Consider the following 72,089-nt stretch of genomic DNA (forward strand, 5'->3'; position numbering starts at 1 on the left):
CTGTGGAAGCTGAGAAAGGTACCAGGCAATTAGTAAATTTGTTAATAAGATCAAATATTTGTGACCGATAAGGTACTAATTTTGAGCAGTTCCACCATATATATGGATATGTGATTCTTCTTGGCCACAATGAAGGTAAATCTTATGCAATCTTGTTGGAACCAAATATCAGTGATACATCAATTTGATGCTTGTTTCCATCAGTCTGGTTTATTTAGATGTTATAAGGAGAAAGCAAGATTCCAGTCTTAAGTCCATAATAGAGTTTGTATCTGTTTGCCACCAATGACATGAGAATCTGGGGGTTTGTTGGAAGCATAATTTAAAACAGCATATTAATATGAAATCCTTGCTCCTGATAGGACTGAGGATGTAAGTCTTTGTTGTATATCTGATTTTTAAGTTTACAATAAGGATTAGATCTGATGTAAACATGGTGTAAGGTAGGTTCCATTTTTTTCCGAAGATCTACTGGGTCATTGGCTAACAAAGTAATTCCAGCTTGAATTCAAGGACGATTATAAAAATTAGGTATCACTTCTTTAAAAATTGTAAAGGGGCTTTTGGCTGGTGCAAAAGAGCAATATGTAATATCTATCTTTAACCCTTTCCCTGCCTGTTGTCAGGTGCCTGACTGCCAGATGACATAGCACAATAGATTTTACATTTCTGCATTCTTTGTTATTATATGTTAATTATGCTTCACATAATGCCTGATTTAAATAGTGGTCCATACGGTTGGTGGGCAGCAGGTCTTCTGGACCAAGCAGTAAGAAACATGGAGAAAGCTGGCAATGGGAAACAGGCCAAAATTATACCAGGCAGTTTTCAGAATAGTATGGAAAAGGTCAGTGGGGTTATGTAATAAAAGGCACAACGTTTGCCCAGGAGCATACCCATAGCAACCAATCAGCAGGTAGCATTTATTGGTCACCTGTTTAAAAACAAACACCTTATTGGTTGCTATTGGTTACTGCTCCTGGACAAACTTAGTGCCTTATATTACATATGGGGACAAAAGTTAAAACCTACCAGTTATTATAGCATACCCAGGAGCTCAGGCATTAAACCCATGTATGTTTTTTTATTTTGTTTTTTCAGTTATGGCACTGTGTCTGGTATGGGGTTGTGCTGAATGGATTAGTAAGAACTTACAGTAATAATACTTTACTATATTTCAGGACTTTCCAAACAAAATACACTGTTAGTTTGTTAACTAAACATGAAATCAATAAACTTTTAGAGCACTGGCTTTATATTTTAGCAACAATTATGAAATTAAGGTCTTATTGCAAGATTAATAACAGCAAATTATTTATTCCAGACATCCACTGTGATTACTCTTAGGAACTTCAAGAAAATTGTGCGTTCAAGTAATTCTAAAACACAGCTGGACATTGTCAGACTTGATTGGAGATTTTTTAAATGAGGATGGTTCAAACTGTTTTACATTGATTAAACAGACTATGACATATGTCCCTGTAAGAAATATGATCTTAATAAATGCCAATCTAGCAATTCTAAAATATAGATTTTTACCCATTTCTAACATATCAAATTATTAGCATTCTTAAATGTACCTATAAGTAACACAGAAAGATACATTACCAGTGCTGTCCAACTGGCGGCCCGCGACCCCCCTCTGTGTGGCCCCCCCACCTGTCTGGCTGCTTTGATGGCTTACCTTTGAGTAAGCATTAAATGGTATCAGTACTGAGATTAACTGGCCCCCTGCATGGTTCTCACCTCAGATTCAGGCTGTAATCCCTCTGTATTGTTTAAAAATGTAATCCCCTGTGTTTTTCACACCTTGTAATACCTGCATTGTTCACCCCCTGCAGTGTTCACACCTCAGGCTCATACTGTAATCACTCCCATTGTTCACTTCTTCACACCTCAAACATAGGTACTGTAGGCAGAGTATGGCACATACAGCCAGCATAGGGCAGGTAGAGTATGGCACACACAGGCAGCATAGGTCAGGGAGGGGATGGCACACACAGGAAGGGTAGGGCAGGCAGAGTATGGCACACACAGTCAGGGTAGGGCAGGCAGAGTATGGCACACACAGGCAGAGTATGGCACACAGAGGCAGCATAGGGAAGGCAGAGTATGGCACACACAGGCAGGGTAGGACAGGCAGAGTATGGCACACACAGACAGCATAGGACAGGCAGAGTGCTGCCTGTGTGTGCCATACTCTGCTTGCCCTATGCTGCTTGTGGGAGGTGAACCTGGCAGGGGTTTGTTGTGGGAGTTTGTTAGCAGTTGGAAATAGCCATTAAATGGTCCCAAAGGTGTGTAATTATGTACTGGGGGTTGCTCTGCTATCCACAGGAGAGGAAGAGGCATATGGAATTTAAGGGTATATCTTAATATGACATAATTCTTTCATATATGAATGATGGTTGATATCCCCACAGTAAGGACCAAGCATTTGGGATTTTGCTGTGCTACCACCATTGTGATAAAATAGGTGTGGTTTCAAGTGGGTGTGGTTTCAAAAAGGGGAGTGGTCAAAACTGGCTTCCATTAGCGGCCCTCCACCAAGTATGCTAAAGAAATTCCGTCCCTCGGCACCGTAGAAGTTGGATAGCACTGCATTAGACCAATGCTGTGAAATGAAAAACATTTTTTTTATTAAGGATAATGTAAAAATAAAAGTTTGTTGAAAATTTATTGGATGCAGCAAAAATAATTAGGTGCACCAAATCCTGGAATCAGTTCGGGATTCAGCCAAGACTCTGCCTTTTTCTTTCTTCTCTTATAATTTTTTCTTTTATTCGGCCCATGCCTTTGGCCGAACAGAATCCAAATCGTTAAAATCATGTGACTTTTTATCACATAAACACAGGAGTTTTTTTTCTCTTTAATCCTTTCTTGACCTAATTTTCATATACAAATTAGGATAAGGATTCAGTTTGGGAATTCTTTCACAAAGGATTTGGGGTTCGACTGGATCCTAAAAGAGTGGATTCGGTGCATCCCTAATCAAAAGATACAAACTCAAATCACAAATGAAAAAAGATACAGAAAAAACAGGAAAACCACAATTTTTTTGCATTGTCGCACATAATCTGTGACTTTTTCGCACTGTCCTTCAAATGACAGCATCAACCCCCCCACGAGAAAACCGAAAGATCTTTCAGTTTTGAAAGGGACATCTGCCACTGACTTCTACGTAATTTTGACAAGTTTTTAGATGCCGTATTTTTGCTTTTGGATTTGTCACAGTTTTGACTGGTAATACATTGGGACAACTCATGTTTTTTTAGTGATAAAATCATATTTTGGTGCCAAAAACCGAAATAAGAAATAATTGAGCGTTAGTAAAATGTAAGGAGCAGGTATGCCTATGTGCTAACCCCCTCCTGCTCCTCACCAATGAAGTACTGTCAACACTGTATTTTAGGGCCAAGTGGCAGGTCAGAACACAGTGTCCAAAGTGCAAAAATAAAACACCAATTGGGCCTTTTTTGCACTTTGCACACTGCGTTCCACATGTTGAATAACCCATTTACTCTGAAATTGCACTTTGCACATCAAACTTGTGTTCATAATAGACCCATTTAAAGTTATCAGTAGTGATACCCCAAAGGGATCTATTGTCTTCTTCAAACCTTTCTTGCTGTCTTCCAGCTAAGTCTAGTAGAATTTTGTAAAAACTTTCCAAATTAGGATTAAATGGCAATGGAATATTCACTTTGCAAAGTAAGGCATATGTGTGTATCGCTATAATACATTGTTATTGTGCCATTTAAATTATAATATTGCAGAAGAAATTTCAGTATGGATAAAAGCAAGGTCATGGTGCAAGGCTTAAGTAGAAAACAAACTAGCAGCAGATTGAAATGTGTCACTTCAGGTAAATCAGTAATGGAAATTGATTTTAAAAATAATAATAGCTAACACACGATGTCAGCTCTCCAAGGATATTTTATTTAAGTAGAGCAAAGAAAAAATCAGCCTATGTGTAAATCATTAGATGACATGAGAAGGGTAGTTTGCATTCATATTTAAACTAAGTATGATGTAGATAGCAATGATCTGGTGATCATTGATCAATGATTTGATAGAAGTTGCAGTTGGTCTTCAGCACTCTAGTTTGGCTTTTTAGCTGCTATATTGGTTCTAGTTTCCAACTGCAATTGTTTTTTGTCTGCTGGGGTCAGTGATCTCCTCCCATTGGAAAGCTAGAAAAAGGCATATGAGGAGGGCAAATAATTTAAAAACTATATTTAAAAATTGATAAACTGTTAAGAATACTTAAAGGTGACTGAAAGGTAAACTACCCCTTTAAAAGAAATCAATGATTCTATCTAAAATAAGACCAAATGTCCAGAGCACATCATGTTCAGGACAGGTTTTCAATGCAGCAGGGAAAGAAAGACTCCAGCAAAACAACTGCAGGAATATGTTTTGCATATCTGCTGTAGTAATATACAAGGGCCTTTTCTCTTGGATTACTAAATTACAGTTAGTGACTGAACGTATGTGCACTCTTTGCAATTTGGTTGGCTATTAAACTATCGCATCTATGCATAAACATATGTTTTGAATCCCTTATGGTTCTAAGGAAGGCAATGTAAACTTATATACAATTCCAGTGGAAGCTGGACGGCAGGATTGAAGTTTTGGTAGCATAAATTTTAAAGAGTAATGGCGTAGGGTGCCCTCAGTGGAGCATTATACTCTATATCATTATGTCTGGTCCAGAGACTCAGTGCCAGTATGGACACAGCATATTATGATAGAACTGCTTGGGGTGGCATAGAAAGTTAAAGTTTAAAAGTTAATTTTCTCATTCTTAGATGGTAGGTTCTATTACACTTACTAAATGCTGTCCTTGATGCTCCTGACCTGTTTATGACACTTATTATAAATTGCCTGCCCTGACCACTTGTCTGACCTTCGACACTTTTAAACACTTGCTGTGGCCTTTAGCCTACAGTTGCCTGTCCCTTTACCCTGCCTGTAAAAGAACCTTAGCCTTGTCTAGCCTGCCCGTGCCTTTATTAAGGTATATGTCCTGGTTTAAGCACTGTGTCTGTCTGTATTGCAGTTCCTGCATCGTCTTTGGGCCTCACTTTTACACTAAATGACTAGGGCTGTCCAAATGCAAACAAACTGCATCTTTAAAGGGAACAATTGTTCAAAGCTCACTAACAGGGATTCAAAGACACTTTACTAGACAGCTGCTAGACATTGCAAACATATGGCCTAAAAAATAATAAACTGAATCAGATCAGTATACCACTGTGACATGGTCTCAACAAAAAACAGCATTCACAGGCCTTTAACTCTTTTACTGCCAAGCACTTATGGCATACGTGCTGGCAGTAAAAGGGCTTAAACGCCAACGACGTGTCTCATACGTCGTTGGCGTTTAAGCGCTGCCCTCTGCAGCGGCGGCATGTGCCGCCGCTGCAGAGGGCTTCTAACAATGACAGCCCCCCTGGGCAATGTGCCAGGGGGGCTGTCATCAGGGTCCTGCGAGCCGCTCGCTCGCAGGACCCTCCAGGAAGCAGCAGACGCGATCGCATCGCATCTGCTGCTTCCTGCTTCCTCCCTCTCCCCCAGCGCCGGCCCAAATGAGGAAGGAGGCGATCGGGTCTTCAGGAACAGGTAAGGACTTTTTTTTTTATTGCATTTACACACTTTTACACACTTATACACACATTTACATACATTTATACACACTTACATACATTTACACACACTTACAGCACACATTTTAGCATTTTTTTATTTTATTTTTTTTTTTTTTTTTCATTTTTCACACTTTTATACACTTATTTACACTCATATACACACTTACACACTATCACACAACTTTTACACATGTACACACATGTATACACAAACACTTTGGTTTTTTTTGTTTTGCTTTTTTTTTTTTTTTTTTTTCATTTTACCACTTTGTTTTTATTTTCTTTTACCTAAAAACTGTTTATTTTGACAGCGTAACTATTGGATCATGTAACTTATTTTGTTGTTTCACTGATTTGCACAATTTTTGTGGTTTTATCACATTTTATCCCTATATAAGTGTTCCTGATCTGTTTTTAGCGTAGCTTTGCCAGGTGTAACTTTGGTGTACAAAAATAACTTTACCTATTTTGAATTCATCAGAATGTGTACTTTCCAAAAATATATGGTTTTGTGGGGGTCACTGTATAGTTAGGGGAAGTTTTGGCACATAATACACTGACAGGGGGCTCTGTGTGCAAAAGCTGAGCTGGCAGGCGAGAAATCCTTATGCGCTATTTTCATTTTGGGGTCAGTACATACCGCAGACTTTGGTATATCTATGCATATTGGGCATCAATCTGTTCAGTAGACCTCTGGTGTTCCTATTTGGGGTGACTTGCCTTTGTACGCAAGAAATTGTGTGAGATAAATGCGGCAAATTGCAACATTTTTAGGCGATTTTCTGAAATCTCATAAAAACCGATAACTTTAGGAAAGCTCTGCAGATTGGTACTTTGGTGTAGAAAGGACTCTTTACCCTTGTTGGATTTGTCAGAATGTGTACTTTCCAAAAATATATGGTTTTGTGGGGGATCTGTATAGTTAGGGGAAGTTTTGGCACATAATACACTGACAGGGGGCTCTGTGTGCAAAAGCTGAGCTGGCAGGCGAGAAATCCTTATGCGCTATTTTCATTTAGGGTTCAGTACATACCGCAGACTTTGGTATATCTATGCATATTGGGCATCAAACTGTTCAGTAGGCCTCTGGTGTTCCTATTGGGGGTGATTTGCCTTTGTACGCAAGAAATTGTGTGAGATAAATGTGACAAATTGCAACATTTTTAGGCAATTTTCTGAAATGTCATAAAAACCAATAACTTTAGGAAAGCTCTGCAGATTGGTACTTTGGTGTAGAAAGGACTCTTTACCCTTGTTGGATTTGTCAGAATGTGTACTTTCCAAAAATATATGGTTTTGTGGGGGATCTGTATAGTTAGGGGAAGTTTTGGCACATAATACACTGACAGGGGGCTCTGTGTGCAAAAGCTGAGCTGGCAGGCGAGAAATCCTTATGCGCTATTTTCATTTAGGGTTCAGTACATACCGCAGACTTTGGTATATCTATGCTGTTGGGCATCAAACTGTTCAGTAGGCCTCTGGTGTTCCTATTTGGGGTGACTTGCCTTTGTACACAAGAAATTGTGTGAGATAAATGCGGCAAATTGCAACATTTTTAGGCGATTTTCTGAAATGTCATAAAAACCAATAACTTTAGGAAAGCTTTGCGGCTTGGTACTTTGGTGTAGAAAGGGCTCTTTACCTTTGTTGGATTTGTCAGAATGTGTACTTTCCAAAAATATATGGTTTTGTGGGGGTCTCTGTATAGTTAGGGGAAGTTTTGGCACATAATACACTGACAGGGGGCTCTGTGTGCAAAAGCTGAGCTGGCAGGCGAGAAATCCTTATGCGCTATTTTCATTTAGGGTTCAGTACATACTGCAGACTTTGGTATATCTATGCATATTGGGCATCAAACTGTTCAGTAGGCCTCTGGTGTTCCTATTTGGGGTGACTTGCCTTTGTACGCAAGAAATTGTGTGAGATAAATGCAACAAATTGCAACATTTTTAGGCGATTTTCTGAAATGTCATAAAAACCAATAACTTTAGGAAAGCTCTGCAGATTGGTACTTTGGTGTAGAAAGGACTCTTTACCCTTGTTGGATTTGTCAGAATGTGTACTTTCCAAAAATATATGGTTTTGTGGGGGATCTGTATAGTTAGGGGAAGTTTTGGCACATAATACACTGACAGGGGGCTCTGTGTGCAAAAGCTGAGCTGGCAGGCGAGAAATCCTTATGCGCTATTTTCATTTAGGGTTCAGTACATACCGCAGACTTTGGTATATCTATGCATATTGGGCATCAAACTGTTCAGTAGGCCTCTGGTGTTCCTATTTGGGGTGACTTGCCTTTGTACGCAAGAAATTGTGTGAGATAAATGCGACAAATTGCAACATTTTTAGGCGATTTTCTGAAATGTCATAAAAACCAATAACTTTAGGAAAGCTCTGCAGATTGGTACTTTGGTGTAGAAAGGACTCTTTACCCTTGTTGGATTTGTCAGAATGTGTACTTTCCAAAAATATATGGTTTTGTGGGGGTCACTGTATGGTTAGGGGAAGTTTTGGCACATAATACACTGACAGGGGGCTCTGTGTGCAAAAGCTGAGCTGGCAGGCGAGAAATCCTTATGCGCTATTTTCATTTAGGGTTCAGTACATACCGCAGACTTTGGTATATCTATGCATATTGGGCATCAAACTGTTCAGTAGACCTCTGGTGTTCCTTTTTGGGGTGATTTGTCTTTATCTGATCTTTATCAAGAAATTGTGAGAGATAAATGCGGCAAATTGCAACATTTTTATGCGATTTTCGAAAATGTCATATAAATCTGCAAACTTAGGAAAGCTTTACAGCTTGGTACTTTGTAGCAATAAGAAATATTTACCCATTATAGATTCGGGGGGATGTGTATTTTCCAAAAATATATGGCTTTCTGGGGTGAATGTACTTTTTTTGTAGCATTATCCCACATAAAGGATGTAAATGTGTTGATTTTGCAGGAGCTGAAATGATAGATCATATGGGGGTATGTTCCCATTGGGGCCCCTACATGCCACATACTTAGGTAAACCTATACATATTGGGCATCAAACTGTTCAGTGGACCCCTGGCGTTCAAATTTAGGGTGTTTTATCTTGGTACCTAACACTATGTGGGAGATAAGATGCTGCAAAGTGGAAGCTTTGAGGGGATTTTTGGAAATGTCATCAAAATTGCTAACTTTAGAAAAGCTGTGCGGCTTGGTACTTTGGAGTAGAAAGACATGGGTACCCATTTTAGATTCGGGGGAATGTGTACTTTCCAAAAATATATGACTTTCTGGGGTGAGCGTACTTTTTTGTAGCTTTATCCCACATATAATAATGTAAATGTGTTGATTTTGCAGGAGCTGAAATGACAGAAATGACAGTTCATATGGGGGTATGTTCACATTGGGGCCCCTACATGCCACATACTTAGGTAAACCTATACATATTGGGCATCAAACTGTTCAGTGGACCCCTGGCGTTCAAATTCAGGGTGTTTTATCTTGGTACCTAATGCTATGTGGGAGATAAGATGCTTCAAAATGGAAGCTTTGAGGGGATTTTTGGAAATGTCATCAAAATTGCTAACTTTAGAAAAGCTGTGCGGCTTGGTACTTTGGAGTAGAAAGACATGGGTACCCATTTTAGATTCGGGGGAATGTGTACTTTCCAAAAATATATGGCTTTCTGGGGTGAGCGTACTTTTTTGTAGCTTTATCTCACATATAATGATGTAAATGTGTTGATTTTGCAGGAGCTGAAATGACAGAAATGACAGTATATATGGGGGTATGTTCACATTCGGGCTCCTACATGCCACATACTTGGGTAAACCTATACATATTGGGCATCAAACTGTTCAGTGGACCCGTGGTGTTCAAATTCAGGGTGTTTTATCTTGGTACCTAATGCTATGTGGGAGATAAGATGCTTCAAAGTGGAAGCTTTGAGGGGATTTTTGGAAATGTCATCAAAATTGCTAACTTTAGAAAAGCTGTGCGGCTTGGTACTTTGGAGTAGAAAGACATGGGTACCCATTTTAGATTCGGGGGAATGTGTACTTTCCAAAAATATATGACTTTCTGGGGTGAGCGTACTTTTTTGTAGCTTTATCCCACATATAATAATGTAAATGTGTTGATTTTGCAGGAGCTGAAATGACAGAAATGACAGTTCATATGGGGGTATGTTCACATTGGGGCCCCTACATGCCACATACTTAGGTAAACCTATACATATTGGGCATCAAACTGTTCAGTGGACCCCTGGCGTTCAAATTCAGGGTGTTTTATCTTGGTACCTAATGCTATGTGGGAGATAAGATGCTTCAAAGTGGAAGCTTTGAGGGGATTTTTGGAAATGTCATCAAAATTGCTAACTTTAGAAAAGCTGTGCGGCTTGGTACTTTGGAGTAGAAAGACATAGGTACCCATTTTAGATTTGGGGGAATGTGTACTTTCCAAAAATATATGACTTTCTGGGGTGAGCATACTTTTTACTAGCTTTATCCCACATATAATGATGTAAATGTGTTGATTTTGCAGAAGCTGAAATGACAGAAATGACAGTATATATGGGGGTATGTTCACATTCGGGCCCCTACATGCCACATACTTAGGTAAACCTATACATATTGGGCATCAAACTGTTCAGTGGACCCCTGGTGTTCAAATTCAGGGTGTTTTATCTTGGTACCTAATGCTATGTGGGAGATAAGATGCTTCAAAATGGAAGCTTTGAGGGGATTTTTGGAAATGTCATCAAAATTGCTAACTTTAGAAAAGCTGTGCGGCTTGGTACTTTGGAGTAGAAAGACATGGGTACCCATTTTAGATTCGGGGGAATGTGTACTTTCCAAAAATATATGACTTTCTGGGGTGAGCGTACTTTTTTGTAGCTTTATCCCACATATAATAATGTAAATGTGTTGATTTTGCAGGAGCTGAAATGACAGAAATGACAGTTCATATGGGGGTATGTTCACATTGGGGCCCCTACATGCCACATACTTAGGTAAACCTATACATATTGGGCATCAAACTGTTCAGTGGACCCCTGGCGTTCAAATTCAGGGTGTTTTATCTTGGTACCTAATGCTATGTGGGAGATAAGATGCTTCAAAGTGGAAGCTTTGAGGGGATTTTTGGAAATGTCATCAAAATTGCTAACTTTAGAAAAGCTGTGCGGCTTGGTACTTTGGAGTAGAAAGACATGGGTACCCATTTTAGATTCGGGGGAATGTGTACTTTCCAAAAATATATGACTTTCTGGGGTGAGCGTACTTTTTACTAGCTTCATCCCACATATAATGATGTAAATGTGTTGATTTTGCAGAAGCTGAAATGACAGAAATGACAGTTCATATGGGGTATGTTCACATTGGGGCCCCTACATGCCACATACTTAGGTAAACCTATACATATTGGGCATCAAACTGGTCAGTGGACCCCAGGCATTCATATTTAGGGTGTTTTATTTGGTTACTTTATGACCTGTAGGAGATAAGATACTATAGACTAGAAGCTTTGAAGCGATTTTTAAAAAAAATCACAAATTTTGATAAAAACCAATAACTTTAGGAAAGCATTGCGACTTGATAGTTTGGAGTAGACAGACAGTTGTGCCTATTCTGTATTCCCCAGAATCTGTTCTTTCCAAAAATGTACAATTTTCTGGGATAAACCTTCTGTTAGTGGAATTTTGGCCTTGAAATCCAAAGTATGCAGTTTTTTTGGAGCAGTGCTTTGGGAATTTGGTAATGTACTACTGGGAGTTTTTGACCTATACAAGTGAGAAATCTCCATAAAACTATATATTTTTGGTATTGGCACGTTCAGGAGACATGGGACTTTCCAAATCAGTTGTATATTCGTGCATAAAATAATTTTTGTTTCTAGTATGTGTGATTATATTATGGAAAATTTGATTTTTTTTGCATTTTTAGACATTTAGAAGCCTATATCTTGTTACAGAATTGGAATTACACAAAAATTCTACCATATTTTGAAAGCTTAGGTTGTTCTGAAAAAAACGATATATTGTTTTCCTTGGTAAACTAAAAGTCCCCCCGAGGAAAGGCCCCTAAAGTGAAACAGTGCTTTGACCAAAATGGCTGGCAGTAAAAGGGTTAAAAACATTACATTTATGCCATTTAGAAAACTCAGAGACCAGGCACAGGGACATCTATTCAGTTGAACATAATCCAACAGTTGACAGAAATAATTGGATTGAGTTTAGACTCAGTCCCACCCTGCTCAATCTGATTCCAACATAATTCTGGCCCCAGGACACATTTTTACTAAAACCAGGAAAAGAGAAAAGAGAAAACTAAATTCTCCCTCAAAACTCATATATGGTTTTAGCTTTTCAAAGCTTCAGCCATCTTTAAACTGCTCCATTATCTTATAAGGTTCTGCCATTTAGTTAAGAACTTGCTTTTCGCTTTGGGAATTAAGACTAGTACCCTATCTACTGGTTTAAAGCTTCTAACTTTGGCAGACCTACTGTATTATAAATCCTGACCTGGGATGTTGTTGTAAATGTTGGAATAACCTTCCCAATATGATCCAACATTTAGCCTACATTTTTCTAAAATTATGCTAAGGTGTACTACAAACAGGTGCAGCAGTATTAATTGGTTCCTAAAGTGATATTGGAGTAACTATTTTCTTCTTTATATATCTATATCTTCTTTATAGAGTGCCTGACAATAGAAAACCCAGGGCACAAGTACTCTTTTACTTGCATCAAGGTAAATGTGTTATGATAGCTTTTTTTTGTTGTGATTTTGCTCAGATTCCAAAAAATGTGATAAAGCTCCCCATTAATCACTCTCACTTTGTGAATTTGAATTAAACAGGAATTCTCAAAGGTTAGCACTGTAGTGGAATATTTGTTGCATACATACAACACCAATGCTACAATCCTACACTTTCCAGGTATGCACCAACCTATAATTGTACCCAATTATGAACAGTTGCAACAAAGCTACCCATTTACAACTTTATGCCATCTCCATTTATGCCTTCCTTGTGCCTGCCTTCCGCATTCAGAAGCATTATTTACTGCCTCCTACCTTCTCCATATGCTGTCTTCCCTCAGTCAACCTATGTCATCTCCTTATTTTCACTTATTTTCCCCCACACATAAGCTTTTATCCCTTCTCCATTTACATTTCACTACAGCGGGTTGCTGAATGGGCATTAGGAATTGATGCCAGTGCAGGACTGAGATAGAATGGTACCTGTGCTGAGATAGAACAGGTTCAGGGCAAAGGAAGGACCTAATATGTTTAACAGAAGACAAAGTAGGGCAGAGAAAAGATGCAGTATGTGATAGTCTGGACAAGTAGGGAGGAGTTATGAATATCAAGGTAGCTTTTAAAGCAGAGATTAAAGTGGTGCATGGAGAGGAGGAAGCAAAAATAAGTGTTATAGCTAAGGACAGGAGAGCGGCCACAGGGTGCACAGTGAAATTTAACAAACATCTTTAAATTGGATACTGTAGACAGAAGAGTTATTTTGCTCTTTTGTGGGTTAACCACCAGAAATTTAATTATATTTATTGAACAACTTTATTTTTTTGCATTACGAAAGTGTTGATACATGCACAACAACAAAAGAAAAGTACTATTAAATTCCCATCAACCATCAGACGTGATTGTTCACAGATGCAAGCAAACAGATGCTCTTATTAGTGTCAGATTAAGAATTCTTTAAAAAATGTCATGTATTTGTCTGAGAAAAAGTCTCCACTAAATGAGGGCACCGTTTCTTTGCACACTGGACCGGAAACCGGATTAATATTTGAGGCAGCATTTGTTCTCAAGCAACTAAACATATGGTGAAATGGAATAAGCTTGATGGAGGAATATTAAGACAAGATTTCAAAAACTAACTTTTGATCTTTCATTTACTTTGGGTAAGTCTGACAAATATTTATTTGATGAAACTGTAAATTATTTTTTTTTCAACTTTTTATTATAATCATAATAATTACACTGCTTACCCTGCTTACTTTATCAGAGAGAACAGAAAAACACCATAACTTTATATAACTGGTAGCTCCCCCCCCCCAAAAAAACCCAGACGCATCAAACATAACTATAAACTATCAAGACCAGAAATGTTCTTCCATATTTTTTGAGCTTCCTGTAAGAATCTTCTTTCCAAAATATTTCTTAAAATTGCCATTTCATATTCTATATTACTGCTAATTTCTTTCATACACTGGGAAATGTTTGGGACCTCCTGTTTTTTTCCAATTCTTGGCAATTAAAAGTCTGACTGTATAAAACAACATACAGTTACTTTTTTCCTCATGCCCTTAATTGTGGACAAATATATGAATTACTCTAAAAGACATGACCTTTAGCCTAAACATATAGTTACATAGTTACATAGGGTTGAAAAAAGACCAACGTCCAACCCTTCCAAGTATACCCAGCACACACAAACCTATACTTACCAATCTATGCACTCACATACATATTTATACAAACATATATACTAGTGATGGGCGAAATGTTTCGGCAGGCATGGATTTGCCACACGTCCAAAAATTGCTGTGGGCGACAAAAGAATAGCCGACCGTCAAAAGAATAGCCGCGGGGGACAAAAGAATAGCTGCTGGCGACAAAAGAAGAGCCACGGGCGACAAAAGAATAGCCGTTGGCGACAAAAGAATAGCTGCGGGCGACAAAAGAATAGTCGATGGCTACAATTTTTTTTGACGCGCGACATTTTCTCCGTTTCGCAAATCTTTTGAAAGATTCACAAATTTTCTGACGAAGTGAAACGGCCCAGATTCGCTCATCACTAATTAATACTAACTGCAGATATTAGTATCACAATAGCCTTGGATACTATACTTGTTCAAGTACTCATCCAGGCCCCTCTTAAAGGCATTAACAGAATCTGCCATTACAACATCACTAGGAAGGGCATTCCACAACCTCACTGCCCTCACCGTGAAAAACCACTTATGTTGCTTCAAATGAAAGCTCCGTTCCTCTAATCTTAAGGGGTGGCCTCTGGTGCGTTTTTATGGGAAAAAAGAACATCCCCTATCTGCCTATAATCCCCTCTAATGTACTTGTACAGAGTAATCATGTCCCCTCGCAAGCGCCTTTTTTCCAGAGAGAACAATCCCAACCTCCACAGTCTAACCTCATAGTTAGAATCATCCATCCCCTTAACCAGTTTAGTTGCACGTCTCTGCACTTTCTACAGCTCATTAATATCCTTCTTAAGAACTGGAGCCCAAAACTGCGCTGCATACTCAAGGTGAGGCCTTACCAGGGACCTATAAAGGGGTAAAATTATATTTTCATCCCTTCAGTAAATGCCCTTTTTTATAGCACTTTATTTGATTTAGTATCCACCAAATGACACTGCCAGGAATTAGACAACTTGCTATCTACAAAAACCCCCAGATCCTTCTGCATTAAGGATGCCCCCAACAAACTACCATTTAGTAGATAGTTTGCGTTTATATTATTTCTACCAAAGAGCATAACTTTGCACTTGTCCACATTGAACCTCATTTTTCAATTTGCTGCCCAGTTTTCCAATTTTGTCAAATCACTCTGTAAAGTGGCAGCATCCAAGTTAAAAAGCCAAGGACCAAGAATTGACCCCTTCAATACTCCACTAACAACACTGGTCCAATTAGAAATTAGAAACAGCATCTATAAACTAATTCTCTGTAGCTCTCATTTACAAATGTAGATGCTAAATTGCACAAGTAGTTGCCAATAGTAACCCTTCAATTAGTTTTGTAGTTAGAAATGAAAGTAAAGGAATGACTGCTGCTGGCTACTGCACTTGTGCAGTTTAGCCCTTATGTTTGTAAATTAGCCCATTTATCAAGACCCAAGCAGAATGCAATTACTGCAGTGTTGCTTACAGTTGCCTGACAATGAAATACTACAAAAGTAAGCTTTTATTTGATTGGCAATATTCCTAAAACTAGGAATAATTTATTGTTGTGCATTGAACACCAGATGGCACTTGGAGAGTAACAGACATTTCCCTGTTTATTTGTCAATCTTTGGGAAAGAAAAAAAAAATCAGTAAATGTTGTCTATCTCTAACTCAGTCTGTGCTCAGTAGAACAATAAGGATCATTTGTAATTTGCAAAGTTTAATATTCAGACACAAAACATCATGTTTTTCAGCCAGTATTTCAGCATAATAGCAGACAGGCAATAAGTATAATGTCCATCACAACTTGCACTTGATGTACAGATATGTCTGTTTTGGTAGTTCACATGCAAGTTGTGGCAGGTGTCTTTCCCTGGAAATACGTTTGAATGGTGTCACTTCTAACTTGTAAAACAATGTTACAATATGAAATTGCAGCATAGAGATAGTAATCTACAAAGAACTGTTAGTCCCCACCGTGGACAGCAATATGATTGCCCTTCTCTCCATAAACTTGTAATTAAAAAAATGTAACAAACAGATATATAACTATATATATATATATACACAGACAGAGAGCCGCACACACCAGGACTTAGCAATTAGTGAAAAAATGTATTGAAAAAAATCCAACGTTTTGAGTACTGACTGTACTCTTCTTCAGTGGTTTGTCCCTGAAGAAGAGTACAGTCAGTACTCGAAACGTTGGATTTTTTTCAATACAATTTTTCACTAATTGCTAAGTCCTGGTGTGTGCGGCTCTCTGTCCGTATATTTCCTCATTTTTGACAGCACCCAAGGCATTTGAACCTCAATAGGGTGTGCTCCACTCTTCTTTGACTATGTATATATAGTTAATTTTGCTATAGAAGTTGTTTTGTCAGTGGAGCTATAACTTATAAACTTGCCCATCTTACACTGATAATTTACAGTGACCCTTGAGATACCAAATTTTACAGCTTTATTCAGGACCATTTAAATAAATGACAAAAGTAGCATTTGCACAGGGCTCACCAGGATGGGGGGATGGGTAGACCTTTTATCTCCTATAATCTTTGACTGAAGCAAAGCCTATAATAAATAATAATAAAAAGAATAAACCCTATTTCAATCGAAAGAGCTCATTTTAATTTCTTTTCTTTATTTATTTTGTTACTATAGCATTCAACTGGATCAATGTTCCTGAGGAATCCTTGCAATAAAATTGTATCTTTGATAGAAACATTTTTCTTGTGGTGTCATCATTAGAGATGTAGCGAACTGTTCGCCGGCGAACTAATTCACGCGAACATCGGGTGTTTGCAAGTTCGAGAACTTTTCGCGATGTTCGCAATTTGGGTTCGCCTTAGGCGTTTTTCCGATGCGTTTTTTCGCCTAGTACTGGTGTAAGCAAATCCCGTTTCCATGGTGCTAATAGTGCGAAATAGCAAAAAACGCAGCGTATTTCCGCTAGGTCTGCCAGCTGCCTTTGCGTATACATAGGAATAGCTTGCATTTTTACGCAACGCTGTGTCAGCAAAGTATTTTTCAGAGAAATTTTTGCCCTTGATCCCCCTCCTGCATGCCACTGTCCAGGTCGTGGGACCCTTTAAACAACTTTAAAATCAGGTTTTAAAGTTCGCCTTCCCATTGAAGTCTATGCACTTTTTGGCGTAAGTTCGCGAACGGGTTCGCAAACTTTTTTTTTGAGGTTCGCTACATCCCTAGTCATCATTCTGTAAGCACAGTTAATGCCATGATAGTTGACTCATGTCAACTTCAGTTATCACAGACCATTTCTTAACTGCTTGCTTAATTATATTCAAGTTTCATTTCTTAAGGTTAGTGTTGCGTTTTTGTAGATTGGTTGCAGGGACCCACCAAAGAGATATTGCCCTGGATCCACTGGTATCTTAAATTGGTACATCTTTATCTTAACTACTTTAAATAATGTTATTCCTTAATGTGCCACTCAAGTAAGAATCCTGTGTATTTATACCTGTGGTAAGGATGTAATCAGTGTGTAAGTAAAATATATGTGTATTTTACAGTTATAATATAGTTTTTAAAAAAGCATCAAGTAGCTGAATATCTGTACCTTTAGTAAAAACACAATACACATAAACAGCAAGACCATTTAATGGGCACAGTAGAAATATCAATGTAGATAACTGTTGGCACCACATACGAAATCTCTGTTATGCAAGTGGCAGTCTGTATTTCTAGACAAACTCTGTGCAGACTTTTCTTATTTTGACCAATTAGTAACTGACCAGCTAGGTATATAAGCCCCTGATAAGACTGCTGAGTCTAATAAAGCACATTTGGTCAACCTGTGGCTGTATTTAAGTCCGATACCACCCGAGCCTAAACACGCCCCCCACTTCTGCTACACGTGACATCACTTTCACTAGAAGTGACGTCACATTCGCCCTCCAGCACCCCTCTGCACGATCACCCCCCTCAGTTCCACTGCCAGATTTGCACAGGTATAATCTGGCAGCAGCTGGGGAGGTTTTTTATTTTTTTTTTTTTTTTATTTTTATCTATTATATAGGCACGCAAGGGCTTTTCCCCTAAATCTGCTTCCCTAGACAAAGGTCTTTAGGTGCCTTTATATAAATACAGCCCTAAATACTACTTTTAATGAGAGTGTTCTCTGTCTGCAAGATTATTTGCAAATTTTAATTTTGCAAGCAAGGAACATGATTCACATGATTCTCATGATTCACAAAATAGGTTGCGGTTAGTTTAATATAGCACTGGCACTTTCCCACAGACTAGATCATCCCAGTAGACAGGCATCTATCTGTAAGATATATAGCTCCTTTTACCCATCTTGTGTTATATAATAAACTAGCTGAGGTACCCAGAATTGCCCAGGAAATGTGTAGTTTCATCTATAGTAAGATGAGATTTTTTTTCTTTAAAAGCCATATGCATTCTTTTATATATCTAATGAATATAACATCTGAATTAGTTTAAAATATTTTTTTACCATAAAGCAGGCTGATTGGCAATGAAATACAAATTATTTCTAACTTAAGCTCATGGACATGCCATGTAAAGGAGTCTCTAGTTACAGTAAATGCTAGCAGCCTTTGGAGACTACCCTTAAGCTTTGTAGTTGAACATCACAAAGTCAAGATGTGCTGGAAAATGTAATTTTTTTCACTAAGAGCACATATTTCCCCAGTCACCTTTGTGGCAAGTGCTTTTAGAAAAACTGGGATCCTTAATGAACAAGGAAAGGTAGTTTTAAATGAAGTGTCATTTGAATCAGCATTGAATAAGTTAAACTTGCTTTGCCAGTCAATTTTGTGTTCTTTGCCATGAGCCACTGCTTTCATAGTTCATCTCATTAGAGATGGATAATTTTAGCACTCTTCTATTTCTTAATTTCCATTCACTGCCCCTGGTGACAGCATCTTACTGGGCCCCGTTCTATCATCATTTCCTGTGCTTTAGTATTGACACTATCGGGGCTGAGGTCACCAGGAGAAGCACAATGTGTAGGTGCAGATTGCAATGTAGGTTGCTGGTGTTACTGATATTTCAAATTAACTAAAATATTTTTTGTAAAAAAGAAAAGGTAAGAAAGAAAATTAAATTGATAAATGGATTCCATCTATGCTCCATGACCTAAGCATGGTAGATTTGCCACAGATTAAGGGAAAATTCGTTTTTTGCATTTGTTGATGCTGTTTATTATCTAATTAAGTTATGTCAAAAATCCTTCTTTTCATTATGCATTTATATTGAGAAAATATTACACACGCACAGAACATGGTGCTATTCAATCAAAGAAATGTCCTGACATTAAACATGTAAAATGAAAGTATATTAGAACAATATTATTTAGTAGAATTAAGTATAAAACAACAGACTTTTATGAGTTTTTTCTTGAAAACCTTTCTCCACTCATCTGAGTGGCTTCTTTAGTTCAGTTGACTGATAGGGAATTCCCTGGCATTTAAACCCTTGAGGGTAGTACAGTCACAGACATCCAATCACAATGGTTTCATTGAACTTATTCAGTAAGGTGTTGGCTGAAATTGACAGATGTAAGAAAGTATGATCATGGTACCATGATTCTCATTGATGCAGGTGTTAATCCTTCAAAGTACATGACTGAAAACTTGTGGGTACCCAGACTGGGCCTTTATCAAAACTAAATCAAAGACAAGAAAAAAGACCAGGCCAACACACAGAAGGGAGGAACACAGCAGGCAAAGCATACCTGAGTTAACAGCCCTAGAAGCTCCCTCTGTTTTTTAAGATAGCAGCTGCCATTTTAGCTAACTCTCAGTTACTTCTGTGCTGTAGCTCTAGCTGCTGCTAGCTCAGATTACAGCACAGTTGGGAGGGGGATAGAGGAGAGATGGGAAGGGGAGAGAGGAGAGATAGGAGGTGGAAGATGAGAAGGTAGGGAGAGAGAGAAGGGAGGAGCAAACTGAGCAGACTTGTGCCATGCCCTGAAGGATTTTTATAAGAGAAGGAAGTCTGATATCTAAGAACATGTGTGCACAAAAGAAGAAAATAAATCCTCTGTTATCCTCTGGCCAAATTTACATAGACGTCTTTGATAAAATTTACTTAGTTTTTACTTTTCCTTCTCCTTTAAGAATCAGGAATAATTCTAAAACTTTCTCAACGATTCCAGTTCAGGGGACATTCTGAGAATCAAATTGCACAGCAATTGACAAAAACCAAAGGTTATAACCATTGCGAGTTAAAAAACTAAAACGGCATTTAACAATATGAAGCAAGTCCTTCTGCCCATTATAAATGAGAATACAGAATAAGTTGGTGTGGAAAGCAAATGTAATAAAAGTTGTAGATTGAGAAAACAATTGCATACATTTTTCAATGTAACATTTGTCATTATACAGTTATTGCATTGCAAATTTTAATTGTGCATAGCACATTTTTATGACCTGCTTAAAGATGGCATATTCTTTGGGTGCAAATAATAACTTTTTCAGTAAGAAGTTAATTACATACACTGCATAATGGAGCAAACAATAAAACTTGCAATCTTTCTTCCAAGAAGAAGCTAGATGGTAGGATCGCTTTATAATTTCTGGATTTTCCAAACCTATATTCTATTTGCACAAAGCAAAAATGTTTTACATTGTCCATATTTTTTTGCTAATGACTTTCAATATTTCAGTTTCCCCTTATGAATGCTCTCATAAACAGATGGCTAAAAGTGACTTTTTACCACATAAATGTGGAAGAAGCATTGTTAATACATCTGTGTAAAAAAAACATTGGTAAGACAAGTGACAATAGATTTGTCTACATACAGAATGCAGGTTAAATATCAAGCACAATTATGGACTTTCCTAGTGCAGTCCCATTAAGGGTATACGGGGCTTGCATATTTTTACATCCCATGTGCATAACCTTACATTTATCTACATTAAATCTCATCTGCCCCTTAGCCGTCCAGATTGCCAGTTGGCCAAGATCCTGCTGCAAGTATGCCACATCCTGAATATAATTGACTGGGCTGCAGAATTTTGTGTCATCTGCAAACACTGATACATTGCTTATAATACCCTCCCCTAAGTCATTAATGAACAAGTTAAACAAAAGTGGACCCAGTACAGAACCCTGAGGGACCCCACTGAGAACCTTACTCCAAGTAGAGAATGTACCATTAACAACCATCCTCTCTATTTCATCCTGTAGCCAGTTTTCTATCTATGTGCAAATTACTTCACTAAGATCAATCAAAACCATAGTTTAGAAAGCAGTCGTTTGTTGGGCACGTTATCAAATGCTTTGGCAAAATCCACTGCACCCCCACTGTCCAGCTTCTTACTAACTTCATAATAAAAAGCAATTCAATTTGTTTGACATGACCTGTCTTTCATAAAGCCATACCGATTACTGCTCATAATGCCATTCTCCAGAAAATAATTTTGTATATGATCCCTTAACAAGCCCCCCCCCCATGGATGTCAAGCTTACTGGCCTATAATTGCCAGGCTGAGATCTTAATCCCTTTTTAAATATAGGAATGACAATAGCTTTCCTCCAAACCATAGGTACCATACCAGATGAAAACAAGTCCGAGAATATCAGAAACAAAGGCCACTGTAAAACTGAGCCTAGCTCTCTCAGTACCCGAGGGTGTATTCCATCTGGCCCAGGTGCTTTGTTCATATTAATCTTGCACCATATCCTGGGTCAACCACTGAGCTGAGCCAACAGTGCAGCTAATGGGTGGGGCTTGGCACTCTGGCTCCTTTACTGTATACACTGAAGAAAAGAAGAAATATATATGTATATCCTTTACTGTACAAGCTAATTGAGTTTAATGGTACATGGGACAGTTATGTGACAGTGTATCACTCCAAGTTACATGGCTGTGTCACCTGAGAAAGCAAGGAGATGGCTAGCACTGGGTCAAATTTCAAAAATAAATATAAAAAAACCTGTTTTACCTTTTAAAAAAACAAACTTCAGGGCAGAATTCTACTGGGACAGCACTATTAGTTAATGTGTTTAAAAAACATGTTTTCCCATGACAGTATTCCTTTAAATGATCCTTTACTTTTCTAATGAAACAAGTCTATCTTCTCTAGCTTATATGAAGTTACATTCTATGGCACTACAAACCATACTTATATAAAGGAATATCTGTTAAAGTAAAACATTAGGTATAGTCCTACAAAGTCTGTAAACTACTGGTATATAAGGATAATGGCACATGGAGAGATTAGTTGCCTGCAATAAATCTCTGCTACCGCCAGTGACTAATTTCTCTGAAATACCTTTCCACCAGCAACAAAGTGAATCGTCAATTGAAAAACATACTTATCCTTTTGTTTTTTTTAAGTCGCAGGAGGAAAGTTTGTGTTACTTTGGAAATACAAAGCGACATGTGTGCCTTTCCACTGGCGATTCACTTTGCTGCTGGTTTCGTCACCCGAGGAAGAAGAGATTCATTGCAGGCGACTAATCTCTCCATGTAGCATTAGCCTAACACAGTGCAACAAAATACAAATCCAAATACTATTAGATTTTGTATTTAATATATAGTTATTTGCAGTTTTGTGATAGTTTAATTAAACACAGTGATAATATAAAACATTCACTTTTGCAAATTTCAAAGTCACACAGTAACTCTTTTTCCTAGCCAGCTAGCTGTGGCATGTTATTGTGAGTTTTGTGGGCATTGTGAGTTATGTTTGCCTTATGCTGTTCAAAGATGACTGATCAGCCAGACTAAACAGATTCTGCAAAGTGTCAGTTAAGGGGTTAAACTGAATATTCTTTCTCTCAAAAGATGTTTCAAATAAGTAAAATAATACGTTCATAATTATTGCAAGGTTCATTTTTACTTTAAATTCCTTTTCCCATTGACATCCTATGGGTAGAAAAGAACAACCGTTCTGATTAATACTGCAGATGTCGTTGTTTGAAAGCGAACAATTCTTGAAAGAAACATCCTCATTAAGTGTAAGACCATGTTTTAATCAGCTACAAGATAACTACAAAGTTGTTCATGTTGCCAATGCAAGCATGATGATGTATAGACATTTTTTAATTAACGTTATAGGTCATATATATTCAGTGCATTTCATGAAATACCCAAGATTATGAAGATGTCTTGAAATGTATCCTAGTAGCAGTTTCACACTGTAGTTCTGAATTACCGTATATACTCGAGTATAAGCCGATCCGAATATAAGCCGAGGTACCTAATTTTACCTAAGAAAACTGGAAAAACGTATTGACTCGAGTATAAGCCTAGGATGGGAACTGCAGCAGCTACTGCTAAGTTTCAATAATCAAATAAATAATAAAAGGACAATCAGCGTGACTCCCTGTGAACTCTTCATAAATATATAATGTTGGCAGCTGCAGATTAGGGAAAGGTGATTAGGGAAAGGTGGATAGAGGACCCTTTGCCCCCCCCTAGCCTTGTGCTGTGTGCGCGTCCCATCATATAAAGACTCACTGGCATTCATTGCGTGTGTTATGTCGGCATCAATATGCACAGTTATGTTAACTATATACTTGTTTTTAGGTGCACAATAACTAGCATGAAAACAGTCAGAGCATGGAGAGTGAACAGGGTATTTCCCTTCTGCTTTATTACTTCCGGGGCGCATGAGACATACATCACACCACGGTATTGCCACCTAGTGGCACGTATGTGAAATAACACTCAAATACATTACATCTCCTCCCCACTTAGATCAATTACTCCCATGTTTTTTCTCATACCGTAAACATTGGAACATCAGTGGAACTCAATAACTGTGAGGCCATATTAATGATAAAATAACCTACCGGACCAACCGTTAACTGCTTGAGTCTACACCCAATTAACATATTATGCAGTGCAGATAAAAACAAAAACTACAGATCTAATCTGTTAGGTGCCTTACGATTCCTCACGGGGAATCGCCTCTCATTTTGGGAAATAACCGTAGCCGGTGCAACAAGCCCATCTGCATGTTGGTCTGGTGCATAAGATACAGTCTCATTAGATATCAAAGGCAGTTCTTGTTCCCTATCGTCTAATATTGGTGACACACTGTTATCCGCTGGCAACAGTTCGGTGGCTTTTGTGATTTCCGGGTGTCCCCCTAACATTTGATCTGCATGTCTTTTCCAGGTTTGTGTACTGTCCACTTGGACCGTATATGACACTGGTCCTGACTGGGAAGAGACAGTACCAGTTTTCCACTTTTCTCCCCCACGTCTATAATCTCTGACCAGCACGGAATCACCAACACCAAAGTCTCTTTCTTTCGCATGGAGAGCACGGTACGAACATTGAACTTCTTGGGCTTGCTCCACAGTCTGTTTTACACTTGGCTTTATTAAATCTAGTCGTGTTCTCAGTCTGCGATGTAAGAACAACATTGCCGGTGCTTCTTTTGTTGTGCTGTGGGGAGTATTCCTGTACTGTAACAGGAAAGCATCTAGTCTTTGTTGCAATGGTTTTGGTTCTTTAGATGCTTTTAGCGAATGTTTAAAAGTTTGTACAAAACGCTCAGCCAACCCGTTCGTCGCTGGGTGAAATGGTGCCGAGCGTACATGTTTAACACCATTCAATTTCAGAAAGCATTCAAATTCCTCTGAAGTAAATTGTGGGCCATTGTCACTCACTAAGGTTTCAGGTATGCCATAGCGACTAAAAAGACCACGCAATACCTCGATCGTTTTGCATGACGTAGTAGAATCCATCACCAGAACTTCTGGCCATTTCGAGTGTGCGTCAACGACTACTAGGAACATGCGTCCTTCAAATGGCCCAGCGTAATCGATGTGGATTCGCTGCCAAGGGGATTCGGGCCATGCCCAGGGATGTAACGGTGATAGGGCTGGGGATTTCTGATTTTGTTGACAGGACATGCAGGTTTTAGATTTTTCCTCAATCTGCGAGTCGATATTTGGCCACCAGATGTAGCTACGCGCTAATGCCTTCATTTTGACTACACCTGGGTGTCCCGTGTGTAAATCCTCTAAGACTTGGGGTCTCAAATTTGGTGGAACGATAACTCGCTGTCCCCACATTAGACAGTCCTGCAAAAGTGATAGCTCCTCCTTCCTCATGAGATACGGTTTTAAAACATTTTCTGAGTCTTTGGTAGGTGGGAATAACCCGGTGGATACCATTTCCTTTACCCGACAGAGAATTGGATCTGTCCTGGTTCCTTTCCGAATATCACTGCTACTGACTGGAAGTGTATCCATTTTGTTTATAAAATAAACCTCTAATGCATCCTTTCTGTCCTTGTGGTGAACAGGCAGTGGTAAGCGTGATAAACTATCTGCGTTCCCGTGTTTGTCCGCACTCCTATACTGGATAGTGTAGTTATGTGCAGCCAACAGGAGAGCCCACCTTTGAAGTCTGGCTGCAGCCATGGAGGGAGTCGCTTTGTGTGGATGGAGTATGGTGGTAAGTGGACGGTGATCGGTCATTAAGGTGAAGTGACGTCCATATAGGTAAGTGTGAAACTTCCGTACTCCGAAGATTAATCCTAATGCTTCTCGCTCCAGCTGCGCATAGTTTTGCTCTGCCTTACTTAAGGTTCTCGAAGCGAAGGCTATGGGTCTTTCCTGCCCATCTGGCATCAAATGTGAAAGTGCTGCCCCCACCCCATAGGGTGAAGCGTCGCACGCCAATCGGACTGGAAGTCTTGGGTCGTAGTGCGTAAGCACATTGGGTGTCAATAGCTGTCTCTTGATTTCCTGAAATGCACCCTCACATTCTGGAGACCAGTTCCATTTCACCTCCTTATGTAACATTGCGTTCAGGGGGTGAAGGACTGTGGACAGGTTTGGAACGAATCTTGCATAATAATTAACCAGCCCCAGGAAGGACCTGAGTTGGCTAACATTGACCGGGACCGGTGCCTCTGCAACTGCGCGCAGTTTATTGGCGGACTTGTGGAGTCCCGATGCATCAATCATGTGTCCCAAATACTCTGAGTTTTTGAAAAACTCACACTTCTCTCTTTTTACCCGAAGTCCACATTTCTCCAGTCTATTTAGCACAGCCTCAAGATTAGACAAGTGGTGCACATCGTCTCTCCCTGTGATCAGGATGTCGTCCAGAAAACAGTGGACGGATGGTAACCCCTGCAGTACTTGTTCCATGGCTCGTTGGAATATCGATGGAGCTGATGTGATGCCAAAAGGTAATCTGTTGTATACGAACATTCCCTTGTGTGTCGTGATGGTTAAGTATTTCCGTGAATTTTCATGTACAGGGATCTGCAGGTACGCTTGTGAAAGGTCCAATTTGCTAAACCTTTTTCCTCCCGCTAGTGAAGCGAACAGATCTTCAATCCGAGGTAATGGATAATGTTCGGCACATAAGGCTGGGTTTACCGTTACTTTGAAGTCACCGCAGATTCTGACATTACCTCCTTTTTTTATTACAGGCACAATCGGGGTTGCCCATTCACTGAATCGTACTGGTGAAATGATTCCTTGTTTGAGTAGGTGGTTGATTTCTTCCTCCACCTTGGGTCTGATGGCATATGGTACCACTCGAGCTTGGAAAAACTTTGGTTGAGTTCCTGGTTTCAGATTGATGGTAGCTGTGTAACCATTGAAAGTCCCTAACTCTTCACTAAAAACTTTCTCATGCTGTTTTAGAAGGCTGTCCAATGTCCCTTCGTTGCTGCGGTGTACTGCACTTATTGATTTGATCTCACGCCAGTCCAGATGAATTCGGCGAAGCCACTCGCGTCCGAATAGCGGAACCGCATTTCCGGTAACAATATACAGTGGTAACCGTGCACGTTGTTTGTTTAGCTTAACGCACACCTTGATGACTCCTTCTGGCCGGATTACTTCGCCAGTGTATGTCTTGAGAACAACGTTTGTATGGCGCAGACGAATGTGACTTAATTTATCTCTATACAGTTCCCCTGAGATAACAGAAACTGCCGCTCCTGTGTCGACTTCCATCTCTACTCGTAACCCCTCAATTTTTGGTTGTATTTTTATTACCGCTGTCCCTTCCTCATTTTCCCTTTTCATTATGTTCCCTGGTGCAGGGTTTTGCGATGTTGCGGTAACGTTGTGTAGTGTCAGTTCAGACTCAGTATCCGAACTTGTCTCTTCATTCAGCCTTTCCGTCTCAGTGCCCATTTTGTGAATTGTTTTTTTCTTTGCCATTCCCTTACTTTTTACATAGTTTCCTTTTCCGAAAACTCTCGGTATTTTCACCTCTGTCTTTGCACCTTTACATGACCGAGCGATGTGGCCCTTCTTTCCACAATTGTGACACAGTTGGTCTTTGTAAAAACATTCATTTTGGATATGGTTAGACTTTCCGCATCTAAAACATTTTGCCTTTGGCGATTCTGATGCAAAAGACATGGCATTTACTTTCAATGAGTTACTTAAATGCTGTGATTCCCTCGATACAGCCTCCATTGACATTGCTATGTCCACGGCCTTTTGGTACGTGAGCGCCGATTCAGTCAAAAGCTTCCGCTGTATTGACTCGCTGCACAGGCCACACACCACTCTGTCTCTTAATGCATCGTTTAAATTGTCACCAAATTCACAGTGCTCCGCCAGTTTCTTTAATACAGCCACATACTGTGCAACACTTTCCCCCTCCACCTGATTTCGTTTGTGAAACTTGAACCTCTCAGCAATCACAATAGGCCTGGGACTGAAATGCGCTTGCAGTGTGTTCACAATGTCTCCATATGACATAGTGCCGGGCTTAACTGGTGCAATAAGGCTACGTAAGAGTCCATAAGTGGATGCTCCCATTACGCTGAGGAAAACCGACACTGTTTTTCCCTCTTCAATGTCATTTGCTTTCACAAAGTGTTCAAAGCGTTCTACATACGTGGTCCATTGCTCTCTCGCCTCGTCGAAGGTATCAATCTGTCCGATGATCGTAGCCATCCTTACTTCTGGCTTGACAACTAGATATTGACCGTGGGCACGTTTCCCTCGTCGCCAATTTATGTTATGTCGGCATCAATATGCACAGTTATGTTAACTATATACTTGTTTTTAGGTGCACAATAACTAGCATGAAAACAGTCAGAGCATGGAGAGTGAACAGGGTATTTCCCTTCTGCTTTATTACTTCCGGGGCGCATGAGACATAGTAACATAGTAACATAGTAACATAGTAAGTTGGGTTGAAAAAAGACATACGTCCATCAAGTTCAACCATAATGCCTATACCTAACCTGCCTAACTACAAGTTGATCCAGAGGAAGGCAAAAAACCCCATCTGAAACCTCTCTAATTTGCCTCAGAGGGGAAAAAATTCCTTCCTGACTCCAAGATGGCAATCGGACCAGTCCCTGGATCAACTTGTACTAAAAACATAACTCCCATAACCGTGTATTCCCTCACTTGCTAAGAATCCATCCAGCCCCTTCTTAAAGCTATATAATGTATCAGCCAGTACGACTGATTCGGGGAGGGAATTCCACAACTTCACAGCTCTCACTGTAAAAAATCCTTTCCGAATGTTTAAATGGAACCTCCCTTCTTCTAAACGGAGTGGGTGCCCTCGTGTCCGTTGGAAGGACCTACTGGTAAATAAAACATTAGAGAGGTTATTATATGATCCCTTTATATATTTATACATAGTTATCATGTCACCTCTTAAGCGCCTCTTCTCCAGTGTAAACAGACCCAACTTGGCCAGTCTTTCTTCATAACTGAGACTTTCCATACCCTTTACCAGCTTAGTTGCCCTTCTCTGGACCCTCTCTAACTCAATAATGTCCCGTTTGAGCACTGGAGACCAAAACTGAACAGCATATTCTAGATGGGGCCTTACCAGCGCTCTGTAAAGGGGAAGAATAACCCCCTCCTCCCGTGAATCTATACCCCTTTTAATACAGCTCAAAACCTTGTTTGCCCTTGCAGCTGCTGCCTGGCATTGCTTGCTACAGCCAAGTTTATTATCTACAAGGACTCCAAGGTCCTTCTCCATTATGGATTTGCCTAGTGCAGTCCCATTAAGGGTATACGGGGCTTGCATATTTTTACATCCCAGGTGCATGACCTTACATTTATCCACATTAAATCTCATCTGCCACTTAGCTGCCCAGATTGCCAGTTGGTCAAGATCCTGCTGCAGGGATGTCACATCCTGGATAGAATTGACTGGTCTGCAGAGTTTTGTGTCATCTGCAAACACTGATACATTGCTTATAATACCCTCCCCTAAGTCATTTATGAACAAATTAAACAAAAGTGGACCCAGTACAGAACCCTGAGGGACCCCACTGAGAACCTTACTCCAAGTAGAGAATGTACCATTAACAACCACCCTCTGTACCCGATCCTGTAGCCAGTTTTCTATCCATGTGCAAACGACTTCACTAAGACCAATAGACCTTAGCTTAGAAAGCAGTCGTTTGTGGGGAACGGTATCAAATGCTTTGGCAAAATCCAAATAGATTATATCTACTGCATCCCCACTGTCCAGCTTCTTACTTACCTCATCATAAAAAGCAATTAAATTGGTCTGACATGACCTGTCCTTCATAAAGCCATGCTGATTACTGCTCATAATGCCATTCTCCACTACATAATTTTGAATGTGATCCCTTAACAAGCCTTCAAATAACTTGCCCACCACGGATGTCAAACTTACAGGCCTATAATTGCCAGGCTGAGATCTTACTCCCTTTTTAAATATGGGAGTGACATTCGCCTTCTTCCAATCCCTAGGTACCATACCTGATGAGAGTGAGTCTGAGAATATCAGAAACAAGGGCCACTGCAATTCTGCCCCTAGCTCTCTCAGTACCCGAGGGTGTATTCCATCTGGACCCGGTGCCTTGTTTACATTTATCGTGTGTAACCCTTTAAGCACCATATCCTGTGCCAACCACTGTGTAGTTGGAGCTGAGGCAACAGTGAAGCTATTGGGTGGGACTTGGCCCACTGGCTCCTCTACTGTATACACAGAAGAAAAGAACTGGTTAAGCACATCTGCCTTTTCTGTATCCGCTGTAACCATATTGTTATTATAACTCAATGGGGCCACACCCTCAACCTGCATCTTTTTACTATTAATATACTTAAAAAACTTTTTGGGGTTAGTCTTGGCCTCGGCCGCGATGCGCTCCTCATTTTCTATCGTTGCCTTCCGGATTGCTGTTTTACAACACTTGTTATAGTGTTTATAATCATTAAACGCAGCTACTGTCCCCTCTGACTTATATTTCTTAAAAGCTTTCCTTTTTTTCCCTATTAACTTCTTTACCTCAGAGTTAAGCCACATAGGGTGATTCTTAACACTTCTACTTTTTCTTATTAATGGAATGAATTGAGAACAGTAATGATTTAATATCATTTTAAATGACAACCATTTCTGCTCTGTATTTTTATCAGAAAACATAATGCCCCAATCTATGCCCTGAAGCGCTGCCCTTAAGGAGCTAAAATTTGCCTTCCTAAAATTCAGTGTCTTTGTTGCCCCCGTGTAAATTTGTTTCCTGCACCAAACATCAAATGAAATAACATTATGGTCACTATTACCCAGGGGTTCAACCACTTGCACATTTGCTATACGTTCTGGGTCATTAGAGATCACTAGATCTAGTATAGCATGGTTCCTGGTTGGCTCCTCAACAACCTGTGACATAAAGTTGTCATGCAGCAAGTTTATAAACTTGTTCCCATTTACTGTCCTGGCAGTACTATTGCCCCAGTCAATATCAGGGTAATTAAAATCCCCCATTATTATCACTTGCCCCAAACTAGCAGCCTTTTCTATTTGCAACAGGAGCTGGGCCTCCTCCTCTTCGCTTACATTAGGGGGTCTATAGCATACCCCTACAATTAGTTTGGTAGATTCTTTACTATCTGTGAGAAGCTCAACCCATAAGGATTCAGCTCCCTCTGTTCCCCCCATAACTTCCTCCTTAATATTTGCTTTTAAGTCGTGCTTAATGAACAGACACACTCCTCCTCCTTTTCTATTGCCCCTGTCCCTCCGAAACAATGTATACCCCCCAATATTAACTGCCCAGTCATGAGACTCATTCAACCAAGTTTCAGCAACACCAATCACATCATATTTCCGCTCCAACGCCAGTACCTCCAGCTCTCCCATTTTACCAGTCAGACTCCTTGCATTGGTAAACATACATTTAATACTGGTTCCGGCGTGAGAATGACGTGTGAACAACTTATGGGCCTCCCTGCCATTATCAGTATCCCGAAGCAAGTCTCCTCCCCCAATTTCCCTTACTATGCCCACTACCTCATCTATCCTGTCTACCACAGAATTTCCCGCTGCACCCTCCCCCCCCACTCCTAGTTTAAAATCTCCTCCAACCCTCTAGCCATCTTTTCCCCCAAAGCAGCTGCCCCATCCTCATTGAGGTGCAGCCCATCCCTGGCAAAGAGCTTGTAGCCGATTGAGAAATCAGCCCAGTTCTGGAGAAACCCAAAGCCCTCCTCCCTGCACCAATCTCTCAGCCACGCATTAATCTCCCTAAGCTCCCGCTGCCTTCTTAATGTTGCTCGTGGCACAGGTAATATCTCTGAGAAAATTACCTTGGAAGTCCTCGCCCTCAACTTCGCACCTAGCTTTTTAAAATCGTTCTTGAGGACTTCCCCCCCTCCTCTAACTTTGTCATTGGTACCTATGTGTACCAAGACCGCCGGGTCTTCCCCAGCCCCTCCCAACAATCTGTCCACTCGTTCCACCACATGCCGAACCCTAGCACCAGGCAAGCAACACACAGTTCGGCATGTAGGGTCTTTGCGACAAATTACCCTATCCACCTTTCTAATAATTGAATCCCCTACAACTATAGCCTGCCTTCCCTTCCTAGCACTATTCCCCCCACCTGTATTAGAGGTGCCGGCTCCCAGGGTGCTCTGAGAGACAGCCCGAAATACATCACACCACGGTATTGCCACCTAGTGGCACGTATGTGAAATAACACTCAAATACATTACAGCGTGCACACCCCCCCCCCATGGACTAGAGCACCCACTCCTGCCAAAAAAGCCCTTTGCATAGTATCCTGCATGGTACTGTTCCTGCTAGATTACCAAACGCAAGACACAAAAGTCATTAAAAGCTACTGTACATTTCAGCTGACATAGAAGGGTTTATCTGGGGTCTATTAGTTTGGTACTCCAGGGGGCTGATTTACTTACCCACGAACGGGTCGAAATGAGTCCTATTGCGTTTTTTTCGTAATGATCGGTATTTTGCGATTTTTTCGTATGTTTTGCGATTTTTTCGGATTCTTTACGAATTTTTCGTTACCAATACGATTTTTGCGTAAAAACGCGAGTTTTTCGTAGCCATTACGAAAGTTGCGTAAAATCTGGCGATTTTTCGTAGCGTTAAAACTTGCGCAAAAAGTTGGGCTTTTTTCGTAGCGTTAAAACTTACGCGAAACTTTGCACCTTTTAAGTTTTAACGCTACGAAAAATGCGCAACTTTTCGCGTAAGTTTTAACGCTACGAAAAATGCGCAACTTTTTACGCAACTTTCGTAATGGATACGAAAAACTCGCGTTTTTACGCAAAAATCGTATTGGGAACGAAAAATTCGTAAAGAATCCGAAAAAATCGCAAAATGTTCGTTTTCAAGTCGGAACTTTTCCAATTCAGGTCGGATTCGTGGGTTAGTAAATCAGCCCCCAGGTGTGGGAGCTCTGTTCTTTCCTATGTCTTGTGCCCCAGTAGACATTTATTAATATAGGAGAGTAGTCCTGTACAAATCTGATTAGCAAGTGAGTGCAAAATGAAAATCTTGTAAAGAAAGTGAGATCTAAATAAACATGATGTTATGGTGTAAGATACTAGAAAGACTTATACAAAATAAAACCTTTTCAAGTTGTTGACACAATAGAAAATACAGGTGTATAGTGCAAAAGTATATAAAGCCCAAGAGCAAGACACAGCTGTACATGTTATTTTGCTTACAACACCCATATGAGTATGTCCTAGGGCTGTACCTTTAATGTCTTTAGGTTTCCTCGACATGTAATCTCTCCATTTCTTTGAGCTGCGTTGAAGTGCCGGTGGATTTGGCATTCGTTGCACGCACCCCCACCCCCTGGGGACGTACGTACGTGCGTCCGAGGGGGGGGGGCGTGCAACGAATGCCAGTGAGTTACATCTCGCTGAAGTTACATCTTCAAATCCATATACTCGAGTATGAGCCGAGGGTGCCTTTTTCAGCACATTTTTGGTGCTGAAAAACTCGGCTTATACTCGAGTATATACGGTAAGTTATTTGATGGCAAACACTTTAAATAAACGGATATTAAAAGCAATGTCCAGTGCCAAAAGGCTTATTAAAACAAGTAGATACCTGGCACTCATTCATCCAGTTCCCCTGAACTTTCTCAATAAGCTCACAGAAAATGATTTTTAACATAAGGTATGTCACTTCTGGAGTCATCGATAGTCCACTTTATCAGACAACAGAGGGCAGCAGAAGGCATAGGGGTGTGTATGCATGAAAAGCAGATAAGAATAGTACAATAGCCTTACTGGATACACTACAGGTATGGGACCTAGGGTTGCTTGGGACCTAGGGTTTGCCATATAAGGGGTCTTTCCATGATTTGGATCTCTCTAATGCTTAAAATCATTTAAACATTAAATTAACCCAATAGGATTGTTTTGCCTCCAGTAAGGATTAATTATATATTAGTTATTATCAGCCTTAAAAATGTGATTTTTTTTTTTTATAAAAATTGTGGGAGATGGCCTTCACATTACACAAGGTATTTTAATAAAACATTAGCTGAAGTGAATATAGCTTTTAGGGTAGAGGACCAGTGGATACAGAAAGATTGCCAATGTGCCTTTTCTTGTTCTTTCAAATGATACACATTGAGTAAATGCACTTTAAATGCATATCTTTGTAATTATAATATGCATGTCTTTCAGTTATAATATGATTTAATCATCATCATCATCATATTATTTATATTATTTTGCTACAGCACTTACAGTTGATATAAATGCTTCAATATTCTTTTTTTAGTACTTCATTCTGACCTTTTTCAGAATTCAATAGAACTTTGAATCTAAATCAAACAGTTTGCTAATTCCTTCTAGGAATATGCACAATCCTTTGTTTGGCGATGAACAAAACTCACATTTCATATACTGATTCCCTTGTGTTATCTAATTGTGGCACTTACTCAGTTCTTCAACCTAAATGTAACCTTTATCACATATTTGCTTTTCAATAAGGCTATTATTATCCACTTCCTCACATCTGAATTATATATTAACCTTGGGATCATAGTGATAAGTGAATAAATAAATGGCAATTTTAATTTCATATTTTGCACCCATTTATAATGCAGTAATGCAAAAGCTTATTTTCCTATTCAGTGTTTACCCAAAACATCTGAGCCACTAATTATTGAAAAATATACTTATAGTCGCTGACATTAAAAAGTGTGTATAAAATTCTGATTACGGTAAATTAGGTAGTTTGCTGTTATTACAACTTACTTTAAAAAGTATTTCAACCCTTGCACAATGTACGCATTCTTTTCAACATTTCATTTATAACACCTTCAGTTAGGAAGCAATGTGTTTCGTAAATACATCCTACACAAAACGTTTGTTAACATAACAGCAAGTGAAAGAAATATGGACATAAGGAATATGAAATAAGAAAGACAACATGTTGATTGTGTAAGAAGTGAAAAGCAGAGTTCTGACAGTTCTTATTTAAAGGGTTGTTCCTTAACAATGCATGCAAAGCAGTTTATTGTCCAAAATAAAACGGATAACCATTAATAAAGACTAAAAGACTAATATAACACCCATAATTGGAAGATTCTTGGCCAGATGTAACTGTCTGGAGGTTTATTACCATTTCATTTCAGGCTGTATTACTATTTTACCTGTACATAGTCAAAGTTTGGCATTTTATTTTAGGGGGAAAACGCTATTTTGCCTCAGAGAACTAAAGATACAAGCAAAGAACCTACTGCTTAGCTCCAGGAATGTTTGTTTGAATAAAAAGTGCTCTGTCTGACCTACAGATTACTAATTCTATAAAGTATAGCGCTTAGACAAACAGGACATTCTAGTTCAGATTATTATAACAAATATTTAACTCCAGCAATACCTCTGGATAGGGTCAGAAATATAGCAAAGAAAGTAGGTATTTTATCAGGCAAATGGAGCCACCATCCAATAATGTTTTAGACCTAACTGTCTATCAAAATCTGACTCCTGAATGCAGAGAAAACAAAGAGGAGAAAATGACTGAGAGGAGAAAAAGAAAGAGTAACATAACTCTTTATTGATTATATATAGGAAGTGTTTATTTCTGTGAGATAAAGCTTATACTGTATTTCATTTTCATTACAGTTTTGCTTAATGTTAAAAGGGCAATACCCCCCCCCCCTTGTTTAAAGGGGACCTGTCATCCAGACATAAAAAAATGTATAATAAAAGTCCTGTTCCAATTAAACATGAAATCCAAATTCTTTTTTTTAACAAAAAAGATTTAACAAATCTATAACCATTATAAATCACCATCTTATTGTGTAGCCAGTGCATGGGCATGGGCATTAGGTCCACTATTCTGGTGCATAATCAAGAATTTGGCATAATGCTTTCCTTGCTAACAAAATCGTGCCTGCCTACTTGCTGTCGCCCATTTCATGAAAAAATCTGCCAATGGAGAAATGCAGAAATTTGCTGCAAGTCCATGCTTGCTGAAAAATTGCACCCCACTTTCAGTAGAATCCTGTAGAGAGGGTGCAGTAGTAATAGAGAATCCCTTCCTTCCATCAGCTGAGACAGAAACTGAATTTTTATTGCATTGCCCATTTTTTCAGTTGTCTGAGGGGTCATTGATTACACTCATGTGCAAATCACACCACCTTAGCCTCAGCAGGATCAGTTCTGCAACTGAAAGCAGACTAACTCCATCAGTTTCCTTGTGGGGAGCCATTTCTACCTCTGGACCATTATCAACATTCAGAACTACCCATAAGTGTCCACAACCTTTATTCTGTGTCATACAGTTCTAATGGACTTTTTAAGCAAGGCCATATGTCATTGGGCTGCTTTGTGTGTAAGAACATATAGAGGCAGAGTCACTAAAGACCGAAAAAAATGAGTGTTATTTTTAGCATGCGCTAAAAATATTATCACTTCTTATATTTTGAGAATTAACGATTGATTCACAAAAAGGACAGTTGTCTGAATTAAGAAGCGATTTTATTGTCGTTATCTATCTTGCAATGAATTGCAATGAATTATTTTAAAGCATGCAATATATTTATGCGTTATTTCGTAGCACGCAATATTAGCGCGATATTACACACATAACCAAGGCAACGTGAAAATGTGGACTGTGACACCATATATCCCTCCAACTTTCTGAAAACTTCCTGTGGCAAAAAAATGAAGTTTGATAATGCCAGGAACAGCATGGCTTCTGCGTGTTAGTGGCTGCAGGTAAGGCTCCAGTACCTCATACAGGCTATAGATTGCTGCTCCATTTAACCTATAGCGCCTCGCTACTTCCTCCTCTAATAATACCTCTAGAATTGATCTATCTCTGAAAACTCGAGGATGCATCACTCTAGGACGATCACATACTTGATTCTCTTCCTTGCAATCCAACAAAAATCTGACTGCAAACACCATATTGTCTTCACAAACGCTCACGAACCGCAATGTTTTTGGAGTAATGCCTACTCCAAGTTGGTGTTAATATTAGCACTGATTATCGCCATATTTCATGCAATGCCATGGACATAACGATTTGCGATAATTGAGCTTTTTGCACATGCGATATGAGTAGTAACGCATGCAAAATTACATTGATGAATTGTTACTTAAGTAATGCACAAAACTATGTGTTAACTGTTAATGACCTTTTGTGAATCGGCCCCATACTTTCAAAAGCAGCAATATTTAAAGTTACAAAAACATTAAAAAAACAAAGGGTTTTGTATTATATAAAATATACTATAACTTTGCACAATAATAACTGTGTAATTGCTTTAGAAACACTAACACAGTTTATGTAAATAAGCTGCTGTGTAGCCATGGGGCAGCCACTTAAGCTGAAATGGGGATATAGGATACACATTTACGTAGCAGATAACCAAACAATGATTTTAGTTTTCACACAGCATGATAAACAGGTTGTCAGTGCTATCCATGGCTCTCTACGTAAGTAAAGACTGAAATAATTTCTTATATAAAATAGGAGATGAGCTGGATTAAAAGAGAAGTAAAGCTAAAAATCATTGGGGCTGCCAAGTTGTTAGACACCCCCCGACTGATTCTAGCTGCCTACCCGTTACCATAGGCTGACATTCCTCTTCCTTAAAAATGCACCCGCCCCGGGCGTTATTTACTGAGTGCTGCTTTGTTTCTTTTTTCTCCATGATGTCCCTTGTGCCAGTTATAAGAGAGAATGTGCACAATACAGAAAAAGTTCTGTACTTCACACGTGTATTTCATTATACTGCTAAGGTGACAGTTTGTGCATGGTGTAACATACTAATTGTGGAAATAAATATAAGTCCAAATTCTACATTTTGGTGACAAAATGTCACCATTTTCTGATTTTTTTTCTACGGTTTCCAGAATTTTTCAGTAGTTTGTGTAGATATTGGTGTTTTAGAATTTTGAATGTTTCGAAAACAATTCGCCAATGGTGAAATGTGGAATTTCGCTGAGAATCCATGCCTGGCGAAAAAATTCGATCATCACTAGTCATCATTCATCATCATTAGTCTTTACTTCAGAAGCACAGTTAAACCATAGGAACCAGATAGAAAAATCCATAACCAAGGTTTTTCTGATTCAAGTGAATTATTAAATGCTTGCATTGTTCAGCACTATATTAATAAATTATCCACCTTGTTTGTTGAATATATTTACTTTTACAGAATATAGCAACATTCATGGTTCCCCATATGGTCTTCTTTTCAGACATGCTATCACAGACATTCTTCTAATGCTGAAATAGAATGTTATAGATGTTCTTCTAATGCTGTTTTGAGCACATATTTGCACATATGTAACTGTATGGCCTCTGCTACTTCAATTACTTTTACATTGTTTTAATACATATATACAGATAGAGGGAAAGAGAGAGAAAGCAAATGAGTTGTTTTATCTACACATTATAGTCAATTGTAATGACGAAAACCTGACACCTGTGAATGACCATGCTATTATAAAGTACCATTATTTTCTAGAGGTGGCCTTAGTAGGTTCTTTTTCTTCACTTCTCTCCCTTCAACACTATAGCGATCATTTACAACCACCAAGTTCAGTGTGCAAAGTGAAATTAGGAATGGTAATAGTCTTGTTTTTACCAACAATATATCTTTTCCCCCATTATTCCAGCATCATTGGCATTAAACTCAGCATTGCATTTACCATTAGTGTTTCTTAAAGAAACAAAAACATTGTTAAGCAAAAACATTAAAAAAAGTAATTAAAATAGAATGTACTGTTGATCTACACTGGTACAACTAGTGTGTTTGTTTCAAAAACACTACTATAGTTTATATAAACAAGCTTCTGTGTAGCAATAGGGGGCTAAAAAATGAGAAAAGGCACATGTTACACAACAGATAAGCTCTGTTGTATACACTGGTATTTTACAGAGCTTATCTGTTATTTATTATGTCTCCTGTACTTGAAAGGCTGGCCCCATGGATACAGAGCAGCCTATTTATATGAACTATAGCAGATTTTCTGAAGCAAACACATCTGTTTTACCAGTCCAGAGCAACAGTTCATTATATTGACATTCCTTTAAAAGACTCATTTTTAGATGTCACTGTTGCTTTAATTGAGTGCACTTTGTAACTAAAATATTTTTAGCAGGGATGGAATTGGACAATATAAACAATGGCCTTAGCATTTGGTTCTTTGGGGAAAGTCTGTTGTTCCTATTTTTACAGCTCTCTGTGTGAACCCTGGCATTACAGTCATATTCAGGTTGGTGGTAGCTCCAGTTTCCTTGTTTCAGTAGGAGCACTTGCACTAGATTCCTTGTGACAGTATGTGTGATATATTCACTTGCTTGAGCATGGGGGCACTTACGTTCATAAACAGGTCAGTTTAAGTACCTAGGAATAGGGGCGCACCCAAATATAACTTAATACTCTGGGGTAAACATAACACCATTGATTGATGACATACAGCGTGAGCTGGCTATCTGGTCCATCCTCCCTCTCAACTTACTGACCAGAATTAACATAGTAAAAATGGTCCTTTTGTTATACTTGTTTCACAATGCACCTGCTGCTCTACCTGCAGCACTGTTCTCCAGGCTGGATTCTGTGGTAATATCCTTTCTATGAGCAAATAAGCAACCAAGAACCAAACTCTCTGTATTGACAGCCCCCAAAGCCAGTCGCAGCAGGCCATGCCACATTTCTTCTTGTATTACCTGGCTTCCCCACACAAGTAGTGCTGGTTTAATCCATCAGCAGAGCCATTACTGTAGCTGCGGCAGCTGTCTTACTTGAGTCCCTGGCCAATCTCTCCTTTCACCATACCACACAGGTTTCAAATTAAATATCTCAGCCAACTCTATAGTGCTGGTACCTTAAAACATCTGAGGACTTAACCCAAGAGTTCCAATTGTCCCAGTCAATGTTCTGTCGGTATCTCCAAATACAGCATGCCCTTAGCATGTAATTTCAAGTAATGCCCAAATTGGATTCTCATCACCAAAGAATGTGCCTAAGGTACCTGATAAAAAGAAAATATTGACTAGCATTTCTGTCTGCTGAATTCTCAGAGGGGAAATCCATATGGGAAATTCTATAATAAATGGGTTTTGAACATTCATACACATTCATACCAGAGCAGAGGCTGTCCTACCAAATTTTGTAAAACATGGGTGCAAGAAACCACCACAGACCAGGATTCTTCATAACATGGACATTAAATGAAAACTATACCCCCAAAATGAATACTTAACCAACAGTCAGTGTATATAATGTTAAGTGACCTTTTAAAGAATCTCGCCAAACTAGAATATGTATATCAGTAAATACTGCCCTTTTACATCCTTTCCCTTGAGTCGCCATTTAGTGATGGGCTGTGTGCTCCCTCAGAGATCACATGACCAGAAACAATGCAGCTTTAACTGTAACAGGAAGTAGTGTGGAAGCAAAAGACAGAACTCTTTCTATTAATTGGCTCTTGTGAACTAGCATGTATGTGTGCCTTGGTTTGTTTGTGTGCACCATGAATTGTTTGATCCCAGGAGGCGGCCCTTAATTCTTAAAATGGCAATTTTCTATTTAGGAGTACCCAATAGCATACTAAAAAAGTATATTTTTATGAAAATGGTTTATTTAGATGAAGCAGGGTTTTACAAATGAGCTTATTTATGCAATATATTTTTATAGAGACCTACATTGTTTGGAGGTATAGTTTTTCTTTAACTCCACTCAAACTTCTGTGCTGAAAACTTCCCCCCCTCTACCCCTTAGTCTATCTCCCCCAGGCATTATACTTGTACTGTTTTGTTTTTTAGTTTTAATTTATTTTATTTCAACATTGTTTGTTTGTTAAAAAACTGCAAAAACAGAAACAAAAAACAATTCATGTCCATGCTAAATAAAAATGTGTTAATGATCTAACAGCAGAATTTCTATGTTTAGCATAAGGGAAAAAAACAGAAATATAAACCGAGCACCAATTTTAATGCACAGACAAATGATTAAATAGAATATTGTTAAGGCAATGTTTGAAGAGCTAGAAAGAAAGAGATTACTAGGTATTTATCTGCTCAAATACATTTTACTCAAGGGATTAATAAGGATTTCATTCAGAACCTTTTCATAGCGAGTAGCCCTGAAATAATTTCCTACAGATTTTAGACTTGAGCATGAAGAAAATTTATGAATAAGGAATGAAAAATATGGACAAATTAAAGTCGGTATCAATCAGACTCCTCTAGATCCTAAAATAAACCAGTTGTGGTAAATGGCATGATTATTTCATGCAACATATCTGAAATGATACTGAGCACTATTTACTTTTACCATTGACATAATTACTGTGTATGATGAGGGCTCTGCACTGAAAAATTTCAATGAACAAAATACGAACTGAAACTAAAGTTTCTGGCCTTCAAAAAGTCATAATTAATGAGCACTGCTTTTTTATCTTTATTAGTTACAGCACTATACTGGTTTATTGCAGTCTGTTTATATCCAGTCGTATGATTTTCTTATGACAAGTTGAAATTTCAATTTCCAGCAGGATTTAGCACAAACTCCTTTTATCAGTGAAATATACATCATGAAAAAGTGAGCACCTGTTTTTTTTGTTTTTTTTTAATTAGGGTTGTGATTTTATTCCATAGCTATTCTGGATAATACATAGAGGCCTCAGTACAAGTCAGGACAGTACAGTCATTTCATTATAGTTTGCAAGTTAAAAGTTAAAAGCAGTTTTTTGTTTGAGTATCACTTAAAGTGTGTTTTTAAGCTGATCAAACTACTTTCATATATGCTTTTATATTAGTTTTTCCAAAATTTCTATAAAATATATTCATATTACTGATATGGGATCTGCTAACTGGTAACCTATCACCCAGACAGCTAAACATTACAGAATGGCCCATATCTTCCATAGGCTCCATTGTTACTAAATAAGTCAAATTTTTTAAAATGATTTCCTTTTTGTCTGTATTAACAAAACAGTACCTTGTACTTGATCCCGACTAAGGTATGAATTATCCTTATTAGAAGCAAAACAATATTATTGTTTTTTATGTTTAAATGATTTGTTAGCAGACTTACGTATGGAATTCGCTGCGAATCCATGCGAAAAAATTCGCTCATCACTAGTAGAGACCCTTTATTCTTAAAAAACCCCAGGCACAAATAGTGATAAAACTACCTTTACAGCAGACCAGCAGGGGATCTTGGACCACAGGGTCTGCTGTATTGCAGTTCCTCCTCCCCCTTAGAAGATTTTTATGCTTGGTGGCCCGGTGCGACTAAGTTACACCACTGGTCCCAAGAATTCCCATACCTGTACGTGCTGTGGAATATTAGCTTGATTTGACAAGGCAAGGGGACTCCTCAAATTATGCGTCACCTTGAGTCAACTTACTGAACCCCCTTTGTAACATATCTTAATGAAACACCAGGAGACAGAGATGGGGTAAAATGTCCACAGCATTTGTTCATATTTTATCAAATAAATAGGACATTGCCAGCCTAACCCAAGGCAATATTCTAAAACCAGAATTCCATAATAGATTGCTACTATGCTCTGCTGTTCCTCACTGAAGACTGGAGTTTTACTTCCATAGTTGCCATTTGAAATCAGCACTATGACATTATATCCACCACTAAGTATTAGAGAGGATGGCCCCAAACTCTGCTACTAGCAGAAGCTGTATTACCAACCATGAGAGAAGTTCAGCAGCCCTGCTTCTAGTCCTGAATCTGCAGTGCCTCAGTGATAGGAAATCCAAACAGCCTGTCACCTGGCACAAGCAGTAGTAGCGTCTGTATCAATCAATCCACCATATAGTCACAGGAGAAAAATTTCTCCCTTTCCTAAAAAAGGAAAAGTGTGTGTGTGTACCGCAAATATCTCATAAATGTAAAAAACAGCACTGAAGCCCCAGTCACACAAAGTATTCTCTCTGCTTCTCACTGCCTGCAGTTTCAGTCAGGCAAAGAGAAGTGGGTCCACTCTAATACGCATCACCCTGTAGCTGCATTGAATATACAGAGCAGAGTGGAAAGTAGCTTGAAAATCTGAAAGCAGGCATTTATGGCCCAATCTTCGCTTTCACTCCTCTTTGTGCAGCTGCACGTGTGTCGAAGCTGTGAATGTCAATGCAGATACAGAGCGATGCATATTAGAGTGGATCCACTTCTCTCTGTTAGACTGAAAACCACAGGTAGAGAGGAATGGAGGAAACACTCCGTGTGACTGGGGCCTAAAGCAAGGAAAAGGTTACAATTACAGAAACATAAAAGATAGCTATCACGAAAACAAATATTTAACATAAGTTTTATCTTATGTAAATAAGAAACTTTCTATATATAATAAAAAAATACATATTTCCAAAATATGCTTAAATTACTCTTCACTATAAAGTTATTACTCATCTCCCTCACTGCAATCTCTCAGCAATCATTCTCGCAACATGCAGATTTTTTTGTTTTTTAACGGACATCAATACATCCTTGGTCTGTTCTCCTTTTGCCTAGATGATATATTAACTAGCTGTCTTTCAAAAGATGACATATTGCCAGCATGTAGAGAGACAGATTGCTGAGAGGGTGATAATTAAGAATAACTTGGAAATGGTACTGAATGTTTAATTGATTATATTTAGAAAATGTGTTATTTCCATGAGATGAAGCTAATATAAAATGTTTGTAATAGTTTGCCTTTAAATATTGTCAACTACAAATTGAGGTTGGTAAATAAAGAAAAATATGTTTTTGAGATTAGCAAAATGGCAGTATTAAATTGGGATAACATAATCATTCTGGGGAAATTTTTGGTTGACCCTTATGGGCTTATTTATCATTTTTCGAGTTTGTGAATTTAGATTTGTTTTTCTAAATTGAATAAACTCCCATATCAAATTCTCACTTATTTATTGATAAGGAAAGATATTTTGAATAAAAAACTCGAATTTCCAAACCTGAAAAAATTTGAGTTTGAAAATATGGCTTGACTTTGCCTAGGACAACTCTCATTGACCTCTATAGAAACTTGCTTATGTAGCCCACTTATTAAATGTTGTGGCACTACCTGCTGATATGTCACTGGTTGGCGCTTCCAGGAGTCCTGAGCCCCGCTGACTATGGGGGAAGCAGGGATTTCTTGGGTATTTGGCGTGCCTCCACCCAGGGCTCTGTTATGGGAGAACTACAACTCCCTCCCTGGGACTTGATACTTTGGTGTAGTGCTGCCTGAGACCTCACACAACCCCCAAAGGGAATCCCCTCCCTGGGGTATTCACTTACTAGTATGTAGGTGCTCCTTGAGGCAGACACGATGAACACACAGTTGTGATGAAACAGTTGGTTGTTTATTAGGCAGGACCTCTCCAGGAGTGGCAATACAAATACAGTGCAGGGGACACTCTCCTTCCTTACTCCTTCAGAGTACCTACCCCTGTTGGGTAACTTATCGGTACTCCCGCCAGGATGATCCCTTATAGATGTCCTCCCCGGTACTCTACGCCAAGAGACCCTCTCTAAGGGCTCTCCCCGGTACTCTCGCCAAGACGGACCACCTCCAGGACTCATCCCCGGTACTCACGACTAAGTACCCTCAGAGCAGTACCCCATCTAGCGGCAGCCTAACCACCTACCTAGACTCTTGAGTCCCTGCACTCCAGCTGATGTACTGCTGGGGGAGCCTACTCCCTCTACCACTCCTGGAGGGGCTATTTCTGCCCATTCTAACTTTGCCCTCACTACATAGCACTCCTAGAGTGACCTGACACACGAAACTTACTAATCTACCTTTGGGAAGAATACCTCTGCTCTCAGAGGCTCTCCCTTAACTCTGGCCTACAGCACATGGCTGCATTCCCCTTATATGGGCCTAGGCACCACCCTGTGGCCATTACCCAAAACTGCAGGGACCCTCCCTATTAACTATAACTATACCAGCTCTACCCACTATCCCATGACCAGCACCACCCAGGGGTCTGCGCACAGGGGTCTCTATCCTAAGGGCCCAGATTTGGTAAACCCCTACATTCTCCCCCTACAAGAAAATTGTCACCTCCTGGCTGACACATAAACACAATACTCATACCATCATGGTTACATCACTCTTCAACAGCCCCTCCTGGGGTCTGTCATGGGTACAATGGGTAAGCTGTAGAGAAAAAGGTCAGGCACAATAAATCTGTCCCACCCTCCATGTGAAAAGTCCTGCAAAAGAGTCTCTGTCCCTTAAGAAATTTCACACAGTCAAAACACAAGGACAACCAATTGCCCTTAAACTGAAAACTTTTTATTTAACTGCAAATCAGATCTTGGACCCCCCTCCTCCTTGAGGGAGTCCTTTACCCCAAGGTGATCCCACCTTGGGCCTTCCCATCCACCGATTGGTGGGCATACTCAAACTTGGGCCCGGCGGGGCCAACTCAGCACTTCCCTCCTGGGAAAACAATGGCTCCTCACTTCCCAACCAGCCGGTTGGCTGTGGCCTGGACATCCGTCCCTTTACCAACAGTCCTTCTCTGGAGAAGTAAGTCCCTCCTGGGGTATACACCAAAACTGTAGGTGTTCCCTTTAAACTGAAGCTCCCTCCTGGGAGTTACCAAGTCCCTTGGGGCCCTTACACCATGTATGCAAACCTCATTTGCACGTCAGAATAAGGAGCATAGTAGCAGGGATGGGGTTTCTCTACTATCTCCCCGTTTGGCATCTCAATTTCAGTACTGAAGTACTTGGGCTCCGGATTCTTCCTCCCACAGCTGTAAACAGTGTGACGCAGGACAGTGCGGCCCCACCACCATTCCTTCTCTAAGGCCCGGATGAAACGCCAGGCAGCCATTTTCTTTACCTGGTCAACATGGTGCAGGCAATCCCCTGCTTTCTTTTCTTTGGAGGCTATCTCCGCTACAACCCAGTCATCAACCAGGCCCTCCATTTTATCGTACACCCAGAGGGGTGCGTAGGGCATATAATAACCCCATAGCCGATACACCTTGTAATTTATTACCCTCTGGATGCGGGACACCTTGCAGAAAATATCAGGGTCTGCCCGGCCAGGCAGCACCCAAAAATACTTTTCCTCCTCCTTTGTAATTTTACGGGGAGGTATAAAGCTGTCCGGTATTTTATACAGCTGAGGACTGTACACATCCTCCTCCTCAAAGGCTCCCTTGGGGCCCCCTTCACAGGCAGGAGTTGGTGAGCTGTCAGCCCCTGTGGCTCCCTCTAAGGCCTTGCTCCTTCTCTTTAAGACCTCAATATATGGCGGCGGGGCCTTAACCTCAGGGGTTTCCTCCTCTTTAGGAGTAGCCGTGGGTGTAGGGGCTACCTCCTCTGGAGTCGGCGATACACCCTGGGGCTCTACCTCCGTGGTGTTCTGGGCTGGGGTGGCACTTAGGGCTTGGATCAAGAGGGCCCCTAGCTCACTCTCTTCCCCCTCTGCCTTTGGTACCCCACACTGTGGGTCATCGCTCCCCGCCTGGGGCTCTGTGGTACTTTCACCCCCTGGGGCTACGGACACTGGGGTCTCTACCTTCCACGGGTATAGGGGCATCCATCCCCCCTCAGCGGTAACCTCACTGCCCTGGAGGTACCTTCCGTACACCGGGGTGTTTACCTTGCCCATATTTAGCTGGGTGATGAGCGCCATTGTTGCGCTGGGGCCATGCTTTCGCCTCTCATCCCGCAGGGGACCCATCCAGCATTGGTGCCAGCATTGGGCGCAGCGCCCCATGGCCTGGTTCAGGGCTAAGTAGGCTTCCGCCCCACACTCACCACACAACGGCACCATGGTGGGGGTTCCTTGTGAGGTGGTCTTTTCGGCAAATGATCCTAACCAGACGTATCTGTAGCCAGCATCATAGGACACTCCATCCTCAGGCCTCTCAGGGAGTGAAGCCACACTCCCCCTCTCACTTCCATAACGGGCCGACATCTTTTACTCAATCAATCTGGGTACACAAAAGTAGCGGTGCTCTCTCACTGCAGGCGCTCACTTTCTGCTCGTTTCCAAAATGGCCCCCGTGATGTCACTCGCGAGGCCACTCCCCTATCGCTTGGCGCACTTTTCTCAGTCTCTTAGTGGCCAGCTGGTCACAGGTGGTCGTCCCGGGGCGGGTCACGCTGACGTCCCCTCAGGCACACCTCAGATCTTGGCTTTTCTGGTGCCCACCCCCTATCCGTCCTATTGGCTGGCAGCCTCGTGGGGCTCCGTTTCGCGCCAAATCCCCTGACTGGGACTCGGGTAGGGTGGTCCAAATCTAGCCCGCACGGAGGGTAGGCTTTACAGTCCCTCTAGGCCTCAGATCCCTTAGGGCCTTGTCTACTAAGCAGCTCCTGCTCACTATCTCAGCAGTGCCTCCAAATGTAGCCCACTTATTAAATGTTGTGGCACTACCTGCTGATATGTCACTGGTTGGCGCTTCCAGGAGTCCTGAGCCCCGCTGACTATGGGGGAAGCAGGGATTTCTTGGGTATTTGGCGTGCCTCCACCCAGGGCTCTGTTATGGGAGAACTACAACTCCCTCCCTGGGACTTGATACTTTGGTGTAGTGCTGCCTGAGACCTCACACAACCCCCAAAGGGAATCCCCTCCCTGGGGTATTCACTTACTAGTATGTAGGTGCTCCTTGAGGCAGACACGATGAACACACAGTTGTGATGAAACAGTTGGTTGTTTATTAGGCAGGACCTCTCCAGGAGTGGCAATACAAATACAGTGCAGGGGACACTCTCCTTCCTTACTCCTTCAGAGTACCTACCCCTGTTGGGTAACTTATCGGTACTCCCGCCAGGATGATCCCTTATAGATGTCCTCCCCGGTACTCTACGCCAAGAGACCCTCTCTAAGGGCTCTCCCCGGTACTCTCGCCAAGACGGACCACCTCCAGGACTCATCCCCGGTACTCACGACTAAGTACCCTCAGAGCAGTACCCCATCTAGCGGCAGCCTAACCACCTACCTAGACTCTTGAGTCCCTGCACTCCAGCTGATGTACTGCTGGGGGAGCCTACTCCCTCTACCACTCCTGGAGGGGCTATTTCTGCCCATTCTAACTTTGCCCTCACTACATAGCACTCCTAGAGTGACCTGACACACGAAACTTACTAATCTACCTTTGGGAAGAATACCTCTGCTCTCAGAGGCTCTCCCTTAACTCTGGCCTACAGCACATGGCTGCATTCCCCTTATATGGGCCTAGGCACCACCCTGTGGCCATTACCCAAAACTGCAGGGACCCTCCCTATTAACTATAACTATACCAGCTCTACCCACTATCCCATGACCAGCACCACCCAGGGGTCTGCGCACAGGGGTCTCTATCCTAAGGGCCCAGATTTGGTAAACCCCTACACTTAGATGGCGAGTTTTTGCACTTAGTAAATAATAGATATTCGGGTTTTTGACACATAATTTGAATTGTAAAAAAAGAATAATGGAACTCATACACTGTGCCCTAGCCTAGAACTTCTGGCTCCGAGGTCATGTCCAATGTGAAAATAGGCATCTGCTACTGAGCTACCATATACAAGGATCCAACCCACATTTCTGGAAGTGATGAGCAAATTTTTTCGCAAGGCATGGATTTGCAGCGAATTTTCGCATTCCGCCACTGCCAAATTATTTCGTGAAAACTTCTGTGAAAATTTGCAGCAGAAAAATTTGTTGCGCGTCAAAAAAAAAGGTGCGATTGCAGTAGATTGGTCCGGTCACATAAAAAATCGGCACGGTCGCATAAAAAATGGGACATTTTGCAAATCTTATGACGAAACGGGAACATCACTATTCTCCACTTCACATATAACTACCAATAGGACACAATAGAACACGAATACTGTATATGCCTGGCGAAAAATTTCCCTCATCACTAGAAGGCACTGCAGAAATGAAGGCTGATAACTCTGAACTTTTTCTGCAGATTTCATCCCATTCCCACAGGTACTCTATATGTTCTAAAGGCCAAATCACTTGTGTTGAGACACTCACTTATGACAGGTAAATTCTGTATAAAGGGACACATAAAATCCCTCAGTGTCCCCTATAAAGACAATCCAAGGCAGGTGAGGTAGGAGAAGGAGATTAAAGTATACATATATGCTATATACATAGTAACATAGTAACATAGTAAGTTGGGTTGAAAAAAGACATACGTCCATCAAGTTCAACCATAATGCCTATATATAACCTGCCTAACTACTAGTTGATCCAGAGGAAGGCAAAAAACCCCATCTGAAGGCTCTCTAATTTGCCACAGAGGGGAAAAAATTCCTTCCTGACTCCAAGATGGCAATCGGACCAGTCCCTGGATCAATTAGTACTAAGAGCTATCTCCCATAACCCTGTATTCCCTTACTTGCTAAGAATCCATCCAGCCCCTTCTTAAAGTTATATAATGTATCAGCCAGCACGACTGATTCGGGGAGGGAATTCCAGAACTTCACAGCTCTCACTGTAAAAAATCCTTTCCGAATGTTTAAATGGAACCTCCCTTCTTCTAAACGGAGTGGGTGCCCTCGTGTCCGTTGGAAGGACCTACTGGTAAATAAAACATTAGAAAGGTTATTATATGATCCCTTTATATATTTATACATAGTTATCATGTCACCTCTTAAGCGCCTCTTCTCCAGTGTAAACAGACCCAACTTGGCCAGTCTTTCTTCATAACTGAAACTTTCCATACCCTTTACCAGCTTAGTTGCCCTTCTCTGGACCCTCTCTAACTCAGTAATGTCCCGTTTGAGCACTGGAGACCAAAACTGAACAGCATATTCTAGATGGGGCCTTACCAGCGCTCTGTAAAGGGGAAGAATAACCCCCTCCTCCCGTGAATCTATACCCCTTTTAATACAGCTCAAAACCTTGTTTGCCCTTGCAGCTGCTGCCTGGCATTGCTTGCTACAGCCAAGTTTATTATCTACAAGGACTCCAAGGTCCTTCTCCATTATGGATTTGCCTAGTGCAGTCCCATTAAGGGTATACGGGGCTTGCATATTTTTACATCCCAGGTGCATGACCTTACATTTATCCACATTAAATCTCATCTGCCACTTAGCTGCCCAGATTGCCAGTTGGTCAAGATCCTGCTGCAGGGATGTCACATCCTGGATAGAATTGACTGGTCTGCAGAGTTTTGTGTCATCTGCAAACACTGATACATTACTCATAATACCCTCCCCTAAGTCATTTATGAACAAATTAAACAAAAGTGGACCCAGTACAGAACCCTGAGGGACCCCACTGAGGACCTTATTCCAAGTAGAGAATGTACCATTAACAACCACCCTCTGTACCTGATCCTGTAGCCAGTTTTCTATCCATGTGCAAACGGCTTCACTAAGACCAATAGACCTTAGCTTAGAAAGCAGTCGTTTGTGGGGAACGGTATCAAATGCTTTGGCAAAATCTAAATAGATTATATCTACTGCATCCCCACTGTCCAGCTTCTTACTTACCTCATCATAAAAAGCAATTAAATTGGTCTGACATGACCTGTCCTTCATAAAGCCATGCTGATTACTGCTCATAATGGCATTCTCCACTACATAATTTTGAATGTGATCCCTTAACAAGCCTTCAAATAACTTGCCCACCACGGATGTCAAACTTACAGGCCTATAATTGCCAGGCTGAGATCTTACTCCCTTTTTAAATATGGGAATGACATTCGCCTTCTTCCAATCCCTAGGTACCATACCTGATGAAAGTGAGTCTGAGAATATCAGAAACAAGGGCCACTGCAATTCTGCCCCTAGCTCTCTCAGTACCCGAGGGTGTATTCCATCTGGCCCAGGTGCCTTGTTTACATTTATCGTGTGTAACCCTTTAAGCACCATATCCTGTGCCAACCACTGTGTAGTTGGAGCTGAGGCAACAGTGAAGCTATTGGGTGGGACTCGGCCCACTGGCTCCTCTACTGTATACACAGAAGAAAAGAACTGGTTAAGCACATCTGCCTTTTCTGTATCCGCTGTAACCATATTGTTATTATAACTCAATGGGGCCACACCCTCAACCTGCATCTTTTTACTATTAATATACTTAAAAAACTTTTTGGGGTTAGTCTTGGCCTCGGCCGCGATGCGCTCCTCATTTTCTATCTTTGCCTTCCGGATTGCTGTTTTACAACACTTGTTATAGTGTTTATAATCATTAAACGCAGCTACTGTCCCCTCTGACTTATATTTCTTAAAAGCTTTCCTTTTTCTCCCTATTAACTTCTTTACCTCAGAGTTAAGCCACATAGGGTGATTCTTAACACTTCTACTTTTTCTTATTAATGGAATAAATTGAGAACAGTAATGATTTAATATCATTTTAAATGACAACCATTTCTGCTCTGTGTTTTTATCAGAAAACATAATGCCCCAATCTATGCCCTGAAGCTCTGCCCTTAAGGAACTAAAATTTGCCTTCCTAAAATTCATTGTCTTTGTTGCCCCCGTGTAAATTTGTTTCCTGCACCAAACATTAAATGAAATAACATTATGGTCACTATTACCCAGGGGTTCAACCACTTGCACATTTGCTATACGTTCTGGGTCATTAGAGATCACTAGATCTAGTATAGCATGGTTCCTGGTTGGCTCCTCAACAACTTGTGACATAAAGTTGTCATGCAGCAAGTTTATAAACTTGTTCCCATTTACTGTCCTGGCAGTACTATTGCCCCAGTCAATATCAGGGTAATTAAAATCCCCCATTATTATCACTTGCCCCAAACTAGCAGCCTTTTCTATTTGCAACAGGAGCTGGGCCTCCTCCTCTTCGCTTACATTAGGGGGTCTATAGCATACCCCTACAATTAGTTTGGTAGATTCCTTACTATCTGTGAGAAGCTCAACCCATAAGGATTCAGCTCCCTCTGTTAACCCCATCACTTCCTCCCTAATATTTGCTTTTAATTCCTGCTTAATGAACAGACACACTCCTCCTCCATTTCTATTGCCCCTGTCCCTCCGAAACAATGTATACCCCCCAATATTAACTGCCCAGTCATGAGACTCATTCAACCAAGTTTCAGCAACTCCAATCACATCATATTTCTGCTCCAACGCCAGTACCTCCAGCTCTCCCATTTTACCAGTCAGACTCCTTGCATTGGTAAACATACATTTAATACTGGTTCCGGCGTGAGAATGACGTGTAAACAACTTATGGGCCTCCCTGCCATTATCAGTATCCCGAAGCAAGTCTCCTCCCCCATTTTCCCTTACTATGCCCACTACCTCATCTATCCTGTCTACCACAGAATTTCCCTCTGCACCCTCCCCCCCCACTCCTAGTTTAAAATCTCCTCCAACCCTCTAGCCATCTTTTCCCCCAAAGCAGCTGCCCCATCATCATTGAGGTGCAGCCCATCCCTGGCAAAGAGCTTGTAGCCGATTGAGAAATCAGCCCAGTTCTGGAGAAACCCAAAGCCCTCCTCCCTACACCAATCTCTCAGCCACGCATTAATCTCCCTAAGCTCCCGCTGCCTTCTTAATGTTGCTCGTGGCACAGGTAATATCTCTGAGAAAATTACCTTGGAAGTCCTCGCCCTCAACTTCGCACCTAGCTTTTTAAAATCGTTCTTGAGGACTTCCCCCCCTCCTCTAACTTTGTCATTGATACCTATGAAGAAGATGGGAGTGTGAACTCTGGACTGGCGGTTCTAGATGAGGCTGATCTCTCTAACAGCCGGGAGACCAGTTTCTCTAGTAGTGGTGGGGAGGAGAGCAGAGCTAGGCCTAAACAGATGGTGGTTATAGGGGATTCGATCATTAGGAAAGTGGACAGGGTAATCTGTCGAGCGGATCGCTTCAACCGGACAGTTTGCTGTCTTCCTGGTGCCAGGGTTCGGCATGTGGTTGATCGGGTTGACACATTATTGGGAGGGGCTGGGCATGACCCGGCTGTCTTGGTACATATCGGTACTAACGACAAAATGAACGGTAGGTGGGGGACCTTAAAGAGTGAGTTCAGGGATCTAGGCTCTAAAATTAAGCAAAGGTCCTCCAATGTCATTTTTTCGGAAATTTTGCCGGTGCCGCGTGCTAGTTTAGGGAGACAGCGGGAGCTTAGGGAGCTAAATGCGTGGCTAAAGTCTTGGTGTAGGAAGGAAGGGTTTGGGTTCCTAGAGCACTGGGCTGACTTTTCTTTGGGGTACAATCTATACAGCCCTGACGGATTGCACCTCAATGGAAGGGGTCTACTGTGCTAGGGGAGAGAATGGTTAAGAGGCTGGAGGAGTGTTTAAACTAGACAAGGGGGGGGTTGGTAAGCTAGATTCTTATGGGAGAGCTAGTGTAGATGGGGCAGTGGGACCAGTAAAGGGTTGTGGGGGAGGAGTGAGGGGGGGCATATAGTTTATCAGATAAGGAGCTTCCATTGTTACAAGGGAAACAGACTAATTTTCACCTTAGCTCTAACTGTCCTTTAGCTAATGTAAGCTGTAGAGGAAGAAGTAGTAATCTCCGCTGCATGCTGGCTAATGCGCGTAGCTTGTCGGGAAAAATAGGGGAGCTGCAGGCTATTGCATGTATTGAAAATTATGACTTAATTGGTATCACTGAGACCTGGTGGGATGAAAAATGCGACTGGGCAGTGAATTTAAATGGGTATACGCTTTTTAGGAGGGACAGAGGGATTAAAAAGGGTGGAGGGGTTTGTCTTTATGTAAAGTCAGATTTAAAGCCATGTAATAAAGACATTACCAATGAAAACGTTGAATCTCTTTGGGTAGAAATTTCAGTAGGGCTGAAGGTCACAAAGAAAATGATCATTGGTGTATGCTATAAACCACCCCGTATAGATGAGGGGGATGAGTCCCAGCTACTTTTGCAAATGGAGGAGGCTTCAAAATTGGGTCAAGTTGTTATTATGGGGGACTTTAATTATCCGGACATTGACTGGAGCAATGGGGTGGCTAAGTCAGAAAAAGCTAGTAGGTTTGTAAATATGCTAAATGACAACTTTTTATTTCAGGTGGTTCAAGAACCTACTCGGAATGAGTCTATTTTGGACCTGGTAATATCTAATAATACTGAACTTATCTCTAACATTTGTGTGGGTGAGCATTTGGGGAACAGTGATCACAACATGGTCTCCTTTGAGATAATGCTACAGAGACAGCTCTATAAGGGAGTAACTAAAACGCTCAATTTTAGACGTGCAGACTTTGCCAGTTTAAGGGCATCTCTGCAATGTGTCAACTGGGAAAGGCTTTTCATGGGGTTAGACACAGAAGGAAAATGGAACATCTTTAAAACATTGCTTTGCAGGTATACACAACAGTATATTCCCCTTGTAAGCAAGGAGAGGCATCGCAAAGCAAAACCCTTATGGCTGAATAAAAGAGTTAAGGTCGAGGTTGGTAATAAAAAACGTGCTTTTAAAGCATTCAAGTTAGCTGGGACAGCGGAAACTTTCATCAGGTACAAGGAAGCAAATAAAGCATGCAAAAAAGCTATCAGGCAAGCTAAAATAGAGATGGAAAGGGATATTGCAGCTAGGAGTAAAAAGAATCCAAAATTATTTTTTAATTATGTGAATAGTAAAAAAATGAAGCAAGAAGGGGTGGGAACTTTATTATCACGGGGAGGTACGTTGGTTGATGAGAACGGGGAAAAAGCTGAAATTTTGAACTCTTATTTTTCATCTGTCTATACATCTGAGGAGCCAGATAATGAAGGCTTCCCTTTTAATATACCCAGTGCTAGTAATTTAGCTACTGGCGCATGGGTCACTCAGGAGGAAATTCAAAAGAGACTTGAACATGTAAAGGTAAACAAAGGTCCAGGACCGGATGGGATTCATCCCAGGGTATTAAATGAGCTGAGCGCTGTGATTGCCAAGCCTCTTCACATAATTTTTCAGGATTCGTTGAGGTTTGGCATGGTGCCGAGAGACTGGCGGATTGCTAATGTGGTGCCGTTATTTAAAAAGGGATCTCGTTCTCAGCCTGAAAACTATAGGCCTGTTAGTCTGACATCAGTAGTAGGAAAGCTTCTGGAAGGGGTAATAAGGGATAGGATAGTTGAATACATTGCAGTTCACAATACTATTAGTTTGTGCCAGCATGGTTTTATGCGTAACAGATCTTGCCAGACTAATTTAGTTGCCTTTTATGAGGAGGTGAGCAGGAACCTTGATGCTGGAATGGCAGTTGATGTCATCTACTTAGATTTTGCTAAAGCGTTTGATACAGTACCTCACAGAAGGTTAATGATCAAATTGAGGAATATTGGCCTAGAACATAATATTTGTAATTGGATAGAAAACTGGCTGAAGGATAGAGTACAAAGAGTGGTGGTAAATGGAACATTTTCTAATTGGGCCAGTGTGGTTAGTGGAGTACCGCAGGGGTCAGTCCTTGGTCCTTTGCTTTTTAACTTGTTTATTAATGACCTGGAGGTGGGCATAGAGAGTACTGTTTCTATTTTTGCTGATGACACAAAATTGTGCAAAACTATAAGTTCCATGCAGGATGCTGCCGCTTTGCAGAGCGATTTGACAAAATTGCGAGGGGACATGATTACTCTGTACAAGTACATTAGAGGGGATTATAGGCAGTTGGGGGATGTTCTTTTTTCCCATAAAAACAATCAGCGCACCAGAGGTCACCCCTATAGATTAGAGGAACAGAGCTTCCATTTGAAGCAGCGTAGGTGGTTTTTCACAGTGAGGGCAGTGAGGCTGTGGAATGCCCTTCCTAGTGATGTGGTAATGGCAGACTCTGTTAATGCCTTTAAGAGGGGCCTGGATGAGTTTTTGAACAAGCAGAATATCCAAGGCTATTGTGATACTAATATCTACAGTTAGTATTACTGGTTGTATATATATAGTTTATGTATGTGAGTGTATAGATTGGTTAGTATAGGTTGTGTGCTGGGTTTACTCGGATGGGTTGAACTTGATGGACAATGGTCTTTTTTCAACCCTATGTAACTATGTAACTATGTAACTATGTAACTATGTGTACCAAGACCGCCGGGTCTTCCCCAGCCCCTCCCAACAATCTGTCCACTCGTTCCACCACATGCCGAACCCTAGCACCAGGCAAGCAACACACAGTTCGGCATGTAGGGTCTTTGCGACAAATTACCCTATCCACCTTTCTAATAATTGAATCCCCTACAACTATAGCCTGCCTTCCCTTCCTAGCACTATTCCCCCCACCTGTATTAGAGGTGCCGGCTCCCAGGGTGCTCTGAGAGTCAGCCCGCTCCATACATGCCAGCTCAGAGCTGTCTTCCCCAGCATCTTCACCTAAAGCGGCAAATCTGTTGGATTGTCCAAGCTGTGAACCAGCCCCCCTACCCTTGTGTCCCCTACTTCCCCTCTTAACTGTTACAAATTTGTCTCCCTCATTAACCTCCACTGTCCCTTCTCCACCCCCCACTACACCGGCCCCTGCCAGTGGTTGCTCAGTGAGCAGTGAACAGGTATGTGAAGTTTAAAATATAAGTCTAAAATTCGGAAAAGGTTCTACCGCTGTTTACAATCGTTCGGCACGAAAATTTTGTGACTTTCGGATAGCCAACACAATATTATCATGACTAATACGATTTTTTCGCAAGCATTTTCACGATATTTGCGATCTTCAGAAATTATCGTATCCAATCCAAATTTTTCCCATTCGGGATTCGAACTTGTGTTTTAATGAATCAGCCCCTAAGACTTTTAGGGTCTCACTTGAAGCTGTTTGTGGCACATTTTAGTTGTTGTTCTGTGTTGCTGAAAGCTTCCACAAGACTCTGTCGTTGTTTAATGAATAAAGCATCAGTTATGTTGAGAACCTTGTCTCAGGGTCTTATTCTATAATAAGGTTCTGGTAAATGAATTTTTATATATATATATATATATTTTTTTTGTCACCTGGCATCTATAATATCCCTATCACCCTTGCTGCAGTCCTAAATTAACTTATATATATTTATTGTTGCAGTTTGTTTTTTGCGCTTTTTTTTTTTTTCATTGTTTTGTTAATTTCTAGTTAGTTACAGTGAAGTCCTCATGAGATTGCATAGGTGGGAAACAAACCAATGTTGTGTTTCAGTGCCATTGTTATAGTGCAAAGACATGTCTGAATATCTGGCATCAGTACTCACTGCATCTCACTACATCTAGGGGCAGATTTACTAATCCACGAATCCGAATTCCGAAAGGAAAAAATCGTATTGAAAACGAAAATTTTGCGACTTTTTCGTCGCCGTCACGACTTTATCGTATTTTGTGCAACTATTTCGAAAAAGTAGCGGAAAATACCGATCATTACAAAAAAACGCATTCGGACACCTTCGGACCGTTTGTGGATTAGTAAATCTCCCCCCTAATGTGCTGGTTTTGTAAATTTGGTTTTGTAGACTGCATTTCACTGGAAATAATGTGCCTTGAATGTCAGTACCTACTGCCTTTCTCACTATCTAAACTAACTAAAACACATTTATGCTAACGGATCACAAACACAGAGGTGCATGTATGAATACTTTTACATCCAAAGCATTTTAGGGTGAAAAAAAGCACCCCCACCCACACTTTTGCAAAGTATCCCTTGAAGTCAGTGGGAACAACAAGAGGTAGTTGGGGGGTCCATTTTTTATTCCAGCAGTGAATCCACTAAGTCTCACATTAGCTTTAGGTCAATCTATGCATGGCCCATCTTTAGCCTCCCCAAACAAAAAAGTCACCCTCCGCCTATCCTCATAATGCATCTACAAAAGTTCTGAATTAAGACTTGATTGCTTGGGGTTTTGCAGCTCAATCTGGGCTTACATTTGTGGCTTAGAAAACTTTGCACATATTCAAAATCTTAAATCCCTGCCTAGGGATTTTGGATGGCTGGTATTTATACTGACTTTTATGTTTACTGGAAGGCACAAAATAAGAGTCTATTCACACATATGATTAAATGTACTGGAGAAGACGGTGGATGCAGACTTTTTTTTTTCAACATTACTAACTGAAGAGCATTTATTATAAAAGCAATGTGCGTGGAATTATATAAATATATATATATATATTCAGAGGAAAACGGACCGCTTCTCACAGGACTTATGAACTTTCATAAGTCCTGTGAGAAGCGGTCCGTTTTCCTCTGAATATCTATGCATTAATATTTGGACTGCACCCAGGCAGGAGATTTTCTTTTTTTTTCGTGAGTGCCTATCTTTTGGATCTTATTTATATATATATATATATATATATATATATATATATAGTCTTGTAAAGAATCGACACTCACCAATATCGGGGCAAAGGCTGGGTGCTGACAAAAATAATGCATCAAACTCAACAGTAGAAAGCACTCACAGCTACAGCATCAATCAGGTCAGTGATTTATTTCAGCATACCATCTACGCGTTTCGATCACCACAGGATCCTGATGACGATCCTGTGGTGATCGAAAACACGTAGATGGTATGCTGAAATAAATCACTGACCTGATTGATGCTGTAGCTGTGAGTGCTTTCTACTGTTGAGTTTGAGATATATATATATATATATATATATATATAATTCTGTCTGCAATTCATTTAATTAGGGGCCTCCAAAAATTATGATAATGTATGCTGATTGTGTTTTTTTTGTACACGTGTAATAAAAGAGCACTTATATATATTAATAAAGATCTTTGGATGCGGTTTGGTCTGGTATTCTTCTGTGGTATACAGAATTTGAATACATCCATTAGGCACTGTAAAGTTCCTAAAGTATACTAGATATCCCCCCAAAAAAGTTGAGAGGTGCAGACGGTCACATATTTGTTAATTATCCCCTGTGTAAGCTTTAACCTCCCAGCTACCCCAGGGCAGCACCACCCTGCTAACATCTATACTTAAATTCACAGCTACCTCGCTAAAGGTGGCCATACATCTTCAGATTTTAGTCTTCTTCCAACGGTCATACGTTTAAATGCACGTTCTGAAACTAACATTCAGACTGAAATTGTAGGATAATGTCCTTAAAATACAAATTGAAGGATGTTCTAAACATGAAACGACACCAATCGTATGAAAGTGACTTCCATTGTAGGTCCCCCAAGGATATTGCATGATACACAATACATTTACAGATTTTTTTGTTAACCGACCGAAAATTTCTAACCTGGCTGATCGACTAAACGTCCGATCGCCACGGTACGAAAATTTGTAGGAACAAGGTTTTGTACAATTTTATCGGTATGTGTATGGCCAGCTTAAGGGTGGGTGGGAAGGAATTTTAAGCCCCACTTAAGAAAACATCCTGTACTTCTCCCCAGTCAGTGCAGGTGCTGTAAACTACAATGCTGATAATACCCAGTCTCTTATTGATTATACAGTGGTCTAATTCATCCACAAGTCATGGCCCATGGCGCTCCACCTGCCTTCCCCTGGCTCACTGTTAGGGGATCCTATATTCTTAAAAGCATATATCTAATATAACGTTTTATATGTTATCAATTAAAAAACTATTACATTGTGTGATATATTTAATTGCATATGAGGAGGTTAAGTAGAAATAAAAATCTTGAAATTTTCAATTATTAAATCAATGCCATTATTCATAAATACTAATTACGTACAGGTATGGGATCTCTTATCTGAAACCTGTTATTCAGGAAGCTCCAAATTGTGGGACGGTAGTTTCCCATAATCAAACAATTGTTATTTTAATAATTATCACCATATATGACAGGGATTTTAATTGGCCCTTGATGTACATGGAACAGCAGCTGGTTACGAGCTTTTATTAAATGACAGCAGCACTAGGGGTAATTAGGCTACTATAGAGGGGGTTCTAGATAAATCTAGGATTATTAGGGAATTATATTAAAGGTGTGAGTATAGGTAGGCTAGTTAGGTGTTGACCAAGGATATATTTATGTAAATATGTATATTTATTCTTATATACACATATACATGAATATTCCTGGTTATAAAGGTTCTTTAATAAAAGAGATAGTTCAATCAAAAATATACATTTATTAACAAGCTATTGACACATATATACAGAAGTTACAAATATACAAAATACAAAACAATACTAAATCTAAATACAGTATATAACTGCTATTTAGAAAGATAATTATAAAGGTGGATTTGTTACATAGAATCCCACTGCCTCCCTTATACTCATCCTTCCATTGAGTCAGGCATCTGTGTCCTCACTCCAGGAACTCCAGGAACACACTACTAAAACTTAACCCATGCTATTAACCTAGAGATTGGTCATAGTTGATGTGGCAAGTTCTGATTGGTCAATGACCATTAAGTTAACTTTAGGGAGTTGGCCATAGATTCCTGAGGCAGGTTGGACAAATGGAAGTTGGGAATTGCAGTTGGAGACAAAGGGAATTGAATTTCCAACCACACTTGGTCAAAGGGGAGGAGACTTAGCAACTGTGTGCTAGATAGGATGTGTTTGAAGCTGGCATCTGTTGTAACCTAATTATATCTAATATGTTAATTACTCAACATCCTTAAATACACAAGTTACAATATATATATATATATATATATATATAAAATACACGCACATTCTATTTAATAGAAATATGACGCAAGCAAGTCTCCCTGGGTTAACAGTCCCCCCTTGTGGCCATGAGAACTTGTGCGATTGTCCACACACTTTATAGACTGCTTGTGTCTAAATACATTTCTAAAGCACAGGCCCCATCATGTTACAAAGTTAGACAAACAAATTATTTGTAGTGATAATTGATTGTACTGTGTTTGTGTGAGGTGAAGCTTGCTATTTGTAGGATTATGACATATAACCGCATAGAGCTATGCACATTCATAACCTTATTCACCAGTTTTTTTAATTTGCACACTTATTGATTTGCTGGTCTCTGGGCCTTGAGTATAAAGACAATATCCATGGGTCAGACTTCCTGCTCTGGATACAAAGTCTACTGGATCTGCGTCATAGTTGAGAGTACATGTTGCTGGAAAGGATCGGTTGCATCCATCATGGATTTCACTCCAAAAAGATATAAAGTCTCTGATCACTTGAGGCCATTCAAACTGCCGTGCATTACCAGGCTTACTTGGTGTTCCTCCTTTGCTACTGTTCTCATCACAGGTTGCAGACATGGTTCCCTTGTAGTCCAATTGTAGAACATGGGGTCCTTCCTGAAGTTTCAGGTAGATATTTAGCTGTCATGCTAATTCAAAACACAAGTCTTTGAAACCAAACATCTTCATTGATGTGCAAATTAATTGTCAGCATATGTTTACTTTATTTTGAGGCTGTGCAATGACACCCATTTGGTTGATATGTCAAAATGCTATATATGGAAAAAGGATGGAAATGCCACCACTCTTCACATTCACCTCACTCCCATAGTAGGAGTAAACACAGAACAAAATGACCCAGTACAATAACTTTGCTTATACTTGCTCTTTAGCTAACTGCAAACATTAACTATTTACTGCACCTTGTGGCAAAGGTATGTTAATTAAGTATGAAACATAGAATTACACAAAGCAAAATGTAAACCAGTTAAACACTTCTCAAAATCTGAAAGAGATGGTTTTCAACAGAAAAGATCAACATGACTTAATATTATCCATGTAGAGGCAGTTATTTGCAGTCTTTCTAATTGTTATTGTTCTCCATGTAAATTTTGAGTTAGAATAGGTCTGGTTCAGTAAACATTAAAGTTATGTAGTTTCCATACCAAAACAAAGACTGGATTTTGTTAAATTACTATAAATAGGAAGTTACATGACAGACACAAAACATATACTACAGTCAAAATTACAGATTAAAATAGAACATATAAAATAGACAAAAATGTGTGAGTGTATCCTAATGATGAAAATCGTTCATTAGCAAAAATTGTCAAAGCTGCATTAGTTCCCAAGAACACTCCTAAATCATTAAACTTGTTTGGCTGAAAATCAGACTTAAATGTCCATATACTCCACAAATGTGTACGGGTATTTCAGCTTGAGAAATCAACAGCTCCAAGAGTGAATGCTAAATATGTTCTTATGATATTAATTTAGCCTAAAGTTTCAACTGTGAAATTTTTAAATTTCCTAGTAAATAAGAAGGCACACACATCCATCACTGGAACATGTCTAGGCAATATCTGTTGTGTTGTGCCATTTATGTCCTTAAAGAAATCAGAAGTATACCTGTAAAAAGGATTTAGTCACTCAGGCATATAAAACAAAATAAACACAACAATAATAATAAAAGAATACTTTGACGATTGTCACTTGTGCACAAATGTACAGATATAAATGTGTTTGCAAACCAATTTTTTTTTTTATAGTGAGCTCACTTATACCACGTGGATTTTTCTTTAGAATATAATACTAAAACACAAACATAACAAAACTTGTTATTGATGGCCATCACATGTTAGTGCATGCACATTTTCAGAGAAAGGTGTTAGAAAATCAACAAAACAAAATTGGATTGCATGTTAGGCAACATTAGTTTGAATGGTAAATTAGTTAGGTAATTAAAATAAGAGAATTGGTGAGGTTTTCATCCACAGCAGAGGCTGTAAACATGTCATCTTAAGATGTGGCTGGATGTTTGACTTTCCTAAATAAAAGAAAGGAACAAAGAAAACCTAACAAGGAATCAAAACAAATAAAATTACTAATTATAGTATGGAAATAGTTCACATGTTCATTGAGTTTCTGTTGGTATGTACAGTAGTTTGCTCATTCCAAGACAAACTGTTCCATTTTATTGTGTATACACAAGAGTGCCCATTTCTAATCAAGGTGTTATATTCTCCCCCCCTTGGGCACCTCGATCACAATAGAGATACAAAATAACAGAAATTTATTAAGAACACATATCAGAATCAGGTATAAACTGTAAAACATTAATCATACTTCCTTACTAGTAACATAGGGTAAAAATATAACAAAGATATATTTAAGACATAAACACACACAAACATCAGACAGTACTTACAGGTACCAAAGTATAGCTACCTTAATATCGCATTGGGATCCCAGAGTAGCTCTGTCTTTTTCTTCTTCCTCTAACTGAGCCCTACCTGGCCTGATATACCCTCTATTCCCATATGCTGATACTAGGCTCACTTCCATCGGTTGTTTAAATCATATTTTCTCATAAAGATTGGTTTTCATTATTTGATTGGTTGGTTTGAATAGTTCGTTAATATTCATGAGTCTGGAGGGGAATGTCGGCGTCGGCCTATGTTTTACTGTTTCTATATATAAACAATAGGAGCCATTCCCATATTAGAAATGCGTGATGACAACTGGAGCCATTCCCACATTAGAATGTGTGATACCAACTGGAGTCCAATGTCTATGTATATACTATCTTGTCACTCATTTTTTTTTAGAATAGCCCACTCTTTTGTTACCTTATTTGGTTTTATGGCTAACATCCTCCTCAGCTGTGGTGACTGTAATTATGCTGTGTTCCTGACTTGATTTTTCCTATACACAAGATTCCTATACATTTATACAAACTCTCACATACACACATGTACACACATAATTCTAACTATTAATATCTATACATATGTAGTTTATGGAGATTTCACATAAGTAGTCCTGTTGGTTAACAGTAATTCAAAATGTCACAATGAACAGAAATCTTCAAAAAGTACTGCAAGCATTTGGGTGGGGCAGGTAATGCTAAGTTTGTTTGCAGTGGTCTCCCATCTCTGCATTTATTATCTTTTCCTCTTACAAAAGAACAAAGGAATGGCTTTGAAGGGTTATTTATCTTTACCCCTTCATGCTAATTTGTGAGGATCTTTGAAGAAATTGTGCATTACCCTTTGGAAAACAAAAGGTTGTTCATTTGTCACACAATAGGAGGGAGAAAAAAAATAAATAAATATTGGAATAATAGAGAAAAAATAAAATATATGTATATGATTTTCAGAATTTTGGGAAAGAGGAAATTCTTTAGAGATTTTCAAAGGAAAACAAATTTATGCACCCAAAGGGTTAACAGTACCTGAATTAAAAGTACACCAATTTTCACAGTCACTAATTGTTGGAAAGTTTCCATAGTGGTTCATACTTTCCATGTTTTCCAAAGTACCTAGCACACAACCATTATCTTTAACTTCTGTAAGTTGTGCATTATGGTCTTGGCAAAACAGGCTACTTAAATCATATGTATCTGACTCATCTAGTACATCAGAAGTATGTCTTTCTGTATCATGATTTTGTGTCCCGTATTTACTATGTTTCTGCTTTTTAAATACATCAGAATAACCAGAGACTATGGCTATTTTACAGTTTTCCCCAGTGTGCTCAGTTTGAGTAGATTTGATTACTTTTAAAGGAACATTAGAAAGATGCAAATATCTTTCTTGTAAATCATTTAATTCTTTTTTACATTTTACCATTTCTGCATGGCATGTATTATATTTACCAATTGCATCTATATGGGACAATTGTAGTGCACTGGTGGTCTGTTGCAAAGCAATATTTTGAGCCTGTAAAGAACTTATTCCATTTCTGAGAGAATTAATTTTGGTTTGTAATTCAATTTCTCTCAGAACGTGTTTCCTGTGTTCTGTCTTTAGGGCATTATCTAGGGTGTGTACTTTAAAAGCCAGTGTTTGGTATGTATAACACTGAGATTCTGTTTGCATATTCCTGTTAGGTGCATGTCTTTGGGCACTGTTTATGTTTGTTACCTTACTTTGGATATTGTCATTGTAATGACTACTTTCTTTGTTTATAACAGAGATACAAGGGTTTACATGGAAGGAATTTCCAGTTGCACCTAGTTTATTTATACCTCCATTTCTTGATCTTAAAGGCTTACGTTTCTGTAAAACATTGAAACACCGCTGCATTAATACAATAATCTCATCATAAGCATGTGTTTGGGGGTCTATTAGAAATCCACATTTTGCCTTAATTTTTGGATGAGCATTGCAAATTAACAAATTCTTGTATTCAGAGTCATCTCTGTTTCCAGTTCTGCCTTTACCAATGTGGTAAGTTGCCCATAACCTGTTAGCAAAAACCAATGGATTCTCATTTTGTCTCTGCTTTGTTTTGTATGCAGCCATAAAGCCTATATCAAATGGATGCAATATTTTAAGTAATTCATCCACTGTTTCATCATAATTTCCTTTGCCTTCTTTAATACTGTCTGATAAGCACTGCCATGTGGACATTTCTATTGTCAAAAGTAAAACTTTCACCTGGTCAGTGGGGTTTGTAATGCCAAACAATTTGCATCTCTGCAGGACAGTAACTGCATGGAAAGTAATATGTACTTCAGGCTTTAATTTACCAATATCATTTGCTACAAGTAACAAAGTCTTCAAAGACTGTTTATCCTCACTGCAATACAAATCATCCATGTTCTAATAACTATTCTTTAGCACAGACCCAAGGCAAAATATAGTAAAATTTGAGATTATGGCAAACTAAGCAGATCATTTTCATTACAAATTGTGCGGCATAAGTACGCAATTTCCAAATAAGCCTTCATTTACTATTGCTGAATGCAAACTTCTACCCACGATTTTCTATATTTTTAAAGTGGACCTAAAATAGTCACCACTTCTTATAGATTGTGCCTATATTAGTAAATATACATATTTTGATAGAGACTATCTGTTTTATGTCCCTTCGTGGTCGCCATTCTGTTGACCAAGGATATATTTATGTAAATATGTATATTTATTCTTATATACACATATACATGAATATTCCTGGTTATAAAGGTTCTTTAATAAAAGAGATAGTTCAATCAAAAATATACATTTATTAACAAGCTATTGACACATATATACAGAAGTTACAAATATACAAAATACAAAACAATACTAAATCTAAATACAGTATATAACTGCTATTTAGAAAGATAATTATAAAGGTGGATTTGTTACATAGAATCCCACTGCCTCCCTTATACTCATCCTTCCATTGAGTCAGGCATCTGTGTCCTCACTCCAGGAACTCCAGGAACACACTACTAAAACTTAACCCATGCTATTAACCTAGAGATTGGTCATAGTTGATGTGGCAAGTTCTGATTGGTCAATGACCATTAAGTTAACTTTAGGGAGTTGGCCATAGATTCCTGAGGCAGGTTGGACAAATGGAAGTTGGGAATTGCAGTTGGAGACAAAGGGAATTGAATTTCCAACCACACTTGGTCAAAGGGGAGGAGACTTAGCAACTGTGTGCTAGATAGGATGTGTTTGAAGCTGGCATCTGTTGTAACCTAATTATATCTAATATGTTAATTACTCAACATCCTTAAATACACAAGTTACAATATATATATATATATATATATATATAAAATACACGCACATTCTATTTAATAGAAATATGACGCAAGCAAGTCTCCCTGGGTTAACATTAGGGATAGGCTGAAAAGAGATAGATAAGCTTAGGTAACACTAAAATGGGAATATAAAAGGGAGAAGGCAATAGAGCTTAAGGTGCTCCACCCATGTTCTCCAAATTCACCAGAAGAAAGCACCTGTGAACAGCAATAAAGAACATTGCTGGCAAAAAAGAAATTGAAGCCAGCAGCTGGTCCAGTCATTCTGTGGCTTGGAGGCCTACCACATCACCACCGCATCATGTGACAGGGGGTGGCGAGGGGTGATGGCTGTTCATTGCAGATGTAAGTTCAAGATACTGGATGTGGACTTAAGCAGGAGTCTCAGAAGGAGTATCACACTCTGCAAGAACTGGGTAAGTTAGACCTGCTGATTCTTGGTTTAAAAGAGTTTATATTTGCTAATTTACATCTCTGCACCTGGTGCAACTATAAGGCAATGAAACACAGGTGTACTTGAGTCCTCATACAGAGATGTTTTTTCATGTGAAAGCATTAGGTTTACATCTGCCCAGTTTGGTTAATGACAAAATACTTAAAGGCATTGATTCACTTTCAATACTTCTACTAAGGAATTTCCTAGATCTGATAAGAAAGGTGATACTGAGGAAGAAAGTAGCAAATATTCAAATTTGACTAAAAAATGGCTGTTATGAAGGGCCTTACTCAAAAACCGGCAAACAATACATCAAAACCTAATACAAATGTATTAAGTGATTCTTCCCACTATTTACTAAGTCAGCCACCAGGGAACAGGTTACAAAACCTGATAACACCAGTGAAGGTAACAGAAATGTATCCTAAACTACTATTTGAAGACTTTAGTGTTGGTTTTTGGATACCATTTAATGAGTTTACTTGTTCTCATATTGCTTATGACAATTTGAAGTCAGCTAAGGATAAGATGTATGAATGTATGTATAACTTTATTTATAAAGCGTCACAAGGGTAAACAGCGCTGTACAATATTACAATATACAGAATTACACACAGGGAGGACAAGTGTTATAATAAATACAATAAATAAGTATAAATACACAGGGAATAAGTGCCATGTGGTAAGAGACACAGTAGGAAGGAGGTCCCTGCCCCGTAGAGTTTACAATCTAAGTGGTTGGGTAACATACAGGCACAAAATGGAAGGTAAGAGTGCACTAGGTATGGGCATTTGCCATTAAGCGTAGGACTGGGCAAAATAATGTTTTAGTGCTGGAGAAGGTAACAGCTGAGTTTAATCTTAAAGAGAGTGGGTGAGTGTTCCCTACGGAGAGATTCAGGGATAGAGTTCCAGAGGTAAGGAGCAGCGAGATAGAAAGGTTTAAGAAGAGAAAGCGCAGTGGGTGTGGATGGTGTATTAATATGGTTAGAGAAGGAGAGGGACTGGTCAAAGACGACCCCAAGGCAGTGTGCTGAATTAACAGGGTTAATGGACATGCAGTCAATAGTAATGGTGAAAGGAGGAGAGGGACCAGGTTTGGGCGGGAAGACCATGAGCTCTGTTTTAGCTAGGTTAAGTTTGATAGTCAGAAGTTGGACTAAATTGAATTACAGGCCCATACGATAGTTCTTCATTTGCTAATATAAAAACTTTCCCTTTTGGGGTTAGTGACAAGGAAAGAGCCTGGTAATTATTGGCTAATTTATCTTTTAACTTATCCTAAGAGCCTATCAGTCAATGATGGAATTGACCCTGAACTGTAGCTTAAATATCCTTTACAAACCAGTAGATCCAGTGGCCAGGACTCATCGATAGCTATGGCAGATATAGAATTTGCATTACATATTTTACCAATACATAAAGATTGTCATTATCTTTTTGGTTTCCATTTCTTGCTTCAATTTTACTACAATAAATGTCTGCCCATGGGTTGTTTGTCATTATGAAGCTATTTTGAAAGTTTTGCAGCATGGTGGGTGTTTTTTTATTTGACAAATTAAGAATTTACTATTCATTACTTGGCTGATTTTTTGTTTATTGAGCCCCAAAAACAAATATTGTTTACAAGTGTTTGTGGGCATTGAAACTGATACCTTTGCTATAAAATTTAATCTACCATTTGAAAATTAGCAAATTATTAAATTTAGTTAGAGCAACAAAATTGCGAAAAAAAGGTAACTCTAAAACAATTACAGTCACTTATAGGTCACCTTAAAGGGATTGTTCACCTTCAACTTAATGTTTAGTACGATGTAGAGAGTGGTATTCTGAGACAATTTGCAATTGGTCTTTTTTTTTTCATTATTTGTGGTTTTTGAATTATTTAGCTTTTTATGTAGCAGCTCTCCAGTTTGGCATTTCAGCAGATATCTGGTTGCTAAGTTCCAAATTACAACAGCAACCAGGATTTGATTTGAATGAGAGACTGGAATATTGATAGGAGATGGCCTGAATAGAAAGGTAAGTAATAAAAAGTAACAGTAACAATACAATTGTAGTCTCACAGAGTAATAGTTTTTTGGCTTCTGGGGAAAGAGGAAAGCAAGAAAGATGCAGTAGAAGAAGGCAAATAATTCAAAAACTATAAAAAAGAAAAAATGAAAGCCCATTCTATAACTTACTAAAAGCTAGCTTAAAGGACATGGAAAGGCAATGTCACTTGGGGATGTCAAAATGTTAGGCACCCCCAAGTGACTTTAATCGCTTACCTTTTACCCCGGGCTGGTGCCCCTGTACGGAGAGAACAGCACCAGCCCGGGGTAGCAGCGATTGCTTCCTTCTTCCTGCTATGCGAGCGCGTGCATGTGCAGTAGAGTGAAAAGCCGAACTTTAACAGAGAAGTCGGCTTTTCACTCTACTGCGCATGCGCCTACCGCATAGTCACAGCTTAACGAAGCAGGAAGGAGGAAGCACATCGCTCCAGGTACCCCGGGCTGGTGCTGTTTTCTCCTAACAGGGGCACCAGCCTGGGGTACAAGGTAAGTGATTAAAATCACTTGGGGGTGCTTAACATTTTGGCACCCCCAAGTGACTTTGCCTTTCCTTGTCCTTTAAAGGTGAACCACCCCTGTAACTTCACCACTAAGGTTATCGCAATGGGAACATATAATGGCAGGTCATGCTGGCAAAAGGAGTTTAAAGATAGTGATGCAATTAAATTATGCTAGTAGCAGCAGTATTACTAGTAGCAGCTACTTGTCACGGCTAGTGATGAGCGAATTTTTTTTGCCAGGCATGGATTCCAAGGGAATTTCCGCATTTTGCCATTTCGAATTGTATCACGAAACTTCCACGGAAATTTGCCACAGAAAAATTAGTTGTGCGTTAAAAAAAAGTTGCAGCTGTGTAAAAAAAACAACAAAATAGTCGTGAGACAAACGTGTTTCACCGTTTTGCTAATTCTTCTGTTGTTTCGCAAATTTTTCAGCAAAGCAAAACGGGACAGATTTGCTCATCACTAGTCACAGCTAATAAAATAGTCAGTGCTGATCATTTACCGATAATTATTTTAGCAGAGGCAATTCTCAGTAAGGAAAAAGTCTATTTGTCAAAAATCAGTTATAACATATTTAAATATATTTAGGGGCTGGTTTACTAAGACACGAATTCGAATCCGAATTGGAAAAATTCCGATTGGAAAACGAAAATTTTGCGACTTTTTCGTATTTTTTTCGATTTTTTCGGCGTCTTTACGACTTTTCGGAAATTGTCGCGACTTTTTCGTTACCAATATGATTTGCGCGAAAAAACGCGAGCTTTTTTCGTAGCCATTCCGAAAGTAGCGCAAAATCTGGCGATTTTTTCGCCGGGTTTGCCCTTGATGTGGGCCCCCACCAGCTCCGGCGGCTGTGGTCCAACCTTAAGCGCAGGAGCCCAAAACTGGTCGCTGAAATTAGAGAAGGTAATTATTGTACTTTATTATGCTTTTACAGTATACGTTCAGTAAAAGATTTAGCAAGTAATTTGAACTAAAGGTACAAATGTAAGAAATGTCAGGGATGATGAAAGTAACATAGTAACATAGTCAGTTAGGTTGAAAAAAGACATACGTCCATCACGTCCAACCATAATGCCAGTGAGGAACTGAAACATTGCTCACAATAAACCTCTGAATATCATACCTCCCAACATTTGAAAAATGAAAAGAGGGACAAAATTTTTTTTGACCACGCCCCCTTTTGTGGTCACGCCCCAATTACCACACCCCATTTTAAAAAAAATACCCCTTTTATATAGATCAAATGGCGGGAGCAGACGAAAATGTGCTATGCCCTCATACTGAACGACCTAAGGAAAACAATACAGCAACTCCTACATTAAAATACAAATATAGAGAGAAGGCAGTCAGTTATAAGTGAGTTATAACTAAGTACCAGTTTTCCCCCCATACACAGTAGCCCCCCATACACAGTAGCCCCCCATACACAGCAGCCCCCCCATACACAGCAGCCCCCCCATACACAGCAGCCCCCCATACACAGTAGCCCCCCCATACACAGTAACCCCCCCATACACAGTAACCCCCATACACAGTAACCCCCATACACAGTAGCCCCATATACACAGCAGCCCCCCCATACACAGCAGCCCCCCCATACACAGTAGCCCGCCCATACACAGTAGCCCCCCCATACACAGTAACCCCCATACACAGTAACCCCCATACACAGTAGCCCCCCATACACAGTAGCCCCCCATACACAGTAGCCCACCCCATACACAGCAGCCCGCCCCATACACAGTAGCCCCCCATACACAGTGCCCCTATACACAGTAGCCCCCCAATACACAGTGCTCCCCAATACACAGTGTCCCCCTATCACAGTAGCCCCCTATCACATTAGCCCCCTATACACAGTGTCCCCCTATCACAGTAGCCCCCAATCACAGTAGCCCCCTATACACAGTGTCCCCCTATCACAGTAGCCCCCTATCACAGTAGCCCCCTATACACAGTGTCTGTCGCGCTGCACAAGGAGAGGCATAACGAAGCCGCAGACGAAGCGTGAACATCCGGCACAGCAAGCGCATCCCGCTGTGCCGGATAGTTCCATGAATGTCCCACAATGCGGGACATTCATGGAACTATCCGGGACAGCGGGACACGCCATAAAAAGCGGGACTGTCCCGCGAAAAGCGGGACAGTTGGGGGGTATGGAATATTATTTCACATCTTTGTGACTCCTTGTGAAAATCCTGTGTGTGCTGTCACCCCATGCCTGTCTAGATTTTGTTTTGCCACAGGCACCCAGGTATTATTGTTCCTTATGGTGTGCAGCTTCCCAGCTCTTCCTATTGTATATATACATACCCCCCAACTGTCCCGCTTTTCGCGGGACAGTCCCGCTTTTTATGGCGCGTCCCGCTGTCCCGGATAGTTCCATGAATGTCCCGCAATGTGGGACATTCATGGAACTATCCGGCGCAGCGGGATGCGCTTGTTGTGCCGGATGTTCACGCTTCGTCTGCGGCTTCGTTATGCCTCTCCTTGTGCAGCGCGACAGTCCCTTTTATAAGGTTGCGCCTGTGGGTGTGACGTCATTACGCACAGGCGCAACCTTATAAAAGGGCCTGTCGCGCTGCACAAGGAGAGGCATAACGAAGCCACAGAAGAAGGCGGAGCTCCTATGGGAGGTACTGTGACACTGTGTATAGGGGGCTACTGTGATAGGGGGCTACTGTGATAGGGGGACACTGTGTATAGGGGGCTACTGTGATTGGGGGCTACTGTGATAGGGGGACACTGTGTATAGGGGGCTACTGTGATAGGGGGACACTGTGTATTGGGGGGCACTGTGTATTGGGGGGCTACTGTATATGGGGGGCTACTGTGTATGGGGCGGGCTGCTGTGTATGGGGTGGGCTACTGCGTATGGGGGGCTACTGTGTATGGGGGGCTACTGTGTATGGGGGTTACTGTGTATGGGGGGGCTACTGTGTATGGGCGGGCTACTGTGTATGGGGGGGCTGCTGTGTATGGGGGGGGCTGCTGTGTATGGGGGGGCTGCTGTGTATATGGGGCTACTGTGTATGGGGGTTACTGTGTATGGGGGGGCTACTGTGTATGGGGGGGCTGCTGTGTATGGGGGGGCTGCTGTGTATGGGGGGGCTGCTGTGTATGGGGGGGCTACTGTGTATGGGGGG

The 72,089-nt window shown here is 40.1% G+C and overlaps 1 protein-coding gene across 1 annotated transcript; it reads right to left on the reverse strand.

The window, feature by feature from the left end:
* Positions 1-23,524: 23,524 nt before the first annotated feature.
* LOC116412356 (uncharacterized protein K02A2.6-like) lies at positions 23,525-27,931 on the reverse strand. The gene has a single exon (XM_031906499.1). It carries the CDS (start codon positions 27,929-27,931, stop codon positions 23,906-23,908), a length of 4,026 nt encoding a protein of 1,341 aa, XP_031762359.1. The 3' UTR covers positions 23,525-23,905.
* Between the last annotated feature and the right edge of the window lie 44,158 nt (positions 27,932-72,089).

Source organism: Xenopus tropicalis, chromosome 7 (assembly GCF_000004195.4).
Source record: "Xenopus tropicalis strain Nigerian chromosome 7, UCB_Xtro_10.0, whole genome shotgun sequence".
Taxonomy (NCBI): domain Eukaryota; kingdom Metazoa; phylum Chordata; class Amphibia; order Anura; family Pipidae; genus Xenopus; species Xenopus tropicalis.

What these genes read in the sequence shown, in the direction of transcription:
- LOC116412356 (XM_031906499.1), bottom strand. Translation starts at nt 27,931, where the DNA reads ATGGCTACGATCATCGGACAGATTGATACCTTCGACGAGGCGAGAGAG.